The sequence below is a fragment of the Pituophis catenifer genome, unplaced genomic scaffold (assembly GCF_029215685.1).
Source record: "Pituophis catenifer annectens isolate HBS135680 unplaced genomic scaffold, rPitCat1.0.hap2 SCAF_4, whole genome shotgun sequence".
NCBI lineage: Eukaryota > Metazoa > Chordata > Lepidosauria > Squamata > Colubridae > Pituophis > Pituophis catenifer.
In genome coordinates, this window is record NW_027256884.1 from 129,855,906 (window position 1) to 129,925,465 (window position 69,560).

General features: G+C 45.8%; 4 protein-coding genes across 5 annotated transcripts in view; 1 reads left to right on the forward strand and 3 right to left on the reverse strand.

Moving 5' to 3' along the window:
- The first annotated feature begins 32 nt into the window (after positions 1–32).
- Positions 33–11,114, forward strand: DNAJB13 (DnaJ heat shock protein family (Hsp40) member B13). Its single transcript, XM_070944106.1, has 8 exons — positions 33–120; positions 1,542–1,645; positions 3,231–3,392; positions 4,707–4,864; positions 5,595–5,708; positions 7,751–7,864; positions 9,014–9,090; positions 10,961–11,114. The coding sequence occupies exons 1-8, from the start codon at positions 53–55 to the stop codon at positions 11,112–11,114; spliced, it is 951 nt and encodes a 316-aa protein (XP_070800207.1). The 5' UTR covers positions 33–52.
- A 2,426-nt stretch (positions 11,115–13,540) lies between these two features.
- Positions 13,541–25,680, reverse strand: UCP2 (uncoupling protein 2). The gene is made up of 7 exons (XM_070944108.1): positions 25,654–25,680; positions 22,969–23,208; positions 20,160–20,367; positions 18,311–18,505; positions 16,729–16,830; positions 16,429–16,609; positions 13,541–14,459 (listed from the first exon to the last, which is right to left on the reverse strand). Exons 2-7 carry the CDS (start codon positions 23,092–23,094, stop codon positions 14,345–14,347), a joined length of 927 nt encoding a protein of 308 aa, XP_070800209.1. The 5' UTR covers positions 23,095–23,208; positions 25,654–25,680; the 3' UTR covers positions 13,541–14,344.
- Positions 25,681–33,890: 8,210 nt separating this feature from the next.
- On the reverse strand, positions 33,891–44,114 carry LOC139316345 (putative mitochondrial transporter UCP3). Of its 2 annotated transcripts, none has more exons than XM_070943023.1 (8): positions 44,042–44,114; positions 41,620–41,853; positions 40,862–41,072; positions 39,320–39,517; positions 38,663–38,764; positions 37,855–38,035; positions 35,059–35,595; positions 33,891–34,079 (listed from the first exon to the last, which is right to left on the reverse strand). In XM_070943023.1, exons 2-7 carry the CDS (start codon positions 41,743–41,745, stop codon positions 35,481–35,483), a joined length of 933 nt encoding a protein of 310 aa, XP_070799124.1. In that variant the 5' UTR covers positions 41,746–41,853; positions 44,042–44,114; the 3' UTR covers positions 33,891–34,079; positions 35,059–35,480. The 2 variants fall into 2 exon arrangements, with proteins under 2 accessions (XP_070799124.1, XP_070799123.1); XM_070943022.1 differs by having other exon boundaries at positions 43,933–44,114.
- Positions 44,115–49,209: 5,095 nt separating this feature from the next.
- Positions 49,210–69,560, reverse strand: part of C2CD3 (C2 domain containing 3 centriole elongation regulator) — an 80,129-nt gene continuing 59,778 nt past the window's right edge. The window contains exons 30-33 of the mRNA XM_070944109.1: positions 69,235–69,437; positions 63,940–64,867; positions 60,230–60,335; positions 49,210–49,750 (exon numbers count right to left, since the gene is read on the reverse strand). Of these exons, the coding sequence (XP_070800210.1) occupies positions 49,613–49,750; positions 60,230–60,335; positions 63,940–64,867; positions 69,235–69,437 (1,375 nt within the window). The 3' untranslated portion in view covers positions 49,210–49,612. The remainder of the gene's footprint in view (positions 49,751–60,229; positions 60,336–63,939; positions 64,868–69,234; positions 69,438–69,560) is intronic.

A 69,560-nucleotide genomic window follows, 5' to 3' on the forward strand; every position in this document is an offset into this window, starting at 1 on the left:
ACGACGGCGGTAGCCATAGCAACGGGAGAAGCCCGGGCAAAACTAGGCCGCGATGGGGCAGGATTACTATGCGGTGCTGGAGCTGAACCGCAACGCCAAGGATGCGGACATCAAGAAGGCGTGAGAGCCGAGAAGGCCTTGGGGGGGGGAGTGGAGGCGTGGGACTGCAATGCCCATGCTCCTTGGCCGTGCAACATGGGCTTGGTGGTCGTGCAACATGGGCTTGGTGGGCTTTTTGCAACCTTTTGCAAATCCCCCCCCTTAGGAGAATTGCTGCGTTTTGGAGGCTGCGTTCACATGGGGACTTTGCAATGGGCAAGGGACCCCAAATCTGCCTTCTAGTGCGGGGGGTCTCCAAATTTGGCAACTTTTAAGACTGCTGGACTTCAACTCCCAGAATTCCCTGTCTTTAAAGCATGGCTGGGTGGGGAATTCTGGGAGTTGAAGTCCACCAGTCTTAAAATTTGCCAAGTTTGGAGAAGCACTGCCCTAGGAGCAGGGAGTCTCCAAACGTGGCAGTTTTTAAGACTGGTGGATTTCAACTCCCAGAATTCCCTGTCTTTAAAGCATGGCTGGCTGGGGAATTCTGGGAGTTGAAGTCCACCAGTCTTAAAATTTGCCAAGTTTGGAGACTCCCTGTTCCTAAGGCAGTTTTAAGACTGGTGGATTTCAACTCCCAGAATTCTCTATCTTAAAGCTGGCTGGGGGATTCTGGGAGTTGAAGTCCACCAGTCTTAAAATTTGCCAAGATGGAGAAGCACTGCCCTAGGAGCAGGGAGTCTCCAAACGTGGCAGTTTTCTAAGACTGGTGGATTTCAACTCCCAGAATTCCCTGTCTTTAAAGCATGGCTGGCTGGGGAATTCTGGGAGTTGAAGTCCACCAGTCTTAAAGTTTGCCAAGTTTGGAGACTCCCTGCTCCTAGGGCAGTTTTAAGACTGGTGGACTTCAACTCCCAGAATTCCCTGTCTTAAAGCATGGCTGGCTGGGGGTTTCTGGGAATTGAAGTTCACATCTCTTCAAGATGCTAAGATGGAGAAGCATTGCACTAGGAGCAGGGAGTCTCCAAAAGTGGCAGTTTTTAAGACTGGTGGACTTCAACTCCCAGAATCCCCTAGCCAGACATGCTTTAAGACAGGGAATTCTGGGAGTTGAAATCCACATCTTTTCAAGTTGCCAAATTGGAGAAGCACTGCACTAGGAGCAGGGAGTCTCCAAAAGTGGCAGTTTTTAAGACTGGTGGACTTCAACTCCCAGAATCCCCCAGCCAGCCGTGCTTTAAATACAGGGAATTCTGGGAGTTGAAGTCCACATCTTTTCAAGTTGCCAAGATGGAGAAGCACTGCTCTAGCAGGGGTGACACAAGGCTTGGCAGCATGAAGCAACCCCGAATTTGCAAAGATGCAAAAAAAAAAAAAAAGCATGAACGAATAAAGGTGATGCCTCAACACAGTTAAACAAACCTGGTTAAACCGGTTGTGTGAATCCAGCATTTGAGATTCTTGGAACAAAATTTGCAGCTTCTCTTCTCTGTGATTTGCAGATATCGGAAGCTGGCTCTGAAGTACCACCCGTTAAAGAACCAAGAACCATGGGCTCCTGGGAAATTCAAGCAGCTGGCCGAAGCCTACGATGTCCTGAGCGACCGTAAGTAAAGGAAAGGAGACCACACAGAGATGCAGCACGGGAGAGCCGCTTCTCTGCAAAATCCAGACGCCTTCCTCTAAATCTTTTTCTCCTTCCATTATACAACTGTGGGCTAAGCTATCCCTTATTTACTATTCCCTAGGCATCTTCTCTTCCTGTTCTTAAATCTTTATCTGATGTGCCATTAAATCAAGGATGCTGAACACGATTTAGATCAGTGTCTATGGAGATTCTCCCATTATCCAGGTCCTGGTTGTCCCAAAGTGCTTTTTTTCAGGAGGCCACTGGACTTTCTAGTTTTTCTCTGAAGACGTTTCGCTTCTCATCCAAGAAGCTTCTCCAGCTCAGAGTGGATGGAGGGGAATGGAAGGATTTATATACAGCTGGTCATTTGCATCCTTTTTAGAGAGTCGTTGAGGCCACTTGGAGGCTGGTCTGTGTCCTCAGGGACACCTGAGAAGGGCAGATGGGTGTGGAGCCTTCTTGGAGCTTGTGTTGTGGAGCTATGCTTTCTGCAGGATGTTTCAGCCAGTTCCAAGAAGGCTCCACACCCATCTGCCCCTCTCAGGGGACCCACAGACAAACCTCCAAGTGGCCTCAACGACCCTCTAAAAGGATGCAACTAACCAGCTATCTGCAAGGAGTATCAATCCTTCCCTTCCCCACCATCCGGTCAGAGTTGAAGAAGCTTCTTGGATAAGAAGCAAAATGTCTTCAAAAGAAACACCAGAAAGCCCAGAATTCTGGGAGTTGAAGTCCACCCATCTTCAAGCTTCCAAGGTTGAGAAACACTGATTTAGATGGACAAAGCCTCTTTTCCAGTAGTAGAAGAGGAAAAACACCGCAAAAATAAAACAATTTGTGTATATGTGAAAAATGAAGCTTTCTCTACAAGGTCTACAGGTAGTCCTCGACATACGACCACAGCAAATCCCAAAATTTCTGTTGCTGAGCCGGGCAGTTCTTAAGCGAATGTTGTCCCCATTTTACGACCGGTCGTTAAGTGAATCGCTGCAGTTGTTAAGTTAGTCATGCGGTCGTTAAGTGAATTTGGCTTCCCCATTGTGCCCCGGTGTCCATCACGTGACCCTGGGACACCGCAACCGTCATAAGTCCACGCCAGTTGCCAAGCCTCTGAATTTTGATCACGTGACGATGGGGATGCCACAACTGTTGTTAAGTGTGAAAAATGGTCCTAATGTACTTTTTCCAGTGCTGCTGTTACTTTAAACAGTCACTAAATGAACTGTTGTAAGTCGAGGACTACCTATATTTTTCCCACCTATTATTTTTCCTTCCTCCTTTAACATCGTCTTTTAACGACTCCATAACTCTTGCAGGGTGGACTCTGGGCAACTGAATGGAGATAGTTTACTGGCCGGATGCCTTTCCCTGTCGCCAATGCAGAGTTTTATTCAGCAGATATAATCTCATTTCTCTCAGAGAGAGAAATATCTGCCTCTTACCTAGGATCGAACTCACAGCCTCCTGATTGTGAGGCCAAAGCTCCACCTCTAGGCCACCGCACCGCTCTTTTCCTTCCTCCTTTATCCCCGGTTAAAATGTTCCCTCTTGATCCCTTTAGCGGTGAAGAAAGCCGTGTACGATAAGTTTGCAGAGGAGGGTCTGAAGGGAGGAATCCCCCTGGAGTTTGGCATCGACACCCCCTGGACGGAGGGCTACGTCTTCCATGGAAACCCTGAGAAAGTCTACCGGCAATTCTTCGGAGGAGACAACCCCTTCGCGGGTAGGTTCCGACAACCCACTTACTCATTTGTTGGATGATTTGCAATTCGGTGTATAGATCTGAGGGAAGTCCGGAAGTTTCTCTATCAATGCAGGCTAACAACTCCATCCGTCCGGAAGATGAATAGTTGTCTGCCACACCTATCATCTCCGCCCCCTGCCTTTTATCCCCAGATCTAAGGTGGGGCTTCGCTAGCAGCGGTGGCTCTTCCGTCCCGAGGACCAGCCCATAGATTTCCACTGCTCTCCTCTCCTCTGCCTTCTGTGTATCCGTGAGTCAGGCACAGGACCCAGCTGTTCCTCCTCCTCCTCCTCATCAGCCACCTCCAGACCTGGGGGCTGTTGACCCTCCATCTGACGGCTGACAGACGGCCCAGGCTCTGCCTCTGTTTCCCTCTCTCTCTGCCAGCTCCATTCTCTCTTCCCCCTCGGAGCTCTCAGGTTGCCCTGATGCTGACTCTGATTCCCACGCCGCCTCCTCCTCCTCCTCCTCCTCCTCCTCCTCCTCCTCCTCTAATTTGGCCGCTGGAGGGGCCGGCGGCCAACAGGCCACAACAGGAACATTGTGGAAGGAATATATGTTGCTGTGTTTCATTGTGGGGATCGACGTTTTTCTCTCGATTTCAAAAGTTCTGATGACCACGCCTCATGATTTCAGACATACAACAGCTCATTTAGTGTCCGTTCGAAGTTACGGCGGTACTGGAAAAAAAATGTTACTTAGGATCGTTTTTCACAGTTATGACCTTTGCAGCATCTCCATAATCGTGGGATTATAATTCGGATGCTTCGCAGTTGGTTCATATTTATGACGGTTGCACTGTCTCAGAGTCATGTGATCCAAATTTGAGCCCTTGGAAATGAGCTCGTATTTATGACGATCGGAGCATCCCGGCGTCACATGTTCACCATTTGCGACCTTCCCAACTGGCTTCCCACAAGCAAAGTCAATTGGGGGGGGGTGTTGTTTCCCTTAACGACCGGATGGTTCACTTAACAACCACAGTGTTTCATTTAACAACCATGGTGAAAAGGTTATGAAATATGGCAAGACTCACTTAACAATCTCCTAGAGAGCAAGAAAAATTCTACGTAGTCCCAGCTAGAACTACCTGTATTTAGTCTGGCTAGTGTGGTGTTTTTCAAACCTTGGTAACTTTTAAGATGTGTGGACTTCAACTCCCAGAATTCCTCAGCCATCCTGGGGAATTCTGGGAGTTGAAGTCCACACATCTGAAAATTGACAAGTTCGGGGAAAAAAAACACTAGGCCAGTGGAACGTAACTGGTGCCCACCTGTCCTCTCAATGCTTTAGAGTTCTACACCGGCGAAGGGGCAGAGGTCAACATGGCTTTCGGGGGTCTCCGGGGCCGTGGGGTGAAGAAGCAGGACGCCCCCATTGAGAGGGACCTCTACCTGTCCCTCGAAGACCTGTTTTTCGGGTGCACCAAGAAAATCAAGATCTCACGGAGGGTAAGGAAGGGAAATGGGGCTGGGGGCTGTTTTGGAAGGGGGCGGGGTTATCACGTAAAATGGGCGGGGCTTTCTCATCCGCCATCTTGATGTTTTTGACCCCGGTTATGCTTTGCCCACCTTGACTTGACCTCTCCTCCGTTGTGTTGGTAGCACAACTATCGCAACAACAAAGTAGTCCTGAACTCACAACCGTCATTGAGACGAGAATTACGGTCGTAAATCGGGCCAGCCATTAAGCTGGTCACCCATGTCGCTACGGGTAGTCCTCAACTTACAACAGCTCATCGAGTGACCGTTTAAAGTTACAACGGCACTGGAAAAAGTTGTGACCGTTTTTTCACGCCGTTACAAAGCCTTTGCAAGTATTCCCTAATCAAAATTTGGACCGTTGGTTTATATTTATGACGGTCGCAGTGTCCCGGAGGTCACGCGGCACCCCCCACCCCTTATGCAAATCTTCTGACAAGCAAAGTCAACGGGGGAATCCGGATTCACTTAACAACCACGTTCCTAATCTTAACAACGGCAGTGATTCATTTAACAAACGGCGGCGAGGAAAGTCGCAACATGGGGCAGCAAAACTCACTCAGCCACAGAAATGTTGGCCTCCAACATTGTGGTCGTAAGTCGAGGACTGCCTGTATCGTCACCCTGCCTTGTTGCTAAGTGAAGGGTGACCTGTATGGAAACGGTATACCCCCTCCCCCATCTTTTTCCCGACCCTCAGGTGATGAACGAAGATGGCCACGCCTCCACCATCAAAGACAAGATCCTAACGATCGACGTTCAACCTGGTTGGAAGCCTGGAACTAAGATCACGTTCAAAGAGGAAGGAGACCAGGTGAGGTTAGGCCAGGACAGGTGATGTAGTCCTTCCTTTGGAACCTTCCCTGGTTAATTCTGGCCCAGAATCCGCTTTATCAGATGCCAGCTTCAACTTTTAACAGAACAACAGAGCTCAGGAAACCCTCTACCCGTCAGCACAAATGGCTATCCAGTTTCTTCTTGAAAGCCTCCAATGATGGAGCACCCCCAAATTCTGGTGGCAAGTAGTTCCACTGGTTAATTGTCCTCCCAGTAAGGAAATTTGTTCTGTCCCCAACCACATGCACACACACCAACAGACGTTCAAGAGTTAAAGACCAAACCAGCCGGCAAAATCCTTTTCCTTATGATAACGGAACTTGGCAACAACCTAGTGGCTGCCTGCCAAGAGTTTATTATTTACGAAGAGGAGAGATAACTTCTCCCCACTTCTGATACATCAAAAGAAACAGCTCAATAATTACGGAGTCAATCAAGTCCAGAGATAATCCAGCAAAGTCTATAGCCAAAAGTCCGGCAATGCAGAATGGCGTGGAAGCTTTCAGCTTTGTTCGTCACAAGGTTTGACTGGCCACCACGCTCCCTTTTATACCCTGTGGGGTGTGGTCCAGTGACTCAGCCTAATCTCTGGCACGCCTTTTCTTCTGTTGCGCGCGCTTATCTCTGCGACGCTGGCGTGGATCCAGCCAAGACTCATTACCCTCATCACTGTCCATCTGTGGCTGCGTGGACGTGCTTGGCCCCGGCCCTATCTCTCGCCCTTCGGTGGACACCGAAGGCATTGCCAGAGAGGAGGGTCCTGGAGAGGGAGGCCTTGCCAACTCCTCCCCTTTACTCTCGGAGTCCTCTCCTGCCGATGACACAGGCTCAGGTAACGGAGCCACAACAAAATTTCTCCTGAATTCCAGGTTGCTTCTCTCCTTGATTAGTTTCCATCCGTTGCTTCTTCTCCTGCCTTCAGGTGCTTTGGAGGATAGTTTGACTCCCTCTTCTCTGTGACAGCCCCTCAAATATTGAAAGATCATGTCTCCCCCGGGTCCTTCTGTTCCTTGATGAGTTTGTGGGGTTCTCCCTTGGGAAGGGGCCCTCAAGACCCCAACCTCCACCCGATGCAGAAGGCAAGTTAAATCCTCCCTGTCCCACGTTTGTGCAGCCTTCGCTATTCTTTCCGTGAAGCCATAACAGAATAACAGGGTTGGAAGGGACCTCAGAGGTCATCCAGTCCAGCCCCCTGACCATGACAGGGGGGAATCCTATTCTGTACCATCCTGGACAATTTTTGAAAACCTCCCAGTGTTGGAGCAGCCACAACTTTTGATCAATTAACAGAATAACAGAGGTGGAAGGGACCTTGGAGGTCATCTAGCTCAGCCCAAGCAGGAGACCCTACGCCATTTCAGACAAATTGAAAACCTCCACCCACAGCCTCTGGAGGCAAGTCGTTCCACTGGTTAATTCGTCTCCCTGTCAGGAAGTTTCTCCTTAGTTCTAGATTGGCTGAAGTTGAGGGGACTTCTCTGTCTCCACAATACGAACCCTGGATCGTCTGCTACGCGTTGTATTTATATAGTTCCTGGTGTCTTAAGAGATCCCTGTCTATTTACTACCAAAACTCAAAATAACTGAATAACAGAATTAACAGATTCGGAAGGGACCTTGGAGGTCATCTAGCTCAGCCCGAGCAGGAGACCCTACTACATCATTTCTGACAGATGGCAGTCCGGTCTCTTCTTGAAGGCCTCCTGTGATGAAGCTCCCACAACTTCCGAAGGCAACTTCTCTTCCATTGAATATAGAATAACAAGAGTTGGAAGGGACCTGGGAGGTCATCTAGTCCACCCCCCTGTTCAAGTAGCAGACCCTCTACCGTTTCTGCCCAGTCTCTTCTCCAAAAGCTCCAGTGATCTGCTGCCCACCTCACTGTTACAGCGACACCGGGAGGGTGACAACCTGGAGGAACTACTCACCTGGGCACCTGTCCTGCGCTGGGATCATCCGGAGGGGTGACGGAAGCGTGAGAAATCTCCTTTTCAACCCCTTTCTGGTTTTTCATTCTAGGGCCCCAACATTATCCCAGCAGATATTATCTTCATTGTGAAGGAGAAACTCCATCCCAGGTTTAAAAGGGAAGATGATAACCTGATCTACGTGGCCAGCATCCCACTGGGAAAGGTAACGCCAAGACTAGGCGTTAGGGACACAGGAGGTTGCTGTCATTGACACACACACACGTGTACAATGACACACAGGCGGAGCGTACTGCCTCTCGTGTAGAACCACAGCCTGTTTTGCTCTTGGTTGACTCGAGGATGTGCCGTTGAGCTGGTAAGGAGTCTTAGCAGCTTCATCGATAGACCTTCTCCATGGAGGATCGGTCACCAACGTGGCCCCTCAGCTCTTCCGATGGGGCCTTCATTGCCGCTGAAACGGAGTTCCTCTTTCTCCTCCCCTTCTCCTTCCTCCAGTCTATAAAACCCCACTCCCTTGCGGCACTGATGAGATTACCTAGTTGGGTAATGAACCGTCTACAAGAAAACCATCAAGCTCAAGAGAGCACCAAAGACTCTCCTTCTCCTTCTCCTCCTTTTCCTCTCTTCTTCTCCTTCTCCTTCTCCTTCTCCTTCTCCTTTTCTTTCTCTTTCTCTTTCTCCTTCTCCTCCTTCTCCTTCTCTTCCTCTCTTCTTCTCCTTCTTCTCTTTCTCCTTCTCCTCCTCTTCTCCTTCTCCTCCTCCTCCTCCTCCTCCTCCTCCTCCTCCTCCTTCTTCTTCCTCTTCTCCTTCTTCTCCTCCTCCTCCTCCTCCTCTCTTCTTCTCCTTCTCCTTCTCTTTCTCTTTCTCCTTCTCCTCCTTCTCCTTCTCTTCCTCTCTTCTTCTCCTTCTCCTTCTCTTTCTCTTTCTCCTTCTCCTCCTCTCCTCCTCCTCCTCCTCCTCCTCCTCCTTCTTCTCCTCCTCCTCCTCCTTCTTCTTCCTCTTCTTCTTCCTCTTCTCCTTCTTCTCCTCCTCTCTTCTTCTCCTTCTCCTTCTCCTTTTCCTCCTCCTCCTCCTTCTCCTCCTTCTCCTTCTCCTTCACCTGCACTCCTCCTCCTCCTCTACTTCCTCTTCCTTCTCCTTTTCCTCCTTCCCTTTCCAATTCCCCCTTCTCCTTTTCCTCTTCCTCGATTTTATCCTCTTCCTCATCTACCGTTTCCTCTTCTTCTTCTCTTCCTCCCACTCTTTCTCCTCCTCCTCTTCTCTGCAATCCCCATCCCCTTTCTAGTATTAGTAACATGTCCTTCTCGGATAGCAAATCTCACCCACCGGTTCCTATCCTTTGCTCCCCCAGGCTCTGATTGGCTGCACGGTGGACGTGAGGACGCTCGATGAACGGCTGCTGAACATCCCCATCAATGATATTGTCCAGTAAGTGGCTGTCTTGGAGGAAGGGGAGGGGCTTGGGAGCTGACAGGTAACACCTCCCCGGCTGCATTCAGACAACCAACTTATGCCGGATGGTTGGGCAGCAAAGCCTAGTGCCCGACATGCAGATGCGCAGATGGCAGAGGAGAGGAGGGCAGTGGAAATCTATGGGCCGGTCCTCAGTGTCAGAGTGGCAATTAATCCCATTCCGTTTTGGGGTAATTGCACCTTGATTAGAGACGGATCGTGGCTTTTCCTTGGAGTATACTTTTTAAAGAAAACAAAACCCGAGATATATTCTAATAAAACACATTTTATTATAAAGAAGTAAAAACAGTCTTACTAGCCGATGATTACATCTTGGCAGCATTCCTGCCTTACCTCTTGGCAGGCGAACAAAGAAAGTTAGAAGAAAGTGAAAGAATGTGGACATGTGCAGTAGCTTAGAGATAAGACTCTGTCTACCGTAAGTCTCAGAATGGGAGCCCAGCTGACAAATACAAAAAAAAACGCAGTGACAATCCCCTTCTTTGTCAGTTGAGCGGACATCAGGTACATCATCAAATAAGGCACATCTTCTTACGCAGATATTCGTGTTGAGCTGCTGGAAGCGGTTTGTTGAGCATATCAGCAATTTGATCATGTGTAGATACATACTGCAATTTAACAAAACCTTGTTTTGCTAATTGTTTTATGTTTTGATAACGGATGTCAATGTGTCTGGACGTAGAACCTGTGAAATGTGATTCAGAAAATATAAACCACCGATTCATCGTCTTCCATCACGGTGATCAGTCGGATTGGGTGTGTCCAGATATCTGTGACCAAAGCATCAAACCATGTTAGAGAATTACATACATCTGAAACACAAGCATATTCAGCTTCGGTAGACGAACAAGAAACAAAATTCTGTTTACGCACTTGCCAGTAAACAGGACATCCATTTAAGAACGTCATATAACCTGAAGTACTTTTACGTACTTGTGACACTCAAGCAGCCACCGCTGCTAAGCCCCACCCTAGCTCTGGAGATAAAAGGCAGGGGGCGGAGTTAAATAGGGTGTGGCAGAATTATTTATCTCCTTGCCGGATGGAGATGGGAGGAAAGATAAATTTTTTGCTGAGGCTGCTGGCGCTCCTAATAAAGGAATCTTTGAGTTAACTTTGAGTTAACTCAAAGTTTGAGTTACCCAAACTAAGCTCAACTTAATTTTTCATTCAGCGAAAATTGGATGTTGCAACGGCACTCCCCCAAAAAAGTGACTTATGACCCTTTTTTACACTGATGACCAGTGGTGAAATCCAAATTTTTTTTTACTACCAGTTCTGTGGGCGTGGCTTGGTGGGCGTGGTGTGGCTTGGTGGGCGTGGCAGGGGAAGGATACTGCAAAATCCCCATTCCCTCCCCACTCCTGGGGGAAGGATACTGCAAAATGCCCATTCCCTCCCTACTCCTGGGGGAAGGATACTGCAAAATCCCCATTCCCTCCCCATTCCTGGGGGAAGGATACTGCAAAATGCCCATTCCCTCCCCACTCCTGGGGGAAAGGATACTGCAAAATCCCCATTCCCACCCCACTCCTGGGGCCAGCCAGAAAGTGGTATTTGCCGGTTCTCTGCACTACTCAAAATTTCCCCTACTGGTTCTCCTGCTGGATTTCACCCCTGCTTATGACCTTTGCAGCATCCCCCACAGTCGCGTTTGGTAAATTGACTCACACTTATGACCGTTTGCAAGCTTCCGACAAGCCAATGTCGGATTTTCTCGCGAGCCAAGTGTTCAGCGCCGTTGTAACTTCAAGCGGTCGTTAATAGGTTGAGGACGCCCTGTACGTGTCATCCTCTGAACTGCCTCTCCTCCTTCCTTTTCCAGCCCGAAGTACTTCAAAGTGGTCCCCGGCGAGGGGATGCCCCTTCCCCAAGACCCCACCTGCAAGGGAGACCTCTTCATGTACTTCGACATCGTCTTCCCGGCCAGGCTGACCCCAGCCAAGAAGGCGCTGGTGAGGGAGGCCCTCCTCATGTGACGGACGTCAACCCAGCCGCTCTTTCCCCACCTCCGTTTTTTGGAAATAAATGAAAACATTGAGTTCAGATGCAGGATTTGGGTTTGGCTAGTCTAGAGAAAACAAGGACTAGGGGGGACATGACAGCAGAATTCTGATATTTGAGGGGCTTCTGCAAAGACAACCTATCCTCCAAAGCCCCTGAAGGCAGGAGAAGAAGCAACGGATGGAAACTCATCAAGGAGAGAAGCAACCTGGAATTAAGGAGAAACTTCCTAAGAATGAGGACTATTAACCAGGGGAACAGCTCGCCACCAGAAGACCGGACACCCCCTTGTCTGGAATGGGCTAGAGTCCCCTGCTTGAGGAGGCAGGCTGGACTAGAAGACCTCCAAGGTCCCTTCCGGCTCTTATCCCACTTCTGATTCCTTGACTATGGAATGGCAGGGAACATCCATGCCATTGGCGTTCACAAGTGGTCCTCAACATACGACCACAGTGGAGCCCCCAAATTTCTGTCGCTAAGTGAGACAGTCGTTAAGTGAGCTTTGCCCCATTTGATGGCCTTTCTTGCCCCGGTGGTTAAGTGAAGCTCTGCGGTTGTTGAGCTGCAGTAACATGGTCGTTGAGCGAATCTAGCTTCCCCGTTGACTTTTTTCCCAAAGCTCCTGAAGGCAGGACAAGAAGCAACGGATGGAAACTAATCAAGGAGAGAAGCAACTTAGAACTAAGGAGGAATTCCCTGACACGGAGAACAATTAGCCAGTGGAACTACTTGCCTCCAGAAGTTGTGAATGCTCTAACACTGGAAGTTTTTAAGAAGATGTTGGACAACCATTTGTCTGAAGTGGTGTAGGGTTTCCTGCCTAAGCAGGGGGTTGGACTAGAAGACCTCTAAGATTCCCTTCCCGGCTGTATTCTAATTCTGACTTTGCTGATCAGAAGCTCCAATTCCAAGTGAATGAATTTTGCCCACCTCAAAAGAGGGCGTGTGGAAGAGACCCTCCGTTTCCTGCAGTGCTAGCAAGACAAGTCTTAATTTTATAGACCCTCTAACTGAGGGGGCCGTGAAACTCCCAAGAATGTAGTACTTGTGAATGTGTCTGTACTTCTCCCCCTCAGAAAAACCAACCTAACTTCCCATTAAAGGACAAATTTTCCTTTTTTATCCAGCTCACTTCCCAGTAACTTCATGCCATTTTTACGATACAGGCAGTAAGGCAGCCTACCAATCGCTCTCTCTTAGGTCAGTGATGGCTAACCTTTTGGCCACCGGGTGCTGGGAATGGGGGGGAGCGGAGGGGGGGTTGCGTGTGCACATGCCCACACCCATAATTCTATGTATCCCGCCCCCATGCATGCGTGCGTGACACCCCCCCCTCTCCCGCTCCTGGCACGCAATGGCCCAGTGGGCCTGGTAGGCCCATTTCTCTCTCTCTCTCCAGGCTCCAGAGCCTTTCTAGGAGTCTGGGGAGGGCAAAAATGGCCTTCCCCAACACACACACACACACACCCCAGAGGCCCTCTGGAGGCGAGTCATGGCCCGTTTGCCAACTTCTGGTCCCTCCTAGAAAGGCTCTGGAGCCTGGGGAGAGAGAAAAACGGGCCTTCCTCACCCCCACCCCCTGAGGCCCTCCGGAGGCAGGAAACAGTCTGTTTCCCTACTTCTGGTGGGCCCAAAAATCAGCTGGCCGGCGGGCACATGTGCGCCAGAGCTGAGCTCGCGTGCCCACCAATATGGCAGCACGCGTGCCATAGGTTCGCCATCACGCTGCTAGGTGTTCCAACTACAGACTTAATTTGTTTTGAGCGGCTGCTCCGAGTTACAAACAGCGCTGAAAAAGCGACTTTTGACCGGTTTTCACACTTATGACCGTTGCAGCATCCCCCACGGTCACATGATCAAAATCCAGGCACATGGCAACTGGCATGTACTTATGACAGTTGTAGCATCCCAGGGTCCTCTGATCCCCTTTTTGTGACTTCCTGACAAGCCAAGTCAAGGGGGAAAGGCAGATTCACTTAACAACCGTGTTACGAACGTAACCATTGCAACGATTCACTTAAAATTTGATTAATAAATAAATAACAACTCTGGCAAGAAAAGTTATAAAACGGAGCAAAACTCAAGTTAACAAAGGTCTCGCTTAACGACAGAAATCCTGGACTCAATTGTGGTCGTAAGTAGCAGCAGCTGAGTCGGCCATATCTTGCAAACTCAGCTAAGGCTGTGAAACTATCTTACTCCACAGATGCCACATGAGCGGTCACAAGGAATTAAATTGTGCCACACTGACACTGAAAGACACACACACAAAACCCAGATTGACTTCAGCATTAAGACAGAGAACAAAAGCAGGGTTCTTTGCTTGAGCTTTATTTTAAAAAAAAAGATTTGACATTCGTAGCGCATATTTTTCTTTTTTAAAAAAAAATCAACGCAACATCACAAATAATTTCACAGCAGGCTCGCCCATGGAAAAAAGTGCCATTTTTCTTTTCCCCCAAAAAAATTTGCAGTGGAACAAAAGTGCAGTTAAGCCAGATCATCCTTCAATCAGCTCTGTCGAAGACAATAGTCTAAAAGTGGGAAAATCTGGATTCGAGCTTCTTGGCAAATTCTCGGGGTCTGAATTCAGCTTTGTAATGCGAGTTAAGGGGTTTACAAGCCAAGCAGCAACACATTTTAGGCTGCGGCCCCCTCCCCAAATGCCAGCAATTTGGAGACGGTTGCCATTTTTTAAAGACATCTGGGAGACTTAGCAAGCTTTGGAAAAATGGATTCTTTCCCAATTCCGAAAAGGGAACTGATTCAATTTAATTAAAGGGGCCAAGCTAAGCCTTTTGGGACGGCTTGAAGTCAAGTGTGCAAGTGGAACAAAATTCATCCCGTTTGTGTTTTAAGGGGTGTGCAAACTGGTTAGGACAGAAGTAAGACTTCAGGTAACATTCTGTAAGATAAGCAGGGGGGGCATCTTCGATTCTGCAGCGTGTTTAAAAAGCATCCTCTTCCAAACATTAGCAGGCGTTAAAATTGATGATTGGTCCAGCAAAGATAAATTACTTTTAAAAAAGACAGCAGGAATATTTGCAGATCCTGAAGCAGCAGCTACAGCCAGACCGAGACGTGTAAGCATAAAACATTTTAAAATGGGGAAATCCACAAGAGTTTTAGAAATTGCGCAGGTCAGGAGAATGGAGGAAATGGATAGGATTGGAGCAAAAGTTTAAACTCTGCCTCGCCGGTCGGCTCAGGATGGGGTCCCCCATGATGCCCGGGCTGCCATCAGGGCACGTTTTAGCTGTTCATAAGTCACAAACATCACCACGTTCCAGGATCCCAACCGAAGGAAGGAAGGTGTAAAGCTACGAGGGAGAAAAAAAAGAAGGAAAATAATTTGCTTAGGGAACTCAGTAGGGTGATTTTAAAGCAGCTTTAAGATGGGTGGACTTCAACTCCCAGAATCCCCCAGCCAGCCAGATTCTTTTCCATTTCAACAATTTTCTGGGAAACAATATTAAAAACAGCATAGAGAGGCTCCTGCCACATTCAGCAAATTAATTGCCCCCTTGTTCAGTTATATTAAATAACTGCCCTCTTTTACTGATTGTTCAAGGTTACAATGGCACTGAAAAAGTGACTTAAGATCATTTTTCACACTTATAAACTGTTGTAGCATCTCCCGTTGGCCACAGGACCAAAATTTGGACACTTAATTTAATTATTTTATTTATTTATTTATCAAATTTCTAATTCAATTTAATTTAATATTTAAATTTAAATACCTCCCTTCTCCCGAAGGACTCAGGGCGGTGAACAGCCAGAAGTAAAAAAAAACATCAAATACAAAATTTAAAAACAATTTAAAAATAAATAAAATAAAAACTTGGCAACTGGCATGTACTTATGACGGTTGCAATGTCCTGAGGTCACGTAAATCACCTTTTGGGACCTCCTGACAGGCAAAGGCAATGGGGAAGCCAGATTCACCTCACAATCGTGTTACTAACAACAACTGCAGTTCCTCACTTAACAGCTGTGACAAGAAAGGTCGTAAAATGTGGGCAAACTCACTTAACAGATATCTCACTTAGCAATAAAATTTGGGCCTCTGTTTATTTTTTGTAAGCCACCCAGTCCCATAAAGTATTTTTATGAGAAAGCCCTGTGAAGCGGTATATGTCTAAGTGCTATTGTTATTGCTATTGCTATATAGAGGATAGATAGATAGACAGACAGACAGACAGAGGTAGGTAGGTAGGTAGGTAGGTAGGTAGGTAGGTAGGTAGGTAGGTGGATGGATGGATGGATGGATGGATGATTAGATATAAATGAAAGATGACAGAAGAAAGATGGATGATAAATAAGAGATGATAGGTAGGTGGATGGATGGATAATTAGATATAAATGACAGATGATAGAAGAAAGGGATGGATGGATGGATGGATGGATGGATGATAAATAAGATGATGGATGGATAGATGGTAGGTAGGTAGATGATGAGAGGTGGGTTTCAGCAGGTTCTGACCAGTTCTGGAGAACCAGTAGCGGAAATTTTGAGTAGTTCATAGAACCGGTAGTAAAAATTCTGACTGGCTCCGTCCCCATCTATTCTCTGCCTCCCAAGTCCCAGCTGATCGGGAAGAAATGGGGATTTTGCAGTAACCTTCCCCTGGATTGGGGAGGGAATGGAGATTTTACAGTATCCTTCCCATGCCACGCCCACCAAGCCATGCCCACCAAGCCATGCCACGCCCACCATGCCACGCCCACAGAACCGGTAGTAAATTTTTTTGAAACCCACCACTGTAGATGATAGATAGATAGATAGTTGATTGATAGAGACATGATAGAGAGAGATGGAGGGAGGGAGATGTGTGACAGAAATACATGATAGAACGAGAGAAAGATGATAGACATATATATGAGAGAAAGAGATGATAGCAGATGGATGGATGGATGATAGATGATAGAAAGTTGATGGATGGATGGATGGATGGATAGAAAGACAGACAAACAGAAAGACAGATAAATAGATGATGGTTGGATAGATAGAGATGATGGATGGATAGGTAGATGATAGAGAGACGTATGATAGAGATACATGAAAGAAAGATAAAGAGATAGATGATAAGAGAGACAGATCGATATATATGAGAGAAAGAGAGAGAGAAAGATGATAGCTGATGGATGGATGGATGGATGATAGATGATAGAAAGATGATGGATAGATAGAAATGATAAGATAGATACATAGACAGACAGATTGTGATCGCAAATCGAGGACTACCTGTAACTAGTCTAGCTACTCCCTTGAGAAGACGGCTAACTCACCCCTTGTAGAAAGCCAGAGGTCCTTCGTCCCGGAGCATCCTGAGGGCGCAACTCCCGGCGTTCCTGTACTGGCCGGGAGGAGAGTTCATGTACCTGGTTTTCACCACGTCAACCGGAGAGGCGATGATGGTGGTGCAGAAGCCGGCTCCGAAGGCGGAGAGAAAGTGGCAGGGGATGTCGTCTGCAGGAGGGGACGCAAAGAGGGTTCAAAGCAGGGGTCTCCAACCTCGGCAACTTTTAAGCCTGGCGGACTTCAACCCCCAGAATCCCCCAGCCAGCTTTGCTGTCTATCTTTCTCACCTGTCATGAGACGGGAGTTGAGCAGGGTATCCTTGATGATGTCGTAGGTCACCAGTTCGGCGCAATTCACAATGGCGTTTCGGGATACGTTGGGAAGTGTCCCTAATTTTTTTTGGGAGGGGGGAAAAAAAGAGATTGTGAAAAAGGGGAAGAGATTCAACAGGCCATGTGCAGAGTGTTTGGTCACGTTCTGCCCCAGCTACGGACTCCAAAGGCTGTTAATTAACTTTCTTAACAGCCTACAAGAATCCAAAGAATAAATAATCGTAATCTTACTATGATTGGCAGAAAGCCCAGAAGCAATTTGCTGATAAGAGAATTAAGATCAAGACCCGAAGGAGAGTGAACTAAAGTTGTTCCCTACAGCTTGCTGCAAGTGGTGTTCCTCCTTAAATAGGCTAAGGGAGTGGCCAATTAGCCCCAAGCCTTACTCTCGAGGAGACCTCCTCCTGAGGAGCCACTCCTGCCTTTTGGCAGCTCTGCGCGCCCGTGCATCGAGAAGAGGCTCCTCCTCTTCGTCCTCTTCACTTATGGGAGCTTCTGAAGGCCCTGGCTGAATCCCCGCCTCTGGCACCTCATCTTCTCCAGCCTCCTCACTGTCCGACTCGAGCGCCAGCTGCACAGGCTGCTGGCGCAGCACCACACCAGCCTCCTTGCTGTCGGAATCGGCTACTAGCTGCACAGGCCGCTGACGGGCCACAACAGGTCAATGACCGGAGGGCTAAAGGTCCGTAGAGATTCTCCGTCATTCAGATCACGGTTGACACAAAGATGTTTTTTTCTGGAGGCAACTGGACTTTCTGATTTTCCTTTGAAGACTTTTCGCTTCTCATCCAAGAAGCTTCTTCAGCTCTGACTGGATGGAGGGGAAATGGAAGGATTGATACTCCTTGCAGACAGGTGGTCATTTGCATCCTTTTAGAGCAGTGTTTCTCAACCTTGGTAGCTTGAAGATGGGTGGACTTCAACTCCCAGAATCCCCCAGCCAGCAACGCTGGCTGGGGGATTCTGGGAGTTGAAGTCCACCCATCTTCAAGCTACCAAGGTTGAGAAATACTGTTTTAGAGAGTCGTTGAGGCCACTTGGAGGTTTCTCTGTGTCCTCAGGGTCACCCGAGTGGTGCAAATGGATGTGGAGGCTTCTTGGGACGTCCGAAAGATCCTGCAGAAAGCACAACTCTACAACACAATCCTTTCAGCACTTCCAAGAAGACTTCACACCCCATTTGCACCGCTCAGGTGACCCCGAGGAAAACAGACAAACCTCCAAGTGGCCTCAACGACCCTCTAAAAGGATGCAAATGACCAGCTTTATCTGCAAGGAGTAGAAATCCTTCCCTTCTTCACCATCCGGTCAGAGCTGAGGAAGCTTCTTGGATGAGAAGTGAAACATCTTCAAAAAAAAAACAAAACAGAAAGTTCAGTTGCCTCCTGGAAAAAAAAAATAAAAACTTTTGGGACAACCGTGACTTGGATGATGGAGAATCTCTACAGACTTTTAGCAATACAATTGGGGATGAAGACCCTTGGAATGGGGCGGGAGGAGGAATGGACTTCCAGAGGAAAAATTGCCCCTTACCTACCTTTCCATAGGCCTCGGACTCCTTCTTCCTTGGCAATGGTCTTGTAAGCATGCAAAGTGCCTTGGTAGCGCCGGCCAGCATCTGTCCGGATCTGGGCCTGGAATCGGACTTTGACCACGTCCGTGGGCTGGGCCACCATGACTGCCATCGCCCCCGTGGTGCAACCCGCAAGGAGCCGGCTGCCCACACTGGCATCTGCCAAAGTCAGGAAGAGAGAGAGAGAGCAGTTCACCGTCGGCACCGTTAAACCTCCTTCCAGAAATGAACCCATTGTTCTGGCAAGGAAGACTGACAACGGAATAATACCCTGGCCAAATTTTACTACAGGAAGTCCTCAACTTACAACAGTTCACTTACTGGCCATTTGAAGTGATAGTGGCACTGGGAAAAAAAGAGACTTATGACCTTTTCTCACACTTATGACCGTCACAGCATCCCCACAGTTACGTGAGTAAAATTCAGACTGACTCGTATTTATGACTGTTGCAGCATCCCGGGGTCACGCGATTCCCTTTCGCGACCTTCCGACAAGCAGAGTCAAGAGGGACGCCCGATTCACTTAACGTTCAGTGATTCACTTAACAACAGTGGCAAAAGACGCCTGGATAGCTCAACAGACAGAAGCACTGTAATTTAACACCAGCTGTCTGCAATTAAAGTAAGATCGAATCTCACCAGGCTCAAGGTTGACTCAGCCTTCCATCCTTTCTAAGGTAGGTAAATTGAGGACCCAGATTGTGGGGGCAATAAGCTGACTTTGTATAAATATACAAAAGTATGAAGGCTATTGCTTAGCGCATTGTAAGCTGCCCTGAGTCTTCGGAGAAGGGCGGCATATAAATCAAATTTAAAAAAAAAAAAAGGGTCGTAAAACACCAAGAGCCTTGGTGGCGCAGCGGACTAAAGTGCTGTTAAGTAGCACTTAGCTGCAATTACTGTGAGTTCGAATCTCGCCAGGCTCAAGGTTGACTCAGCCTCCCATCCTTCCGAGGTAGGTAAAATGAGGACCCGGTTTGTGGGGGCAATAAGCTGACTTTGTATAAAAAAGAACACCGCTTAGGGGGGCCCGAAAACCCTACTAAGCAGGTATATACAAAAGTATGAAGGCTATTGCTTAACGCATTGTAAGCCACCCTGAGTCTCCGGAGAAGGGCGGCATATAAATCGGACCAATAAATAAATAAATAAATAAAAACGGGACCAAACTCACTTAACCGCTGTCTTTGCTTATCAACCTAATTTTTGTGTTCAATTGTAGTTGTAAGTCAAGAACGACTAATATATCACAGCAAAGAAGTTAGAAAGGAGAGAGGAGGAGAGGCTAGGAAGAGGAGAGGGAGGGAGAGGAATGGAAGAAAGGAGAGGAAGAAGGGAAGGGGACAGGAGTAGGAGTGAAGGTGAGAAGGGGGAAAAGAAGAGAGAAGTGGGGGAAAGGAAAAGGAAGTAGGATGAGGTAGGAGAGGAGGAAGGAGAAAGTAGGAGAGAAGAGGAGGGAGGGAAGGGAAAGAACGGAGGAGAAGAAGGTTTGTTGTGGAATGAGGGAAGAAAGAGAAGAAGAGCAACTCCGAATGTAATTAAAATGTCTTATTTTAATGCTTTCTTTAAGGGAAACATGTATAAGTAGGATTTATTATGTATAAGAAAATGTACACTTTCTATTATGTGGGGAGGGGGAAAGGGTGGGGGGGAGAAAATTGTTTGTATTTCTTATAAAACTTTTCAATAAAATAATAATAATAAAAAAGAACGACTTGCATTCCCAAACTCGGCTGGGGAGGGAAATCTGCCCCACCGGTGCCTGCCCAGCAGTCTTCTTGGCACCCCCGCCGTGTCCCCGATGCCAACTTACGTTCTGAGCCTTTGGTGTAGAAATGTTTCACCGAGTCGTACAGCCCGATCCGGACTGAAGCGAAGCTCATCTGACGCTGAAGACCGGCTACCAACCCGTTGTAGAGACTTTTGGGGCCCTCGTTCTTCACCATCGTGGCCATGGTGCCAAAGACGCCCCTGTACTGTGCCATTTTGGGGGTGACATGGAGCTTCTTCTCTCCTTGGATCTGAATAGGAAGAAATGGGGGAAAGGTAGAACAATGAGGTTGGAAGGGACCTTGGAGGTCTTCTAGTCCAGCCCCTACTCAAGCAGGAGACCCCACAAACAATTTAGGCAAATAGTTCTCCAATCTCTCCTTGAAAACCTCCATTGATGGAGCACCCATAACATCTGAAGGACGAAGGGCCCCGAAAACAGGAATTACGACCCGCAGCTGCCATGACTGAGCAATGATGATTGAGATCAATCCATGACTGAGATTTTGAGCTAGATGTCTCCATCCCTTGCAGGCAGGCGTGTCCAACCAGCAGCCCTTCTCAACCAGAGGAGGAGGAGTCAAGTGAGGGTCTAGCTTGGAATCCTTGCATAGCCACAAGCTTAAGCTCCCCCCAAGATCCACGAAGGCTTATCTGGTTGTTTTCAAAGGAAAACAAGCAGTCCGTGCAAATTCTTGTAATATGTACGGCAAAGAGTAAAGTTACTGACTTTTGATATTCACAAGGAACTACAGGTAGGCCTCGAGCTAACTTACAATTTGTTTAGTGACCGTTCAACGTTACGACGGCACCGAAAAACGTGACTTCTGACCCTTTTTCACACTTAACGTCTGTTATAGCATCCCCATGGTGGCATGATCAAAATTCAAACGTTCGACAAGTGACTCATATTTATGACGGACGCAGAGTCCCGGGATCCCATGATCCCTTTTTGCGACCTTCTAACCAGCCAGTGGGGGAAGCCAGATTCACTTAACAAACGTGTCACTAACTTAACAACTGCAGCGTTTCACTTAACAACCATGGCAAGAAAGGTCATAAAATTGGGACTAAACTCGCTTAAACTTGAGTTTAACTCACTTGTTAAACTCACTTAACAACTGTCTCGCTTAGCCACAGAAATGTTGGATTCGGTTGTGGTCTTAAGTCTAGGACTACCTGTATGTATGGCAAACAATAAAGTTACCAACTTTAGCTATTCACAAGAAACCATGACATTACCTGATCCAAGAATTTCCCAGCCGGCATCAGTTTTCTGCAACCTGATGCCTCCTGAAGATGTTTTGGACAGCACCTCCCCTCTTAAAGGTCCAGGTTGGAGAAGACCAAACCTAGTTGACCCCTGAAGTTGAGAGTTAATCCTGGCTTGTAGCAAATGCCATCACTCTGCTAAACAACTACCGTATTTTTTGGAGTATAAGACACACCTTTTTCCCCCTTAAAAGGGGGTGAAAATTTAGGTGCATCTTATACAGCAAATGTAGCCCCGCCCACTCACTGGCCCCCATCCTTTGGCCTCTGCCTCGCAGCAGTTACCTCCTTTCAAGCAAACAGCAAGAAGAAACAGCTCCTTTCAGCTTCAGCACAGCCTAATTAGCACAAGTTGATTGGATCGGCCTCCCGACTCTCAGCTGTTTTGCTCTCAGCTGTTTTGCACAGGGCTCTGCTGCTTGCTGCAAGGAGGTAAATTGCTGGGAGCAGATTTTTTTTTCCCCTTGTGGTAATCAAGCTATGCTGAAAACGAAACTGAAAGTAAAGCAGGCTGTTGGCTGTTTGCTGCAAGGAGGCAAAATTGCTCAGAGGCAGAGGGAGATTTCTTTTTCTTCTTTTCCTCACCAAAAAAAGGATAGGTGCATCTTATAGTCCGGTGTGTTTTATACTCCGAAAAATACAGTAATTCCCACAACACTGTCAAACTTCGTAGTAGGGCTATATTACTATTATTATCCTTCTCATCTCTCTCTCTTATTACCTATTTCATTAGCTTCTTAGGACTCTAACTTTGTTGCGTGTATCTTATGATCGATATTGTTTTATTTAGTATCCTGGTATGATTTATGTTGGTTGCTTATTTGGTATCCTATCTCTGAGTGCTATAGTATCCTCTGGTTTATGATTAATGTATTTTATGATTGTGATCATGATTTATCACTTGTATGACCTACAGGGGTCGGCAACCGTGGCTCTGGAGCCGCATGTGGCTCTTTCATCCTTTTGCTGCGGCTCCCTGTCGCCAGTCGGCTCCACAATTGATAGAGTTTTCGGTTAGGACACGGAGAGGAAAAAGGATGCCGTGCTAGGAGGAAACTCTATGATGGGGCTTCCGGTCGGTTCCAGAATTGAACGGGGGGCTTCCGGTTAGGACATTTGTGGCTCTTTGAGTGCTTAAGGTTGCCGACCCCTGGATTACACTGAGAGCTCGTGTGCGTTCATCATAAGTGTACAATAAAGAATTCTGTTTCTGTTTCTGTTTCTGTTTCTGTTTCTGTTTCTGTTTCTGTTTCTGTTTCTGTTTCTGTTTCTGTTTCTGTTTCTGTTTCTGTTTCTGTTTCTGTTTCTGTTTCTGTTTCTGTTTCTGTTTCTGTTTCTGTTTCTGTTTCTGTTTCTGTTCCTGTTCCTGTTTCTGTTTCTGTTTCTGTTTCTGTTTCTGTTTCTGTTTCTGTTCCTGTTCCTGTTCCTGTTCTGTTCGTTTCTGGTTCTGGTTCTGGTTCTGGTTCTGGTTCTCTTCTGTTCTGTTCTGTTCTGTTCTCCTTCTTTTTCCTCTCTCCTCCTCCACTCCACTCCATTCTTTGGTAGAGCCAAACAGCACAAGACATCATCAGGTAACTCACCTGCAACCGGACTTTAGCCGTGTCCAGGGGGAAGGTGATCAGGTCGGCGATGCAGGCCGCCGTCCCGGCTCCCAAAAACTTCACTGTTGCCGTTGGAGGGATATCGGAGGGCTTGAATCCAACCATGGTGACAGGCTCGGGAGGGTTTTAGGCAGAGAGGATGGAGCGAAGGATTCGAAAGCAACCAGCAAAAGCAGCCGTAGAGCGTGGGAAGCGAAAGACCAGAGGAAGGAGCTCGGTCTATACGGAGGAGAAAAAGAAGAAAATTCATTGTTTGAAGTGTGATCAACGCAGGCGAACCCTAAAATTCACTACTGTATCTTCTGGGGAGTTCATGGATTGGGGTACAGTTCTCGACTTACAACAGCTCATTTAGTGACCATTTGAAGTTACAACGCCATTGAAAAAAGTTTACTTATTTATTTATTTATATATTGGTTCGATTTATATGCCGCCGTTCTCCGGAGACTCAGGGCGGCTTACAAGGCGTTAAGCAATAGCCTTCATACTTTTGTATATACCTGCTTAGTAGGGCTTTCGGAGGCCCCCCCAAGCGGTGTTCTTTTTTTATACAAAATCAGCTTATTGCCCCTACAATCCGGGTCCTCATTTTACCTACCTCGGAAGGATGGAAGGCTGAGTCAACCTTGAGCCTGGTGAGATTTGAACTCGCAGTAATTGCAGGCAGCTGGTGCTACTTAACAGCGCTTTAGTCTGCTGCGCCACCAAGGCTCATACTTAGGACCGTTTTACACACTTATGATCACTACAGGATCCCCCATGGTCACGTGATCAAAGGCTTGGCAACTGACTCCTATTTATGACAGTCGCAGTGTCCTGGGGTCATGTGATCCCCTTTTGAGGCCCTTTGACAAGCGAGAAGCCAGATTCACTTAATAACCGGGTCGCTAACTTATCAACCGCAGTGATTCGCTTAACAACAATGGCAAGAAAGGACGTCAAATGGGGCAAAACTCACTTAACAAATATCTCCCTTAGCCGCGGAAATGTTCGGCTCCGTTGCGGTTGTAAATTGAGGACTACCTGTTCTTTGCTTGCCGGAAGTCGGCTGGGAAGATTACAAGTGGCAGGTCCCGGGATCCTGGGAACACTATACATGCTGGTTGCCAAAACCTGAATTTTGTTCCCATGACCATAGAGACGGTGTGGTAGTCATAAGTGTGAGGAATGGCTGCGAGGCACTTTTTTCAGTGCCGTTGTAACTTTGGTCACTAAACAAACGGTTGTAAGTCAGGGACTACCTGTATTACTCTTTGTGCTGAATGGAGACCCCCAAAACTGCTGTGTGCAGCCCAACATCTTTCTGACTGGGAATGATGGGGGATGGAACTCTAGCACCTGCATATTGGCCAATCAATCGATCAGAATAGAGCTGGAAGGGACCTTGGAGGTCCACCAGTCCAACCCCCTACTCAAGCAAGAGACCCAAGACCTGTTTTCACCCTCCCCAGGCTCCTCGAAAGACTCTAGAGCCTGGGACGGCGAAAAATGGGCCTACTGGGCCCACCGATGGCAAAAAGGTTACCGGTGGGCCCAGTAGGCCCGTTTTTCGCCCTCCCCAGGCTCTAGAGGTTTTCTAGGAATCTGGGGAGGGCAAAAATAGCCTTCCCCACCTCCCCGGAGGCCCTCTGGAGGCCGGAAACGACTCGTTTCCCGACTTCCGGTGGGCCCGGAAGGCCCAAAAATCAGCTGGCCGGGGTGAGCAGCGTTGGCTGGGGGATTCTGGGAGTTGAAGTCCACCCAGCTTCAAGCTACCAAGGTTGAGAAACACTGCAATAGAGGAAGCCAGATTCGTTTAACAACTGCATGACTCATTTAACAACTCTGGCAAAAAAAAAAAAAACTCATTAAAACGGGATAAAACTCACCAACTGCCTTGCTTTAAAAAAATAAATCCCATTTTTTCAATCTGACAAGCTATTCTTGAGGATGTAGACTTTGGCTGAGGGTTGACATTTTATTAACGTGAAATAATTGCTTAGCTGTGTAAATCTTGGGCTCCGTTGTGGTCGTAAGAACCACCTGTATCGAGCCACATTTGAGTTACTTTCTTTTTCTTTTTTTTTGAACGTAACATTTTTAAGTTCATTTTATTTAATAATAAAATATAAACATTTTAAACTAAACATCGTACCATACAGTACAAAAGAGACGTATTTTCACAAGCAGGTAATAGGACAACGTAACTTAAAGTATGAAGAACTCTTTATCTAAATTAGTGCAATCAAGTCATTGCTGTGATTTTTCCCTCCTGCAATAGAAGAGCCACTCTCTCCTTACTGTAAACTCTCTGCCTTTTTCTTTTTGCATATTTTTTTTTATTTTTAAACATAACAAAACATAAAACAACCATCATCCATTACAATCTCAGAAAGTGTGTCGATCGGTTAAAAAATGTTGTGCTTAATCCCGTATCCACAATTTACAAATTATTTAATTTCCTCTTATTTGACCATTTTATATATCCCTATATGTTTATTCTCATTTAACAATTTAATAAAAGTTTGACTCCCATGAAAAAAAAAGGAAAAAGAAAAAAAAAAGAATACTTCTTATATTTTATCATTACATTAATTTCATATTTCAGACTTCATTTCCATGCCTTATTATTCTAGCCATTGATAGAGTTACCTTTTCAGGATTCGAAAAAAACCCCAGAATTACCTTATTCAAGTATGTCAGGATCGCTCGATCGGTTTGATCAAGCTTCTCTAAAGGTTTCCCATTTGTCAAATTGATTCGACACCAACTCAGCCGAACTCCCTCGATGTGCCATAGAAACACAGTCAGAAAGGGGACACCGAATAATCATAATATTTATCCTGCAGAAATAAAAGGATAAAGGAAAATACCTGAATATAGCGGACTATTATTTACTATTCGTTATGACTGATGATTGATGATTGTGACTTTTTCTTTTTCTTTTTAATTTGATTTATATGCCGCCCTTCTCCGGAGATTTAGGGCGGCTTACAATGCGCTAAGCAATAGCCTTCATCCTTTTGTATATTTATACAAAGTCAGCTTATTGCCCCCACAAACTGGGTCCTCAATTTACCTACCTTAGAAAGGATGGAAGGCTGAGTCAACCTTGAGCCTTGGAGAGATTCGAACCAGCAGAAATTGCAGGCAGCTGGTCTTAATAACAGGGTGCTTTAAACCACTGTACTACCAAGGCTCATGATTTCCAGATTCAAGAAGAGACTGGACTGACATCTGTCAGAAATGGTGTAGGGTCTCCTACTGGGGCAGAGGGTTTGACTAGATGACCTACAAGGTCTCTTCCAACTCTGTTAATCTGAAATCGATGTTTTTCCACCGGGGCAACTTTAAAATGGGTGGACTTCAACTCCCAGAATTCCCTATAGCTGGCTGGGGAATTCCAGCAATTGAAGTCTACACATCTTAAAGTTACTAAGATTGAAAAAAAAAACAGTGCCTTAGATTGAACATTGGGAGATCCTTACGAGCCTTGGTGGCGCAGCAGACTAAAGTGCTGTTAAATAGCACCAGCTGCCTGCAATTACTGCAAGTTCGAATCTCACCAGACTCAAGGTTGACTCAGCCTTCCATCCTTCCGAGGTAGGTAAAATGAGGACCCGGATTGTGGGGGCAATAAAATGACTTTGTATAAAAAAAGAACACCGCTTGGGGGGCCCCCGAAAGCCCTACTAAGCAGGTATATACAAAAGTATGAAGGCTATTGCTTAAAAGCATTGTAAGCCGCCCTGAGTCTCCGGAGAAGGGCGGCATATAAATCGAACCAATAAATAAATAAATAAATCCTGGGAGATCTTGGGAGATCTCAGCAAAGACTCATTTTTTTGACCAGCTGTGATTTGCATCACACCAACAATTTTTGCTACACATTATATAACACTCAGCAATTTCCCAGAGACAGAACCAGCTGGCACCAGACTGGAGGAAAACAGAAACTAAACAAACGAACAAAAAAGATCCTTTTTAACAAAACCAGACATTGCCAAGATCGCACCAGATCTGGGGCAGTAGCCAAGCAACACTCCAAAATAATAATAAAAAAATTTAGCCAAACTAGAAAAGGAGACTAGCAGGTAGATGTAAAGCGAAAAATCCTTCCTTCCTTCCTTCCCCCATTCCTGATTTTATGGGTACTCCCTAGGAAATCCTGCTTGCCTCAATTTTACCCAGTTTTTGCAATTCGCAGCAAGTTGGAACTACCTACTTATAGGTACTCCTCGACTTACAACAGTTTGTTTAGTGACCATTCAAAGTTAAAACAGCACTGAAAAAAGTGACTTAGGTTCATTTTTTTCACACTTACGACCATTGGAGCCTCCCTATGGCCACGCGATCGAAATTCAAAGGCTTGGCCACTGACTCATATTTATGACGGATGCAGTGTCCGCGTGTCACCTTTCGCGACCTTCTAAGAAGCAAAGTCAACGGGGAGGCCAGATTCCCTTAACAACCAGGCTACTCACGGCCACGATTCACTTAGCAACTGTGGCAAGAAAGGTGGTAAAATGAGGCAAAACTCAACTTAACAAATGTCTCACTTAACGACAGAAATGTTGGCCTCAAGTTGTGGTCATAAGACGAGGACTGTAGTGGGAGAAAGTAGTTTGCTGGTCATCTGTAGGAAACCACAGTGCTTAAAACACAAATTTGCAAAATGGAAGAATACGCTATTGGCCTTGGTTACAAAAAAGCCTGCTCAATTTTTCCCCCCCAGAATATTTTAGTTATTTTTCCAAACGGTATCAGATAACTTGCATTAATACAAACCCAAAGATCCAAAGAGAGAGCTTATAAAAAATACAAGATTTACTGCAATATAAATAGAAAAAACAGCCCCTCTACATTTGACCGTTTATCATACATAAAAAACACACCAAATTATAATTGATTACTATTTTATTTATTTATTTATTTATTTATTATTTAAATTTCTATACTGCCCTTCTCCTTTCGGACTCAGGGCGGTGAACAGCCAAAAATAAAACATTTGTACACAAAAGTTAAAATAGTTTTAAAATAATTAAATAAAGTTTGGCCCATAATTTAAAACATTTCAATTAAAATCAGTATCAATTTTAAAAACCAATATAAAATCAGGCCAGCCCGGCTAACTGAAAGAAATTAAGGTACTATTTACTATTAAGGTAAACCAAAACTCCACCCACATTGGATAAAATTGTGGTCCCTGCTTCTAAAATCCCATTCATTTATCTGTGATTGTATTTTTTTTTTCCTAACGTGGGAACTGAAGAGGCCTTTCTAATAATGCACAGCTGCTCGGTTCTTCAATATCCTGATCAGATGGACCATAAATAACTTTAACCCTCAATCCCCAATTTGTAGAGCAGTGCAATTAACTTAATCGGCTTTATTTATTTTAAAAACTGCTTAAACACACACCAAGTATGCTTTTAAACCAAAGAGCAACGTCTTTGGAATTTGAATCTGATTCTTGGAGGTACCCAACAGGTAAACCTGAGATCTTGCTATGCAGAGGCTGGAGATAAACTCAGACAAGCCACGGTTTATTTTAAAGATGGCTTATTGACCAAACCAGGAAGTTGGGCTCACCCATCACCTCAAAACAGGTAAGCATCATCAAATGGCCCAGTTCACATCTCAACACTGACCCCAAACATTTGTGGGCTAATAAGGAGGAAGAACCCCCAAAAAGAGACAGCAAGGAAGGACTCAAAATGCTGAAGAACAGGCTAGCAAGGCTCCCTGGACCAGAAACCGTGGGCTGCATTCACACAACACATTTAGCCTGGTTACGAAAACTAACCCATTTTGTGGCATGACGGAATGCCCAAACCACGCAAAGAAGATGCATTCCTCCAATCCCCCAAAGCTTGAAAAGAAACCAAGTTAAAACAAACCAAGTTTTGGACAGCTGGGTGAATGCATCTTTCTTGCCGTCATCTAACCTGGTTCAGCAGGTTGTCTGAAGGCAGCTTCCTTCCTGCGGGAACGATCAGCCCAAAGACCACCTAGGAATGAAATGGGACCAGGGTCTCCTGCTTGAGCAAAGGGGTTGGACTAGAAGACCTCCAAGGTCCCCTTCTGTCTCTATTCTGATTGATGTTACAGCCGGGACAGGGAAGGTGGGGCATTGCAGTCGGCCCTTTGAGCCGAAGCAGAGACCCCAGCCCCAATTGCCAGGCAGTGGCTGGGCGAATGAATGAGGGGTTGGACTAGGAGACCTCTAAGGGCTCTATTCAGGTTTATATTACAGCCTGGGCAGGGAAGGTGGGGCATTGCGGTTGGCCAATTGAGCCAAAGCAAAGACCCCAGCCCCAATTGCCAGCAGTGGGTGGGCGAAGAGGGGTTGGATAGAAGACCTCCAAGGTCCCCTTTCCGGCTCTATTCTGATTGATATTACAGCCTGGGCGGGGAAGGTGGAGCATTGCGGTCGGCCCTTTGAGCCAAAGCGGAGACCCCAGCCCCAAATTCCCGGGCAGCGGGTGGGCGAAGGAGGGGGGGGGCTGAAAAGCAAGAGGCGACCCCCGGGAGAAGCTAAGGGAGCGACCCTCCCTCCCCGGGGAAAAAGGCGCAGGAGAGCCCTAGATTGCAAGGGGATGGGTGGGAGGAGGAAAAGGACAGGCGAAGCCCCCTCCCCAACCAGAGACTCACCTGCGATGGTGAGGGAAGGGAAGGGGAAGCGAAGCGAGCCGGGCAGCGGAGAAGGCAGGCAGGCAGGCAGGAGGGACGAGCGAGCGAGCAAGAGCCGTGCGGGGCCAGGCTTTATAGCGGCCGGCCGGGGCCTCGCCCCCCACCCACCCCCAGCCTCGCCCGCCCCCGTCCGGCCCTCGCAGCCCTTTGCCAAGGACGGGCTGCCTTCCCACGACCAGCGGAACCCGGTTTAGCCCCCCCCGGTTGCCAGATTTCCCCCGATCGTCTGGATTGAGGGCTCCGGAGCAGACTCCGGGGTGGGGGGTGGGGTGGGGGGCGGCACACAAAGAACTCTGCATCATGGAGATCCCGCATCACCCATCTTGGTCTGGAAATGGTACCACAGGGTTTCCTCTCTGAGCAGGGGGTTGGAGGAGGAGACCTCTGTTCTGATTGATTGATTGATTGATTGATTGATTGATTGATTGATTGATATAGTCTAGGGGTCTCCTGCTTGAGCAGGGAGTTGGACTGGTGGGACCTCCAAGGTCCCTTCTAACTCTGTTTCTCCTCTTCTCTTCTCTTCTCTTCTCTTCTCTTCCATTCTTTCTTCTCTTCTCTTCTCTCAACTCTTCTCTTCTCTTCCCTTCCCTTCCCTTCCATTCTTTCCTTTCTTTCCTTCTCTTTCCTCTCTTCTCTTCTCTTCCCTTCTTTCCACTCTTCTCTTCTCTTCCATTCTTTCCTTTCTTTCCTTCTCTTTCCTTTCCTTTCCTTTCCTTTTCTTCTCTTCCCTTCCCTTCCCTTCCCTTCTTTCCTTTCCTTCCCTTCCCTTTCCTTTCCTCTCTTCTCTTCTCTTCTCTTCTCTTCTCTTCTCTTCTCTTCTCTTCTCTTCTCTTCTCTTCTCTTCCCTTCCCTTCCCTTCCCTTCCCTTCCCTTCCCTTCCCTTATTCTATTCTATTCTATTCTATTCTATTCTATTCTATTCTATTCTATTCTATTCTATTTTCTCTTCTCTTCTTCTATTTTCTTTTCTTTTTTCTTTTTTTTCTTTCTTTCCTTCTCTTCCCTTCCCTTCCCTTCCCTTCCCTTCTCTTCTCTTCTCTTCTCTTCTCTTCTCTTCTCTTCCCTTCCCTTTCCTTCCCTTCTTTCCTTTCCTTTCCTTTCCTCTCCTCTCCTCTCTTCTCTTCCCTTCCCTTCCATTCTTTCCTTTCTTTCCTTCTCTTCTCTTCTCTTCTCTTCTCTTCTCTTCTCTTCTCTTCTCTTCTCTTCTCTTCTCTTCTCTCCTCTCCTCTCCTCTCCTCTCCTCTCCTCCCTCTTCTCTCTTCTGTTTTCTATTTTCTCTTCTCTCTTCTATTTTCCCTTCCATTTCATTCTCTCCAGTCTACAACGCAATCCGTTCAGCAGTTCCAAGGAAGCTTCACACCCATTTGCCCCACTCAGGTGACCCTGAAGACACAAACAAACCTCCAAGTAGCCTCAAGGACTCTCCAGAAGGACGCAAATGACCAGCTGTCTGCAAGGAGTATCAATCCTTCCATTCCCCAACATCCAGTCAGAGCTGAGGAAGCTTCTTGGAGGAGAAGCGAAACGTCTTCAAAGAAAAAAACAGAAAGTCCAGCTGCCTCTTGAAAAAAAAGCATCTTTGGGGACAACCTGACCTTGGATGATGGAGAATAATCTCCATTGACAAAGAAATCTACAAGGAACGCCTGGAAGAACCGACCACGCGTGGTGTGATGCGGGAATGAGAGTTTGGAAAGTCTGACCCGTGTTGTGTGAACTCAGCTGTGTACCTGGAACCCGGGTTCATAGCAACATCCAGGGTATGCAGCAATCCATCCAGATGTGAGGACAATCCACCTTCGCTCTGGGCCCTGTAGGGTAGGGGACTACAATGCCAGTAATCCCCTGGCTGTCTTAAGTTGCAGCCCTGATGGGGCGAGGCAGAGGGGGGCCGAGGTCCCCAGATTCTCAAGGGCAGCGGTCTTGGGCTACTAAGCCACCAATTGTGGTTTAGAAACCCCAGAGCAGCATTGGAGAACTTTGGTTGAGAACCCTTTTAGATAAGAACAGGGGGGGGGCTGAATTGTCACAGCTGTGAGGGGGGGGGGGCGACAATGATGTCACAGGCACAGAATGATGTCATGATGCATTTGCTAGCATTCCCTTGTGTTGTGTGTTGTGTATTTAGAACAGTTGCAGCATCCCAGGGTCATGTGATTCGCTTTTGCGACCGTCTGACAAGTGAAATCATTTAAGGACCGTGTGATTCATCTAACGACGACGGTGGTTCACGTAACAAACCTGGCAAAACAGGTCATAAAATCAGCCGTGGCTCACTTAAAAACTGCCTTCCTTAGCCACAGAAATTCTGGTCGTAAGTCGAGGACTCCCTGTTTGCCTCTTTCAGCTGCCAGATTCCAGGAGGCTGTTTCACCTGCCTTCCCAAGGGGTGTTGGGAGTTAAAGCAGAGAACCCAGACCAGCATAATTCAGATAATTTTGTCTGGTGGTGAAGGCACCAGGCGAGAAAGCAGGAGCCTCTGAGTTCTAGTTCTGCTTAGATATGAAAGTCGGCTGGGTGACTTTGAGCCAATCTCCAGGAAATGGTGAGTTCTAGTCCCACCTTAGCAGTGAAAGCCAGTTGGGTGATTTTGGGCCAATCACCAGGAGACAGTGAGTTCAAGTCCCTTCCTTCCTTCCTTCCTTCCTTCCTTCCTTCCTTCCTTCCTTCCTTCCTTCCTTCCTTCCTTCCTTCCTATTCCAATCTTCCTTCCTTCCTTCCCATTCCAATCTTCCTACCATCCTTCTTCTCATCCCTTTCTTCCTTCCCTCCTTTCATTCTTTCCCTCCTTCTCATTCCCATCGTCCTTCCTTCCTTCCTTCCTGCCTTCCTTCCCAATCCAATCTTCCTATCTTTCTTCTTCTCATTCCTATCTTCCTTCCTTCCCTCCTTCTCATTCCCATCTTCCTTCCCTCCTTTCATTCTTTCCCTCCTTCTCATTCCCATCGTCCTTCCTTCCTTCCTTCCTTCCTTCCTTCCTTCCTTCCTTCCTTCCTTCCTTCCCATTCCAATCTTCCTATCTTTCTTCTTCTCATTCCTATCTTCCTTCCTTCCCTCCTTCTCATTCCCATCTTCCTTCCCTCCTTTCATTCTTTCCCTCCTTCTCATTCCCATCATCCTTCCTTCCTTCCTTCCTTCCTTCCTTCCTTCCTTCCTTCCTTCCTTCCTTCTCCTTCCTCTCTTCTCCTCTCCCCCCCTTCCTTCTCCTCCCCTCAAAAGCCAGCTGGGTGACTTTGAGCCAATCACCAGGAGACAGTGAGTTCAAGTCCCTTCCTTCCTTCCTTCCTTCCTTCCTTCCTTCCTTCCTTCCTTCCTCCCTCCCTCCCTCCCTCCCTCCCTCCCATTCCCATCTTCCTTCCTTCCTTCCTTCTTATTCTCATCTTCCTTCCTTCCCTCCTTCTCCTTCCCATCTTCCTTACTTCCTTACTCCCTCCCTATCTCCCTCCCTCCCTCTTTTCCTTCCTTTCTTCCCCTCTTCCCCCCCTCTTCCTTCTCCCCCCCCCCTTGAAAGCCAGCTGGGTGACTTTGGGCCAAACACCAGAACACAGAGAAATTTTGGACTCATCTGTTGTCGTAAGTTGAGGACTAACTGTATTGTACCACCAATAGCCATGTCAACCAAATTTTAAATCGTATCCTTCCAATTCCTGTAGCTATCTATTTCTTAAAGCCGCCCACTCTTTCAGCCATGCTCAACAATAAGCTGCAGAATACAGGTTCAAATCTAGACGTCCAAACTCTCCTGTTTCTTTAGAATCCTGCAGCAATTTAGTTCTCCATTTCTTGCCTTGCCAGACAAATTTAGAAATATCTTTTTACCCTTGCTTAAGAGCTACATCAGTCATCAAGTGTGATCGGGAATAAAAATAGCGTTCTAGGTAAAACATTCATCTTAATCGCAGACATTCTTCCCAACAATGACAATGGCAGTTTTCCCCATCTCTACATATTTTTTTTAAACTTCATTCCATACCATAACACAATAATTTTGAAACAACGTACAATTCACATTATTAAGGTAATATCCTTTTTCTCAATGTTAAAACCAGATTTATTCATTAGCTCGTCTTGACCCTCTGTAGCCATTTTGCAATAAATATCTTTGGTCTTGTTTGTTAATCATAAAACCTGTGTCAAAAAAATTATATAAATTGTGACTTCTGTTTATAAGAATTGTTCTGAGTAAGCGGCTGATTAAAGTGATACTGATATAAATCTCAGAGATATTTGCATTTTTTAAAAAGTTTATTGAAAGAATACTGGAGACAAGGCAAGGGGCTTTGATTTCATCCCTGAAAGTCTGTTGTGGGAGGAAGCCCTTAGTTTCCCCATGTAATTTATTAGAATTTATTTTTATGGCAGAATTCCCTAGCAGGATTTCAGAAAATAGGCTCTCTTTTTCACCGGTTCCTTCACTAGAAAAAAAAAAGCAGAAAGGAAGAAGGTTTAGTCACAGCAGTCTAAAGTTATGCATAATTTTTTTTTAAAAAATGTTCCAACAAAATAAACAGCAAGTCAATAAATACTTAGGATATTCTGATGAACCAAAACTTGAAATGTTTCAAGCTTCACTGCATTAGAAAATTACAGAAAACCTAAAGCAGCCCTTACTCCTTTATTTTTCATTTAATGTTATCGGAGTAGGAAGAGCAATAGTTGGTTAAGCTAAGTGCTACCAACCACCCTTCTTAAAGAAAAAATGACCAAGAGGATTATTTTTATTTAAAAAAAAAAACATGGTAGAGGCTGACTGGGGAGAAAATGCTTCACTGTTGCTTCAATTATTTTCTATGGGGGAAAAAAGACACACAAACACTTTCAATTTGGGGAATCCAGACTTGCAACATTTTGTACCGTTTTGTAATTGATCAGTTTCAGAATTTCGTTTTCACCCTTTGCAGAAAAACATAACCATTTTTTCCCCTTGCTACCTCAAACAGACTTATGCAGAAGATGTTAACTTTATCACAAGGCCTTTTAGACCCCTGGCAATTGAATTTGTTTCTTCTATTTTGCTTCTTAATACACAACTATAATTTTTAGACGTGTGTGTGTGTATGTAGTGGCTTTGTCACTGCGTTTTCTTGGGCGTGCAAAACTATTTCATTGGACAACCTCTGCAAATTGTTACTGAGTTGGGGCATCACCGACCCTGATGGTGCAGAGCCTCATGCCCCCACCCCACCCCACCCCAAAAATTGCTTTTCCACCTTGGCAACTTGTGGACTTCAACTCCCAGAATTCCCTAGCCAGAATGCTTTTACGACGGAATTCTGGGAGTTGAAGTCCGCCCGTCTTCCAGCGGCCAACTTTCAAAAACACTGCTTTAACATGTTTCAGAAACACGGATCAAGCTAGGGATCGGGTGGTTTTGTGGCATTTTACGATCCTTACCTCTCGGAATCCATTCGCGTGGTGTGTGATCCACATCTGGGGTGGCAAGGATACGCAATCCATGTCCAGCTGTGGCTTGTTTATAGGATAATAAGTTTTCTTGCAGTGCCTGAAGTCTCATGGAAGTTTTAAAGAAGAGATTGGGCAACCCTTTGTCTGAAATGGTGTAGGGTTTCCTGCCTAAGCAGCGGGTTGGACTAGAAGACCTCCAAGGTCCCTTCCCACTCTGTCATTCTATTCTATTCATGCCTTACAGGGCACAGAATTCGTAGCAATTAATATAATTGATAAGTATGCTTGCCATCACAGCAAGAACTGTTTGCAGAAAGTCCTTTGGTTAAAATCTCTCCTTTCCGTGTCTCTCTTCAAGGAGAAACCGTTGCCCCAAATCGGATCAAGTCTGCCGGAGGTGACGCCGAACTTCAGAAGGGGGCTCCCCAAGAAACCTGGGCCAAAACCATCAACCTTTTCAGCTGCTCGTAAGACACAAACATCACCACGTTCCAGGACCCCAGCCGTAAGAAAGAAGGGATGAAGCTGGAAAAACGAGAAAAAAGGAATTTAAATGGCTGGTGCCCGAGACAATGCAGAAGTTTCTTAATCTTTTTCTTTGATCTTTTATTAGATTTGTATACCACCCTTCTCCTTTCGGACTCAGGGCAGTGAACAGCCAAAATAAAAACATTTGTACACAAGTTAAAATAATTTTTAAAAATAATTTAAATGAAATGTGGCCCATAATTTAAAACATTTCAATTAAAAATCAGTATCAAAGGTTAAAACAAACATGGAATCAGGCCAGCCCGGCTAACCGAAAAAAGTAAGTTTTTAGGGCTTCTGTGCTCAGAAGCTCAAAAAAAAACCCCAAAACCCCCAATATGGTAGCCACAAAGTTGTGTGTTTGACTTCAGTAGCGTGGTGGATTTTGGACCAGGAGGTCACGGTTGATATTTTGACTCTTTGGATCCCTGCTGAAGATGCTCTTTCTTCTCAAAAGTGTAATTTTGACTCATGGCTGGCCACGAGAGACATATAACCTTAAGAAAGGTCATAGAATGGAGCAGAACTCGCTTAGCAACCGTCTCACTTAGCAACAGCAGAAAGTTGGGGCTCCATGGTAGTCGTAAATCGAGGACTATCTGCATTGCCCTGAAATTGCCAATCAAAACCCACACCTGAGTGTCCACAAAATGCAGTCAAAATGTCCAGATGGAGGCCTCAACGTTCCTCCTAAAATGGGTGGAGCTTTAATCGCACCATGTTGGGTCCCCATCATGGAATTTTGACTGTACCCTGAATCCCCACCATCCCCAAACTCTCTCCCCCCCCCTCTCCCATAGAGGTCTGTAGAGATTCTCCGTCCTCCAGGTCAAGTGTCAGGTTACGATGTCGTCTCAAATAAATTGCATTTCCAAACAAATAGTCTTTGATGAAATCTTTCATTTATTGAGTACAATGATCTGTCCCCGACTTCATCGTAGCCGACACTGACCCTCTGACCCCCAAACCCTTCCCTTTCCGTTCCCCAATTCTCAGCGTCTCATAGGCCATCTTCCAAGTCACTCTCCCCATCTCTACTACTTCAACTCACAGGAATGTCCCCCCTCCTATCCCATCTCCTAGGGGATATTATCTGCAGGGAAAATAAGTAGGTGAAAAGTCAAGCGTCTTCTTCTCCTTATGTCAGCACTGGAGTGCTGACATCAAGGTTGTCCCAAAGGTGCTTTTTCAAGTGGCAACTGGGCTTTCTGGTTTTACTTTTGAAGACGTTTCGCTTCTCATCCAAGAAGCTTCCTCAGTTCTGACTGGAGGGTGGGGAAGGGAAGGATTGATACCTCTTGCAGACAGCTGGTCATTTGCATCCTTTTTAGAGAGTCGCTGAGGCCGCTTGGAGGCTGATCTGTGTCGTCAGGGTCACCTGAGTGGTTGCAAATGGTTCCTGTAGTCTGCAATTTTTTTTTCCTCTGGAAATCCTTTCTGACTCCCACCCCATTCCAAGGGTCTTCATCCCAAATTGTATAGCTAAAAGACCTTGAGGATTCCGACAAACCTCCAGGTGGCCTCAACGACCCTCTAAAAAGGATGCAAATGACCAGTTGTCCGCAAGGAATACTAATCCTTCCATCCTCCTCCATCCAAGTCAGAGCTGAAGAAGCTCCTTGGATGAGAAGCGAAATGTCTTCAACAGAAAAAAATAGAAAGTCCTGAAAAAAAGGCCCTTTAGAGAAAAGGAGCAGAAAGTCTTATTCTGCCCACTCAGCACATTGTCCACCCTTGTTGTCACTGACCACAGGAGGAAGAGGAGGAGAAGGAGGTCAGGTGGACTTCAAGGAATTACGGGTAGTCCTCGGCTTACGTCCAAAATTTCTGTCGTTAAGCGAAACGTTTGTTAAGTGAGTTTTGCCCCCTTTTCTTGCCACAGGGGTTAAGTGAATCCCTGCAGATGTTTCTAACCCAGTTGTTAAGTGAGCCTCCCTTCCCCACTAACTTTGCTTAGAACAGTGTTTCTCAACCTTGGTAGCTTGAAGATGGGTGGACTTCAACTCCCAGAATCCCCCAGCCAGCAGCGCCAAGCTTCTGAACTTGATCACGTGACCACGGGGATGTAAGTGTGAAAAACCATCCTATGTCACTTTTGTCAATGCTGTTGTGACTTTGGTCACTAAACAAACGGGTTGTAAGTCAAGGACTAGCTGTATCTCCCTCTGTCCTCCAAGGAAGGTCTCTGGGGGACCCCGAGGACGGATGGGGAGAACCAAGGGACCCTCCTCTTGGTGAGGGGAGCAAGTGACTCACCCTTTGTAGAAAGCGTTTGGTCCTTCCTTCACCACCATGGTCAACATGCAGCTCAAAGCGTTCTTGTATTGTCCGGCACGGGAGTTCATGTACCGTGTTTTGACCACATCCACCGGAGACGCCACCACCGTTGCGCAGAATCCAGCTCCGAATGCAGCGACGAAGTGGCACGGGAAATTGTCTGGGGAGAGAAGGGAGGAGAAGACCCTTAGGATGACGGGCATCAAGAATCTGGATAGAAGGTGCTCCTTCTCTCCAAATATCCTTCTTCAGAAAACATTTACAGATGAACAGAGTTGGAAGGGTCCTTGTGTCAGCGTTCCAGCGCTGACATACGGAAGGAGAGGAGAAGCTTGAACTTTTGCCTACTTAATTCCTTTGAAGATTCTGTTTCCTCGGAGATGGGAGGAGGGGGGACATTCCTGTGATCTGTATCCTGAAATAAGCGCTTGGCCTTATTGCCATGTGCTCAAAAGCCCGATTGGGCTTATTATCAGGAGGTGTCTTATTTTGGGGGAAACAGGGTATCTGTCTGCCTGCCTGTCTGTCTATCTATCTATCTATCTATCTATCTATCTATCTATCTATCTATCTATCTTGTTTTCCCGAAAATAAGACCCTGTCTTATATTTTTTGGAACCCTGAAATAAGCGCTCGGCCTTATTGCCATGTGCTCAAAAGTCCGATTGGGCTTATTATCAGGGGGTGTCTTATTTTGGGGGAAACAGGGTAAACAAAAACGTCCCTAAAAGAGGACTGCCTGTAATGCAGAATTTCCCCCCTCCCAATTTTTCTCTGGTTCCCTTACCTGTCATCAGGTGATACTTCAGCAGGATTTCCTTGATGAGGTCATAGGTCACCATCTCCCCACAGTTGACAATGGCATTGCGAGTGATGTTGGGAAACGTCCCTGCCAGGAAGGGAAGGAAATGTTGGTTAATTGGGTGGAAAAAAATGAAGGTTTTGGATTCGAAAATTGCTTTGGGGAAAGAACAGATGCGAAGAGGCACCTTTCTTTCTTTTTTTCTTTTCTTTTTTTTTTGTAAACAAGTTTTATTAGAATTTTTCTTTCATCATACATATTTTAGGAACAGAGTGTTGACTGAGTCACATCTTAAACATAATAATCTTTATAATCGATTCTAATCTTTCCATTTTCATCTCTTTTATATAATCCTTTATCACAAATTAATCATTTGTCACCGTATCTTATTATTTCAGCTTCTGCCATGTTGTTCTTTTTTTCCAATCCATTTTACATCATGTCTCTGTTTCCAATTTCAGCCATAAATGTTCTCTTTCCATATTTCTTTATCTTATTTTCTTCTTAATACATAAACAATACCACTATCCGCCCTTAATTCCCAATCTCTTACAATGACGTCAATTAATTATCTTATTTCTCCGTTGCTAAATACAGTATATTTCTCAAATTCCCCATCCTACTTTTTAACATTTCAGGTACCTTTCCAGAGTCCTCGGACCCCTTCTTCCCGGGCGATTGTTCGATAGGCATCTACGGTCCCGTTGTACCTCTTGGGAGTCCCCACCAGTTGGATGTGAGCTTGGAAGCGGACTTTCACCACGTCTGTAGGTTGGGCGCAGGTCACCGCCATGGCGCCGGTGGTACAGCCGGCAAGGAGGCGGGTGAAAATGCTGGTATCTGAGATGTGACGAGGGAGGAAGAGGAAGGAAAAAGGATACGTGAACCTCTTCGAAGAGCACGGAGGTGGCTTTGGATAAAGTACGCGGAAGCCGATAGTAAAACCTGAGCTCAGTCCGGGAACACAGGGAAGGGTGAGAAAGAAACTCAAGATGCCCTTCCTTGAGTCTCTTTGGTATAAGAGGGAGGAGAACTCCCTCAGGCTTTGGAGGTCTTGCTATTAGCACCCAGAGCTATAAGGTAGTTTATTTTTGGTGGACTCCTTGTTTCCTGGCTTGGCTTACCCCCAAAGGGCTGAGGGTGTTAGTGAGAAATTAGGGAAGGCGTTCCTTGGTGATGTGGTTGATTAAGCTCTTGACCCTGTTTGTGAGGGGGGGAGGAGGAGGAGGAAGGGAAGAAGGAGAAGGTGGAGGTGAGAATAGGAAGAGGAGGAGGAGAAGGAGACGAAGAGAAGATGGAGGAGGAGGAGGAGGAAGAAGGGGAGGAGATGGCGATGAGGAAGAGAAGAAGGAGAAAGAGGAAGAGAAGAAGAGAAGGACAAAGAGATGATAGATGAGAATAGGAAAAGAAACAGAAGGAGGAGAAGAGGAGGAGAAGATGGAGGAGGAGGAAGAGGAAGGGGAGGAGGAGGTGATGAGTAAGAGAAGAAGGAGAAAGAGGAAGAGAAGAAGAGAAGGAAAAAGAGATGATAGATGAGAATAGGAAAAGAAGCAGAAGGAGGAGAAGAGGAGGAGAAGATGGAGGAGGAGGAAGAGGAAGGGAAGGAGATGGCGATGAGGAAGAGAAGAAGGAGAAAGAGGAAGAGAAGAAGAGAAGGACAAAGAGATGATAGATGAGAATAGGAAAAGAAGCAGAAGGAGGAGAAGAGGAGGAGAAGATGGAGGAGGAGGAAGAGGAAGGGGAGGAGATGGCGATGAGGAAGAGAAGAAGGAGAAAGAGGAAGAGAAGGAGAAAGAGATGATAGATGAGAATAGGAAAAGAAGCAGAAGGAGGAGAAGAGGAGGAGAAGATGGAGGAGGAGGAAGAGGAAGGGGAGGAGGAGGTGATGAGTAAGAGAAGAAGGAGAAAGAGAAGGAAAGAGAAGGAGAAAGAGACGATAGATGAGAACAGGAAAAGAAGGAGAAGGGGAGAAGAGGAGAAGATGAGAATAGGAAGAGAAGGAGAAGAAGAGGAGAAGATAGAGGGGAGGAGATGGGAGGAGGAGGAGGATGAAAAGGAGAAGAGAAGAAGAGGAGGAGATGAGAATAGGAAGAGACAGAAGAAGAGGAGGAGGAGGAGAGGGGACGAAGAGGACAACAAAGAGGAAGAGGAGGAGAAGACACTTATGCTAGCCTTCAGACTTACGCTCGGAGCCCTTGGGCGTGTAGAGCTCCTTCACCGAGTCGTAGAGCCCGATCCGGACCGAGGCGAAGCTCATCTGGCGCTGAAGACCGGCCACCAACCCGTTGTAGAGACTCTTGGGCCCTTCCATCTTCACCATGGTGGTGATGGTACCCAGGACGCCCTTATATTTCACTTGTCTGCTTGCCTTGCAAGTCCTCGATTCCCCCTGAATCTGGGAGGAGAAATGGAGATTGTGTGGCGTTATCATCCTGGCATTGCTCTAAACCACAGATTCTCAACTTTGGCAAGGTTAAGACGTGCGGACTTCAACTCCCAGAATTCCCCAGCCAGCATGGTTCCTTCTACGCTCCACAGTCCCTACTCGATGGCATGTCTCTCTCTCTCTCTCCTTTGGTGACCTCCAAAGGTGCTTTTTTTCAAAAGGCAACTGGATTTTGTTTTTCCTTGAAGATGTTTCGCTTCTCATCCAAGAAGCTTCTTCGGTTCTGGCTGGAGGCTGGAGGATGGAAGGATTTATACCAGTGGTGGGTTTCACGTTTTGTTACCACTGATTCGCCCTGTGCATTTGGGCGCACCTTCCACGCATGCTCCCAGCCTCAAAAGCGTGCCTAAATTGGACAATATAGCTCCGGGGGCAGGTGGTTAGGCCCACCCACAATCTCCGCTCCCAGTTCGAACCGGCTGAATGCCACCTCTGATTTATACTCTTTGCAATCATCGTCTCCTTTAGTGACGGTGCCATTCTGATTGGGACCTACCTGGAGCCGGACTTTGGCTGTGTCCAAGGGAAAGGTGCAGAGGTCAGCAATGCAGGCGGCTGTGCCAGCGCTGAGGAATTTGATGGGTGCCGACGGTGGGATCTCGGAGGGCTTGAGACCAACCATCTTTCTCGGCAAACGACAATCTCCACTCCAGAAATCTTCCTTTGGCTGCGACCTATAATTTGTGAGGGTTGCCGCAGAAACAGCTCCAGCCTTGAGGAAGGAATGAACCTAGGAGAAAAAAAAAAAAATTAAAACCGATCACAAGAACCGCTAAGGTTACTACGATGGGTATCGTTTACGTTGGACTGAGATTTAATCCGAAGAGTTTATCCGTGCCAGCTGAACCGATAGGAAGATACCGAGCAAGCTGCCTGTGTACAGTAACAGTGGATCCATCTGATATTGTGGTAGAGGAGCGCAGAGACGATCTTGTGGAAAATACAGATAGTCCTCGACTTACAATGGTTCGTTTAGTGACGGTTCGATGTTATAATGGTGAAAAAATATAAGAATAGAATAGAATAGAATAGAATAGAATAGAATAGAATAGAATAGAAGGAGGGAAGGAAGGAAGGAGAGGAGAGAGGGAAGGGAGGGGAGGGGAGGAGAGGAGAGAAAAGAGAAGGGAAGGGAAGAGAAGAGAAGAGAAAAGGAGAGGAGAGAAGAGAATATGAAAATAAGAATAGAATAGAATAGAATAGAATAGAATAGAATAGAATAGAATAGAATAGAATAGAATAGAATAGAGGGAGGGAAGGAAGGAAGGAAGGAGAGGAGAGAGGGAAGGGAGGGGAGGGGAGGAGAGAAAAGAGAAGGGAAGAGAAGAGAAGAGAAAAGAAGAGAAGAGAAGAGAAGAGAAAAGGAGAGGAGAGAAGAGAATATGAAAATAAGAATAGAATAGAATAGAATAGAATAGAATAGAATAGAATAGAATAGAATAGAATAGAATAGAATAGGAGGTAGGGAAGGAAGGAAGGAAGGAAGGAAGGAGAGGAGAGGAGAGAGGGAAGGGAGGGGAGGGGAGGAGAGGAGAGAAAAGAGAAGGGAAGGGAAGAGAAGAGAAGAGAAAAGGAGAGGAGAGAAGAGAATATGAAAATAAGAATAGAATAGAATAGAATAGAATAGAATAGAATAGAATAGAATAGAATAGAATAGAATAGAATAGAATAGAATAGAATAGAGGGAGGGAAGGAAGGAAGGAGAGGAGAGAGGGAAGGGAGGGGAGGGGAGGAGAGAAAAGAGAAGGGAAGAGAAGAGAAGAGAAAAGAAGAGAAGAGAAGAGAAGAGAAGAGAAAAGGAGAGGAGAGAAGAGAATATGAAAATAAGAATAGAATAGAATAGAATAGAATAGAATAGAATAGAATAGAATAGAATAGGAGGTAGGGAAGGAAGGAAGGAAGGAAGGAGAGGAGAGGAGAGAGGGAAGGGTGGGGAGGGGAGGAGAGAAAAGAGAAGGGAAGAGAAGAGAAGAGAAAAGAAGAGAAGAGAAGAGAAGAGAAAAGGAGAGGAGAGAAGAGAATATGAAAATAAGAATAGAATAGAATAGAATAGAATAGAATAGAATAGAATAGAATAGAATAGAATAGAATAGAATAGAATAGGAGGTAGGGAAGGAAGGAAGGAAGGAAGGAGAGGAGAGGAGAGAGGGAAGGGTGGGGAGGGGAGGAGAGAAAAGAGAAGGGAAGGGAAGAGAAGAGAAAAGGAGAGGAGAGGAGAAGAGAATACGAAAATAAGAATAGAATAAAACAGAACAGAACAGAACAGAACAGAACAGAATGCAGAATACAACAGAATAGGAAGAGAAGAGAAAAAGGAAGGTTGGAGAAGAGAAAAAGGAAAGAGGAGAGGAGAGGAGAGGAGAGGAGGAAGGAAGGAAAGGAGAGGGAAAGGAAGGGAGGAGAGGAGAGAGAGAAGAAAGGAAAGGAGAAAGGGAAAGGAAGGGTGGGCAGGGGAGGAGAAGAGAGAAGAGAAGAGAGAAAAGAAGAGAAGAGAAGAGAAGAGAAGAGAAGAGAAGAGAAGAGAAGAGAAGAGAAGAGAAGAGAAGAGAAGAGAAGAGAAGAGAAGAGAAGAGAAGAGAATTCTTTATTGGCCAAGTGTTATCGGACACACGAGGAATTTGTTTCTGGTGCAGAAACTCACAGTTTAAAACAGCAAATACCATAATAGGTCACAGTTACAATAATCATAGTTACAATAATCAATCATAAATTACAAACCACAATCGATAAATCATATAAATAGCCCGTAAGCGACTGATCGCAAGTCGAGCTCTACCTGAAACCAAGCAATTAAAAACAGAATTTTTACCTATGGTAAAAACTCAAAATAATCGTCTCTCCAGATTCTCAGGCTGGCGTCCCCCCCGTTCGCAGCTCGAACAACCTTCTGGCAAAAATGAAATCTTTGAGATCGTTACCAATGAACCATCCGTCAATCAACGATCCGGCCGGTCCGAGCGGGGAGCAGCCCTTCCGTCCAGCTCGAACAGATGTCGGGATTCTTTATTTGTCATCGTTGTCGATGCCCCTTTATAAACTCAGCCGGGATGGCATTTCAACAAGATGCCAATGGATGAAAACACCGATCGTGTGGCGGGTCAGCCAGTGAGAGGACTGAAATGACCCCCTCTCTCCCCCCCCCCCGTCCCCGGTCTGTGGGGCCCGAAATAGCCGGTGGGGTAAGTCATTCTGGAAATAACTATATACACAGGGAATTTTTTCACCCCGTATGTGAAAAAAATTGGGTGGTGGGTTTTCGGTAGGCACTGTGGACATGAAACAGGGCTATAGCTGGTCCTTGATTTACGTTTAGTGACCGTTTGAAGTTATGACGGTGCTGAAAAAAAGAGACTCAGGATCGTTTTTCACACTTACGACCGCTGCAGCATCTCCCGGCGTGACGTGATCAAAATTCAGAGTCTTGGCAACTGGTTCTGATTTATGACTGTCGCCGTGTTCCCCTTTTACGACCTTCTGCCAAGTGTAATCGATGGGGAAGCTAGATTCGCTTAATGACTACATGATTCACTTAACAGCAATCAACAATCGTGGCCAGAAAGGTCGTAAAATTCACTTAAGAACCGTCTCGCTTAGCAAGGGAAATTTTGGGCTCATGAATTTTGGTCGTAAGTCAAGGACTCCCTGCATTCTTTCTGCAAACTTCCAAGCTGCCCATCTCTGCAGTGTAAGGTGGTTGCGTTCACACAACCAATTTAACCAGGTTCCGTGCAAACAAACCAGGGATTGCTGCAAAGGTACCAGCATCCTTAACTCAGTCAGTGTTAAACTTGGGGAAAATGTTTCACTCAGTTTAGCAAAGGATGGGGATTTATTTTTGGGACTCTGCCAATCTAGTAAATGAGTGAATTCAGCTACAGGTGAGTCCTCGACGTATGACCACAATTGAGTTCAGGATTTCTGTTGCTAAAGGAGACAGTTGTTAAGTGACCAGAATTTCCTTTGCTAAGACAAGTTGGTTGTTAAGTGAGTCGTGCAACCTTTTTTGCCATCGTTAAGCGAATCACTGCAGTTGTTAAAAATGAATCATGTGGGCGTTAAGCAAATCTGCTTCGCCCCCAAAGTCACAGAGGAAGCCGGATTCACTTAATAACCGTTTCACTGACTTTTAACAGCCGCAGTGATTCACAACTGCAGCATGACGTTATAAAACAGGGCAAAACTTACTTCTAACAACTGTCTTGCTTAACAACAGAAATTTTTGGACCGAACCCTGGTTGCAAGTCGAGGACTACGTGTATTGGTAGATCTGCTGCAAATCCACAAGCGTGCAAGTCATTCGGAACCCAGAGCCGTCCATCTGAAAGGCATCCTTGAGGTCATCTGATCCAGCCCCCTGCTTACTAAAGGAATCCACATTGGAGCATTTCCCAGCCCAGCGCCAGCTACTTCTCTGCGTATTTAGGGACGTTTCTAGGAACAGGTTGTGCTTACAATTTACAGTTGTAACCGCAACCAAGGCCAGGAAATGGTGTGATCTCCGCCACTGTTGTTGCGGACGTCACAAGAAATTAAAAAAAAAAGAAGTTTTCTCCTTGGCAGGAGAAAATTCCAGGCTCTTCTCGAGTTACTGGGACAAACAGTTCAGGAAAACACGCTCCGCTTATTTGGGTGCCTCTAGCAACCGAAGAATGTTCCCACAGCCAGCTGGGTTGTCTGGCAAAAATATTAAAATAGCCTCACTGTTAGAAGGTGGAATTGCAAAGCGACACCAAGGGAGACAGTAGCATTTTACCTGGGAGAGAACGAGTCAGAAATAATTCGGATTATTGGCACCTCTTATGGGAAATTGGAGGGATGCGGTGGCTCAGTGGCTAAGACACTGAGCTTGTCGATCAGAAAGGTCTGCAGCTCAGCGGTTCGAATCCCTAGTGCCGCGTAACGGGGTGAGCTCCCGTGACTTATCCCAGCTTCTGCCAACCTAGCAGTTCGAAAGCAGGTAAAAAATGCAGGTAGAAAAATAGGGACCACCTTTGGTGGGAAGGGAACAGCGTTTTCCGTGCGCCTTTGGCGTTGAGTCATGCCGGCCACATGACCACGGAGACGTCTTCGGACAGCGCTGGCTCTTCGGCTTTGAAACGGAGATGAGCAGCGCCCCCTAGAGTCAGGAACAACTAGGACATATGTGCGAGGGGAACCTTCACCTTTATGGGAAATCTGCATCCTGCATGCAGGCGACTGGATGGAAAAATCAGGATTTCTGAGAAAACAGAATGATAAGAATTGAACTGTGTATCTTTTCTTGGGGATATGGAGAAGAAGCCGAGAGAACAAGTTAAAACAAGGGGATTTTTCTCTGTAGCAGATCAGCCTCACTGCCTTCCTTCGTAGTATTCAATTCCCACAATCCCCAATTCATATGGTTCACGGCTGGGGATGATGAGACTCAGACTGGAAAGCTCTGAAGGGGAGCAGGTTGGGAAGGGTTAATTTTTGCATTCTCAATTTTAAATTTTCAACAATTTGCGTTTGCAATTTTTTTTTTTCCATTGTAGCTGGGTTGGTCGCGCTTCGCCCTCATTTTAATATTAAAATTATGCCTAATTTTTAAGCTGTGGGATGGTAATATAGGTTAGTCCTCGATTTAGGACTGCAATTGAGCTCAGTGTTACGGTCGTAGGTCTTACTGGTTGTTAAGTGTGTCACCATGTGACTGCATCCGATTTGAGGATCTTTTTTTTTACAAAGGTTGTTAAAAATTCTAAATCTTCTCCCCTTTTAAATGTAAATTTTAATTTGTTTTTAAATTATGGGGTATTTTAAATTCGTCTCAGCCAAATTATTTAATTCGTTTTTATTCTATTTTAAATTTTTGTATTTATGTATTTTATTCTGTGGCTGTTCACCGCCCTGAGTCCTTTGGGAGTAGGGCGGTATAGAAATCCAATAAAATAAATAAATAAATAAATAAATAAATAAATAAATAAATAAAATAAAAATGAATGCCGATTTTGTGACCTTGTTTGCAATGGTTGTTAACCAAACGCAGTGTTTACAATGGGCATTTTTTGAAGGAAACCAGAAACGAATACGAGTTTTTGAATCTTTTGCGCCTGGTTGAGGTCTGCCATAACTTTGAACTGTTGATAATCAACTGGCCATAAGTCGAGGACTACCTCTAGACAGAACCTGGGTATTATCTTCTCTTCTCAAATTTTACAGCCTCCGGAAGAAAGTGTCAGCATTGGGGAAATATATACGGCAGTGTTTCTTGAGTTTGGCTCCTTTAAGAGGTCTGGACTTCAACTCCCAGAATTCCCCAGCCACCCATGAATTCTGGGAGTTGAAGTTCAGACCTCTTAAAGGGCCGGGATGTTTTTTTTTTTTTTTTTTTAATTTGATTTATATGCCGCCCTTCTCCGGAGACTCAGGGCGGCTTACAATGCGTTAAGCAATAGCCTTCATTCTTTTGTATATTTTGTATGTTGAGAAACGCTCAGTGGTGGGCTTCACAATAATTTAACAACCGGTTCGCCCCAGCACCGAAAATGTGAGAGAACGCGCACATGCCATTCTGCGCATGTGTTTTGCTTGCATGCATGCTTGCACACGTGCGCAGCTTAAAAAAATGCAACTAAATAGGATAGCATCGCACCAGGGCAGGTGGGCCGGGTACAGGTCACAGCTGCTAGTTTGCCAGAACTGGCCCGAATCAGCGGAATCCCACCCTGGAAACGCTGCTCTCCTGCCTCAAACGTTACCTTGCTATCGAAGAAATATGCTTGAATTCATAAAAATATCGTTTTTATTGTGTAAAAACCCAGAATCACAATAATAATAATAAAAAAAACTAAAACAAAAAATACTTCGTAAATAAATTAGCACGGTTCCATTTGGATGCATTATTTTTCCCCAAAACCTGATATGTTCCCAAAAATTGGAAAAAAACAGGAGAATCAAGGCTTATACAATTGATTAGACACAGTGTTTCTCAACCTTGGAAGCTTGAAGATGGGTGGACTTCAACTCCCAGAATCCCCCAGCCAGCGCTGCTGGCTGGGGGATTCTGGGAGTTGAAGTCCACCCATCTTCAAGCTTCCAAGGTTGAGAAATACTGGATTAGAGTCACAGATACACCTGTCCAGCTGGATGCAAATTTCCACATCCTACAGTTTTGGTTTTTTTTGCTGTGGAAAGCTGGGAAAACTTCCACAGATGGAGCATTTCCCCCGATCCTGTGAGAACGGAGCAGGCATCCTAAATCCATAACTGCTCTCCTACAATTCCTTCCAGTTCAGATTTCATCCAGGATAGCCAGGTAAGCCTCAAACGGGCAAATCTATTGGAGAGGTTGGTGCTTGAAAGAAAAGCAATTAAAAAATGTGGTTCAGGAAAGGATGCCCTTTTTAATCCAGGCTCAGGTGTTCACTTCCAAATTCCTTCGGGCAAAGAATCCAGAAAGGATTATTATTTTTTCCCATGGGAGACAAATGGAAAGAAACGAAAAGGTAAACGAGAGATCCAGGGTGGATTTTTAAAGAGAGAGGAAGGGAGGGAGGGAAGAGTGCCTTTACGGATCCGAGGTAGCCAGAGTGCAACTTTTTGGAGATCCAACTCTTTGGAACGAATCTGTTCCTCTCCAATGCTCAAAAAAAGAAAAAAAAAGAAAAAAGACATGGAGCCAAAAGGTGGAGATTGGAAAAAAAAGATAATTCTGTTGCTGCAATGCGCTTTTTCCCCCTATCACTAAGGTGACAATTAATCAGTTTTGGCTGGCAGGTAGAATCTCTTCAAAGTGGCACTGATATTTGAGGAAAAACAGGAGGGAGGGAGGGAAAGAGAGAAGGAAGGAAAAAAAGAAAGAAGAGAGAAAGAAAGCGAAAGAAAAAAGAAGAAATAGAGAGACAAAGAGAAAGAAAGAAAAGGAGAAAGAGAAAAACAAAGAGAGGAGAAAGAAAAAGAAAGAGAGAGAGAGAGAGAGAGAAAGGAAGGAAGAAAGAAAAAAAGAAAGAATAATCTGGATTTCTCTACTATGAGGGGGTGGAAGGAAGAGGGGTAGATACTAAGGGCCCTCCCCACAGCCATGCCAGGGACCTTGGGGAGGGCCCTTAGTATCTTGGGTGTCATTTTGCCCAGAGGGGCATCTTTGCAGTTCCCATGCCAACACTCAGGCCAGGAGGCACATGATGCTGAAAAGAAGGCGGTGAGGAAAGGATGCAGCCTGGAGAACAATAGTTTGTCCTGGTGGTGCCCACTCCAAACCCAAAATTGCCTTTCGGATGACTGATGCAGGGGATGCCAACGTTCATTATCTTGGCTCTACGTTCTTCAAGGAGAACAAAATGCTGGTTTATTAGGTGCTGTTTCAGAAAGAAGGGCTGGGGGGGGGGACAGGTGAGTCTCGGGGTCCAGCAGAGGGATCTTGCGCTGATGTGACCCTCCCTCTCTGCATTTGGGGTCGGTGGCATTGAGAAGGCCGAGGTCACAGCCTTTGCTGGAAGTTTGATGAAATGGACTCAGTCCTGCTGGCTTTATGCTTTTTCGGAGAACTGCGTGGAAAAAATCCGAGCGATTCTTTTCATTTCCTCTTCGGGCAGCTGAAGAGGCATCGGGCTTGGCTTGGGCCTTCGGTGAGGAATTCCCGGCACCTCATTTCGGTCTTCTCCAGCCTGAAACAGAAAGAAAGGAAAATGGCTCTCAAGAGCTTCTTTGTTGCTCTTATACAGAAATCATCTCAAAAAAAACCAAATTTCCACGGTGTCTCCAGACGTTGCTCTGGGAGTGAGATGGGCAGTTGCTAAGTTCGGTGCATAGACAAAACTAACAAACAAGAAATTAAAAGTTCAGGAACACGAATTCCTTTTAGGGAACAATTGATTTGCTGGGAGATTCCGAAACCCCCAAAGTCATTTTGCAAAATAGATGGATGTCATATAAATTAGATAGATAGATAGATAGATAGATAGATAGATAGATAGATGGATGGATAGATAGATAGATGGAAGGATGGATGGAAGGATGGATAAATATAGATGGATGGATGGATGAATGGATGGATAGGTGGGTGGATGGATAGATGATAGATAGATAGATGGATGGATGGATGGATGGATGGAAGGATGGATGGATGGATGAATGGATGGATAGGTGGGTGGATGGATAGATGATAGATAGATAGATGGATGGATGGATGGATGGAAGGATGGATGGATAGGTGGATGGATGGATAAATATAGATGGATGGATGGATAAATGGATGGATAGATGGGTGGATGGATAGATGATAGATGGATGGAAGGATGGATGGAAAGATGGATAGGTGGGTGGATGGATAAATATAGATGGATGGATGGATGGATGGATGGATAAATGGATGGATACGTGGGTGGATGGATAGATAGATAGATAGATAGATGATGGATGGATGAATGGATGGATAGGTGGGTGGGTGGATAGATAAATGGATGGATAGATAGAAAGGTAGACTGATTGACAGATAGATAAAGAGAGAGAGAGAGAGGGGAAAGAGAAGGCTGGCTGGCTGCCTATTGAGTGCAGAGAGAGACAGATGATTTAGTGATGGATGGATGGATAGATGAGAAGAACAGAGATAGATGATGGATTGATAGACGCAGAAAAGATAAAGAGATAAATAGGAGATAGAGGTGGTAGGTAAGATAGACAGGCAGACAGACATGAATGGATGGATATTGTGTGGAGAAAGACAGATGATAGATATGGTAGGGATGGATGGATGGATGGACAGAGAGAATTTAGATGGCGAAAGAAAACTGTGCTTCCTGTCCTCGGGGCTCTGCAGCAGAATCCAACCAGTTTTTAATAGATTTTTGGAGCTGTGATTGCTGGGAAGAAAAATGCCTGTCCCCTTGGGATCCTCAGATGACCAGGGAGCCCTTCACGCGATGCTGCAAGAAGGAGAAGCTGGGCGGGAAAGTCAAACCCGTCCGTCCGCCTGCCTTGGGCTCCCCAGACAGGTGAGGACAAAGGTGAGCCTGAACCAGGAAGCTTTTGCAATCTCCCTCCATTAATACACAGACGGTTAAAACTCCGCGGTTCTATGTCCCCCACCCTCAAATCGGGTGGAAAGGTTGATACCCTGTTAAGACAGAAACAAAATGCAAAAATAATTCGATACGGCAGAGAAGGGGGCTAATCCTTAAATCAGAGGTCTTCAAACTTGGCCGCTTTAAGACTTGTGGACTTCAACTCCCAGAATTCTCCAGCCAGGCTGGAGAATTCTGGGAGTTGAAGTCCACAAGTCTTAAAGCGGCCAAGTTTGAAGACCTCTGTCTTAAGTGAATGAAATTTAATGGAAATATAGCGCGAATCTCTTGCCTTAGGAAAGAAAGATCCAAAGTTTTGCGGGAGAAGTCTGGAATTTTGAAGTCCACGCCTTGCAAAGTCGTTGAAAAAAACCTGACTTATGACCGTTTTTCACAAGTACGACCGTTGTTGTATCCCCGTGGCGACGAGATCAAAATTCAGACTTTGGCTTGGCAACTGGCGTGTACTTATGACTGTTTTGGTGTCCCCGGGGTGTGTGTGTGTGTGTGTGTGTGTGACGTGATCCCCTTTACCGGCTTTCTGACAATCCGGGGAAGACGGATTCACTTAAACAACTGTACTGACTTAACAACTGCAGGGGCAAAACTCACTTAAGGACTGTTTTGTTTAGTAGCAGAAATTTCAGGCTCAATTACCGTCGTAAGGGGGGGGTTAAAGGTATTGTAGAAAGGAGGGTCCCCCTTGGGGCGAGTGAGCCGGATCGCCGAGAATCACAACAGGCCAACCTCCTGCCAACAGACTAGCATCCTTCCAACACTTTTAACCCCCTCCCACTGCTCTGCAAACACGGTTTTTAAAACTGCATTCTTTACACAGGGGGAAATGCTCTTTTTTTCCATCACAGGTTTGAATTTTGCTGATGAAGGATCCTGGCCTGTGTGTGTGTGTGTGTGTGTGTGTTTTTTTTTTAAATAGCAGCCTTGAACTTTGGGGAAAGGAAGGGAAGCGAGCCAAGAGAAAGCACAGCGGTGGGTGGGGTGGCCATTAAACTCTGTTCTGCAATATTAAACCCTGGTTGGGAATAAAGCTCCCTTTTGCAAAAGGGCAGCCCAGCCAGCCAGCTGGTCACAAGCTATTAATGGCCCTCCCACCTTTCACCTACTGAGGGGGCCTGTTTTTCCTCGCTCCCACCTGCACCCTGAAACTCTAGGAAGGGGGGCTGGCCTCTAGAAAAGGGGCCGTTCTCGGCTGAGTTCAGCTTATCCAAGCAATAAACTCAGACGCTAATAATACACTCAGCTGCACTTTCGCCTCCTCTCAGTTCTAGCACCACAGGCACAATTTTTCTTTTTTTGCAAACGGCTGGATCTCAATCCCAGGGTCATCAAAATATGTGTGCCAGGGAGGAAGGCTGGGGCTTAAAAATATCAGATAAACATACATACATACATACATACATACATACATATATATGGAGAGAGAGATAATAGAGATAGATTGATTGATTGATTGATTGATAGATAGATAGATAGATAGATAGATAGATAGATAGATAGATGATATATACATGGATGATAGATGAATAGATAGGGATGACAGATAGATAGATGGATAGATAAGAGATGATAGATAGATAGATAGATAGATGATAGATAGATAGATGATATATACATGGATGATAGATGAATAGATAGAGATGACAGATAGATAGATGGATAGATAGAGATGATAGATAGATAGATAGATAGATAGATGATAGATAGATAGATGATATATACATGGATGATAGATGAATAGATAGGGATGATAGATAGATACATGGATGATAGATGGATAGATAGAGATGACAGATAGATAGATGATAGATGATAGATAGATACATGGATGATAGATGGACAGAGATGATAGATAGATAGATGATAGATAGATGATAGATAGATACATGGATGATAGATGGACAGAGATGATAGATAGATAGATGATAGACAGACAGATAGATAGATACATGGATGATAGATGGACAGATAGAGATGATAGATAGATAGATGATAGATAGACAGATAGATAGATACATGGATGATAGATGGACAGATAGAGATGATAGATAGATAGATGATAGATAGACAGATAGATAGATACATGGATGATAGATGAATAGATAGGGATGATAGATAGATAAATAGATAGATGATAGATAGATAGATGGATGATAGATGGATAGATAGATAGATGGATAGATAGATAGAAAAATAGGTTGATTGTTGGATAGAGATAATTGAGAAGGTAGAGATTAGATAAAATAGAAAGTTAAAGACATAAATGATAGATGATAGATAAGTTGATCGATGGATAGAGATGATTGATGATTGAGTAGGTACCCTGTTTCCCGGAAAATAAGACCTCCCCTGATAATAGCCTTGGTATTACAGTGGTCTAAAGCACCCTGTTATTAAGACCAGCTGCCTGCAATTACTGCAGGTTCGAATCTCCCCAGGCTCAAGGTTGACTCAGCCTTCCATCCTTTCTAAGGTAGGTGAAATGAGGACCCAGTTTGTGGGGGCAATAAGCTGACTTTAGATAAAATATACAAAAGTATGAAGGCTATTGCTTAGCGCATTGTAAGCCGCCCTGAGTCTCTGGAGAAGGGCGGCATATAAATCAAAAAAAAAAAAAAAAAAAATGACCAATCAGGTATTTGAGTGCATGTGCTAAAATAAGCCTCCCCCCAAAAATAAGCCCTCTCCGAAAATATTTAAACGCAGAGCTGGAAATCAGGTAAGACGGCAAGAGGAGCCCCATCTCGCTCCACGCGCCCCAAAATAATAAGACCCTCCCCGAAAATAAGGCCAAGCACTTATTTCGGGGTTAAAAAAAATATAAGACAGGGTCTTATTTTCGGGGAAACACAGTAGGTAGATAGACACATATAGATAGATGATAAATAGATATCAGATAGATGAAATTAATTAATTTATTTGATTTTTATCCTGCCTTTATTACTTTATAAATAACTCAAAGTGGAGAACGTACATACTCCTTCCTCCTCCTGTATTCCCCACAACGACCACCCTGTGAGGTCGGTTGGGCTGAGAAAGAAGGACTGGTTCAGCTGGATTTCATGTCTATGGTGGGACTAGAACTCACCATCTCCTAGTGATTGGCACAAAGTCACCCAGCCAGCTTTCATCCCTCAGGCGGGACTAGAACTCACAGCCTCCTGGTGTCTAGGCCAACATCTTAACCACCACACGAAACTGGCTCTCATAACCAAATACAGGCAGTCCTCGACTTACAACCGTCCACTTAGTGACCGTTCGAAGTTACAACAAACCTGAAAAAAGTGACTTATGATCGTTTTTCACACTTACGTCCCTTGCCCCATGCACCCCCATGGTCACGGGGATCGAAATTCAGGCGCTTGGAAACTGACTCATATTTATGACGGTCGCCGTATCCAGAGGTCACGCGATCCTCTTTTGCGACCTTCTGACAAGCAAAATCAAGGGGGGAGGGGGGAAGCCAGATTCGCTTAACGACCCTGTGACTTAACAGGGTGCACCGATTCGCTTAAGAACTGTGGCAGGAAAGGTCCTAAAACGGGCTGAAATTCACTTAACAGCCGTCTCTCACTTAGTGACAGAAATTTGGGGCTCAATTGGGGTCGTAGGTCGAGGACTACCTGTAACCCCAACGTCCCAGCCCCTGCTGTTGGGAGACCAAGCCATTCTAGATGCCCGAAGGAAGCAGACCGAGGCCACTCAGGTGAGCTGTGTTCAGGTGTCTCTGGAGGTTCTCCGTCATCCAGGTCATGGTTGTCCCAAAAGTGGGGTTTTTTTTTTCCCCAAGAAACAAATGGACTTTCTGTTTTTTTCTTTGAAGACGTTTCACTTCTCATCCAAGGAGCTTCTTCAGCTCTGGGGAAGGGAAGGATTGATATTCCTTGCAGAGCTGAAGAATCTCCTTGGATGAGGAGCGAAATGTCTTCAAAGGAAAAAAAAAACAGAAAGTCCAGTTGCTTCTTGAAAAACAACCCCCCCCCCCACCTTTGGGACCTGTTCAGGGTGGTTTTCGGCCCTCAAACGCTGTAACTTTCCAGTCGCTGAAAGTTCAAACACAAATGACACACGGATCGGGTGTCGGCCCTCCTATTTATACACGCTTATTCACACTTAAGCCCGAGATCCCTTCAATGCCGACAGGGCTGCTTAAAGCGTCTTAAGAGGCTGGCAAAAGAGGGCAGCTGGCTCCCCTCCAGCTATCCTGCAGGCGGGTGTTTTGTTGCTGTCGTAGCCGAAAACTCCTCCGTCTGCCACCGGCTGCGGTTCGCCTCTGTACAGCTTGAGTCAGCAAAGCTTGAGGCCGGTTGGGAAAAGGCAGCCAGGTGGACGGAAGGTTTCCCTCAGACTTCCCTCTGCTGATCGAGCCCCTTCAGGTTGGGCCACTTCCACCACAAGGGATCGCAGATGAGCTGGGAAGGATCTGGTGCGCTGCCTCAACTTTCTGGTCCTCATGGAGAACCCGTTAGCTCACTGGCCGCCAACATTTTGGGCACCAGGCACCGGTTCCATGGAGAGAAGATTTTTTACACGGACCGGAGGGAACGTGGTTTCATGTGCTTCCTGCATCCCATGGATGGATGGGGCATCGCTTGTTTGAGCGGCCTGGTTTCTGGCATATCTCTCTCTCTCTCTCTCTCTCTCTCTCTCTCTCTCTCTCTCTCTCTCCCTCTTTCTCTGACCCTTTGAGAGCTGTATGCAATGTAATTTCATTTTAATGTATGCCAATTAGTGTACATTCAAAGTGACAATAGAGTATTCTATATCTATCTATCTATCTATCTATCTATCTATCTATCTATCTATCTATCTATCATCAAACATCCATCCATCCATCCATCCATCCATCCATCCATCCATCCATCCATCCATCTATCATCATCTGACATGTATCTATCTATCTATCTATCTATCTATCTATCTATCTATCTATCTATCTATCTATATCATCTGACATCCATCCATCCATCCATCATCATCTGACATCTATCTATCTATCTATCTATCTATCTATCTATCTATCTATCTATCTATCATCATCATCATCTGACATCCATCCATCCATCCATCCATCCATCCATCCATCCATCCATCATCATCTGACATCTATCTATCTATCTATCTATCTATCTATCTATCTATCTATCCATCCATCCATCCATCCATCATCATCTGACATCTATCTATCTATCATCTATCATCCACCTACCCATCCATCTATCATCTATATCAGGGGTCTCCAACCTTGGCAAGTTTAAGACTTGTGGACTTCAACTCCCAAAGCTTTGCTAGATGAGGAACTCTGGGAGTTGAAGTCCACAAGTCTTAAACTTGCCAAGGTTGGAGACCCCTGGTCTATATCATCCATCCATCCACCCATCATTTATCTTTTTCATCTCTCAACTCTTTATCTATTTCTTTCTCCTTCTCTCTCTCCCTGTCCATCCACCCATTCATCCATCCCTCCATCCTATTGAGAAACTGGCCATCTCGTTCACCTTTGCAACTTCCAATGCTAGAGGTTTAAGTCCGAAAACCTTCCGTCAGCAATGCCGATGCTTTTAGGGCGATGCTACCGTCTCCCTGCAACTTTGCCATCAGAAAACTGTGTGCTCCAAGGCACCGTGGGAAAAGCCAGGACAAGGATGGGAATACTTCTCACAGCATTGGAAAAGTTTTTTTTTCCCCCAGGGACCCAGTATTGTAGTTTTGAGGCTTATTTTAATTTTTTTTTAAAAGGGGAATTCCTTTCTGTTCTGTCTTTAGAGATCGTGGAGAATGGCAGTCCTGATTTCTTTCCGAGTCAACCTCTTCCCTGTCTAAATATTTTAATAATTTGTTGCAAGGACTGGGTTGATGGATGTTAAAGTGGAGTCTTTCTGAGGAGGGGATCCATCAGGATCTAAATCTGGAGTGTCCAACCTTGCATGGCTGGCTGGGGAATTCTGGGAGTTGAAGTCCACAAGTCTTAAAAGTCGCGGAGGCTGGACACCCCTGTCTTAAGTCAAGGATTTTTCCCCACGTTTCTGTTCTTTTATAGTTTGCTGTCTGTTGCAAACCTCAGGGATCTTAGTCAAGAGAAGTTCACGGCTCCCTTATCTTGGCCATTCCTTCAGGGTCATTAAAGGTCTATTTCGGGTGAGATGTTCCCCTCTTTTGCCAAAGCTCTTTATAGATTTTCCAGAGGTCAGGAGGTGGCTCTTAAAATTTGACGCCGGTGGAAGTGACAGCCCGTACGTCACTCGCCTCAGTGAAACCGATCCTGGTGTTCTTGGATTGATGAGGTCAGCGTGCAGAACTTTCTGAGAAGGGCTATAAAAAATAATAATAAAAAAAACCCTCCAATTTTTGGCGCTGTGAGGAAAGAACAGGATGTGATTCTGCACCGATAATGATTCCCGCTTCTAAACTTACAGATTTGGAGCCCAAATGTCACTCGATTTATCATTTAGACACAAGGATTCCTCCTTGGGTTTTAGCACACGCTCTCTTTGCTGGGAAAGATAATTCCAAACTCAAAGGAGGAAAGGGATTAGTTCTAGAAGGTTCTGGGCTTCCTCGCCCTCTCTGACGCTTCCCGTTTTTCCTCTTCCTTCTTTGTAACAGTTTTTAACCAAATCAAGGCTGCAGTTGGGGAGGGTTGTGCAAAGGAGAAAAGGGTGTAAAATCCATTTCCACCAATGCAATGCAAAGAGTTCAGTTGGGTCCCATTCCTAAAATATAACCTCTTAACCTTTACAAATATCTTTTTATTCCCACCATTTCTCCTTTTCTGGGAGGGATAAATTTCTGTTATGATACTAACTTCCCAGTTTCTGCAAACTCCACATGCCATCCTAGCTTGGCCGTGCTCCCTAGTGGTACCTTGCTATTCATTGCTAATTGGTTCCGGGAGGTGCGATGAGTACCAAAAACTACGAGTACTGAACAAATTATTTCCACAATGAACAATGTGGTGAGTCATAAGGCAGCCGACACCGACAAGTTCTAGCTTGCACACTGAGTACCAAAGAAACGATGAGTAGCGGGACAACGTTTTCACATAAAAATGCATTGAGTATCAAACTCGACGAGTTTCAAAGGAGTTGAGTACCAAAGTACCACTGTACTTCCAAATACAACTCACTCACTTCAGCCTATTCTCTTGAATTTTAACAGCTAGTTATTTTTAAAACGGTAAACAAACAGTAAACAATAGCTCAATCCAGCAACTACCAACTCAGATAAACCAGCTAACAGCAACAAACAGCAGCCTGATCGAGGAATCACTAAGAATACTCCCACCAACAAAGACAGGGCAAGCCACTTTAGGTAAAATGAGAGCAAATGTCACTCCCTTGTAGCACTGATGATGTTACCTAGTTGGGTAACGAAATGTCTGCAAGAAAACAACTAAGCTTAGAGAGCACCAAGATACTCAGTCCTTTTCCTCCGCCTCTTCCACCACTTCCTCCTCCCTTGTAGCACTGGTGATGTTACCTAGTTGGGTAATAAAATGTCTCCAAGGAAACAACCAGGCTCAGAGAGCACCAAGGACCCCACAGTTCTCCTCCTCCTCCTCCTCTACTTCCTTCTCTATTTCCTCCTCCTCCTCCTCCTCCTCCTCTCTACAAACCCCACTCTCTCCTAGCACTGACTATATTATCTAGTTAGGTCATGAAACATCTGCAAGAAAACCTCCAAGCTCAGAGAGCACCAAGTCCTTGTCCTCCTCCTCCTCCTCCTCCTCCTCCTCCTCCTCCTCCTCCTCCTCCTCCTCCTCCTCCTCCTCCTCCTCTTCTTACTTCTTCCCCTCTTCCACAAACCCTATCCACTTCTAGCATTGATAACGTTACCTAGTTGGGTCGTGAAATGTCTGCAAGAAAATCAGCAAACTCAGGGAGCACCAAGGACCCCCACAGTTCTCTTCCTCCTTATCTCCACAAACCCTTAGACTGATGATGTTACCTAACTGGGCCATGAAATGTCTGCAAGAAAACCAACCAAGTTCAGAGGTCACCAAAGACCGCCCCCACGGTCCTCCTCTTCCTCCTTCTCCCCCTCCTCCACTCCACACACCCCACTCCCTTCTAGCTTTGACGATGTCATCTACTTAGGTCATGAAACATCTGCAAGAAATTCTGGCTCTAGGATTTTTTTCTTTTTTAAATTTGATTTATATGCCGCCCTTCTCCGGAGACTCAGGGCGGCTTACAATGCGTTAAGCAATAGCCTTCATTCTTTTGTATATTTATACAAAGTCAGCTTATTGCCCCCACAAACTGGGTCCTCATTTCACCTACCTTAGAAAGGATGGAAGGCTGAGTCAACCTTGAGCCTTGGAGAGATTCGAACCAGCAGAAATTGCAGGCAGCTGTGTTAATAACGGTGCATTAAACCACTGTGCTACCAAGGATTGCCCGGTGTCATGGCCGAAATGCTAAATCAGAGGTCTTCAAACGTGGCAGCTTTAAGACTTGTGGACTTCAACTCCCAGAATTCTCCAGCCAGCACAGCTGGCTGGAGAATTCTGGGAATTGAAGTCCACAAGTCTTAAAGCTGCCACGTTTGAAGACCTCTGTGCTAAATGCTAAGGGACTGCTGATAGGATCCTCGGTGGACCAGGTGGATTATTGGGAGATCCACTCTCTTGCCAAGTCAAGCCTGGTCCCGTTTAGGTGGAGATTAAATCTACAAAGGTTTGGAGAAGGACGGCAATTTTTTTCCTCTCTCTATTCAAGGCTGAAGGCCAGGCAGAGAAGAAAATTTATTTTATTTATTTATTTAATTAAATTTCTATACCGCCCTTCTCCAATAGGACTCAGGGCGGTGCACAGCCTAAGTAAAAACAGAGCATACAAAATTTAAAAACAGTATTAAAATAATTAAATATTTTGGCCGTAATTAAAACAACCCAATTTAAAATCAATTTAAAATTTAGCTCAAGCCAGCCCAGCTAAATGCAAACAGCCCTCCCCTGTTTATTTTATTCCTTATCTATTATAATTTATCTATTATAATGTAAAGTGGACTCTGGATGGCTTGTAAGTTATAAAACAAATAAAAAAAAAACATAATAATACTTACTTTATGAGCAGCTGCCAGGGGAGAGGAGGAAGCGCTGAGAAGCCTCATGGAGACCTCCAGATGTTGTGGGGGAAGGAAGAAATTGGGCACCGTCACCGGCTCGGATCTGAGGATCGGAGTTAAGGAACAGAACAGCTGGGGCGGGCACAGGTAGAGTCCTCGACTTACGACGCTTCCTTTAGTGAACTATAGTGAAGTTACGAGGGCCACTGGAAAAAAAAGTGACTTTTCAATTTCAATTATACAGAATGTAAAGGATGTGTGTTTGTGTTTTTATTTCTAGAGTTATAATGTACACTGAAGACGGCATTTAATTTCGTTGTACCATATGCAATGACAATAAACTAAACTAATTGTTTTTTTCACACTTGCGGCATCCCCGCGATCACGTGATCAAAATCCAGAGGCTTGGCAACTGATTCGTATTTATGACGGTTGTCGCAGTGTCCCCGGGTCATGTACTCTGCGACCTTTTGACGAGCAAAGTCAAGGGGGAAGCCAGAATCACTTAACAACTGCGCAATTGTTGTCGTATGGCGAGGACTACCTGGCGTTCAGTTCTGCACTGTCTTGGGTCTGGGTGAGAAAGTTTTTTTTTTCTTCCCACGGTGTCTCTTGGCTGGGAAAATCCCAGAATGCTCTGGGGCCAGGTGAGAGCCTTTATTCATTGGACTAGAGACCCTCTGTTCTGCCCCAGCTACGGACCCCAAAGAACGCAGCACACAGTCTGTACAAATCTTAGTTTACTAAATTAAACCAGTCTTTTTTCAAACAAAGGCTGTTAATTAACTTTCTTAACAGCCTACAAGAATCCAAAGAATAAATAATCGTAATCTTACTATGGTTGGCAGAAAGCCCAGAAACAATTTGCAGGAAACTGACAACTAAGATCAAGACACGAAGGAGAGTGAACGAAGTTGTTCTCTGCAAATTGCTTCAGTTGGTGTTCCTCCTTAAATAGGCTAAGGGAGTGGCCAATTAGTCCCAAGCCTTACTCTCGAGGAGACCTCTTTCTGAGGAGCCACTCCTGCCTTTTGGCAGCTCTGCGTGCCCGCGCATCGAGAAGAGGCTCCTCCTCTTCTTCCTCTTCACTTATGGGAGCTTCTGGAGGTTCTGAAGGCCCTGGCTGAATCCCCGCCTCTGGCACCACATCTTCTCCAGCCTCCTCACTGTCTGACTCGAGTGCCAGCTGCACAGGCTGCACCACACCAGCCTCCTCGCTGTCTGAATCAGCTACTAGCTGCACAGGCCGCGTACAGGCCACAATAGGGACACAGAAAGGTTGACTTTTACTGGGTGGACGTGGGTTCTTTTAACCCAGTGTTTCTCAACCTTGGAAGCTTGAAGATGGGTGGACTTCAACTCCCAGAATCCCCCAGCCAGCAGCGCTGGCTGGGGGATTCTGGGAGTTGAAGTCCACCCATCTTCAAGCTTCCAAGGTTGAGAAACACTGCCTTAGAGAAATGCTTAGAATTGGCTTCAGCACAACGTCTGCCTTCAATGTAGGGTCTGGATAAGGCAAATGGTGACTACAAGTAGTGATAGACTTACAAGCATTCATTTAGTGACCATTCAGAGTTATAATGGCAGAAAAAAATAGAACAGAAAAAAGCAGAAAAAAATAGAACAGAAAATTGCACAGAAAAAATAGTCCTCAATTTACAACAGTTCATTGAGTGACTGTTCCAAGTTACAACGGCACTGGAAAAGAAGGTGACTTATGACCGTTTTTCACACTTACGACCGTTGCAGCATCCCCGTGGCCATGTGATCAAAATTCAACTGACTCGTATTTATGACCGTCGCAGTGTCGCTGGGGGGGGGGGTCACATATTCTGCAATCTTCCGACAAGCAAAGTCAATGGGGAAGCCGGATTCACTTAACAACCCTGTGACTAACTTAGCAGCTGCCGTGATTCGCTTAGCGACTGAGGCCAGAAAGGCCAGAACTCACTGAACAACTGTCTTATCTTAGGAAAGGGAAAAAAAAAATTTTTTTTTTTTGGCTCAATTGTGGTGTTTAGGTTACTGAGTCTTCGGAGAAAGGCGGCATATGAATTGAACTAATTAAATTAAATTAAATTAAATTGTAATCCCATCGTTGGTTCTCCTGGTCAGTTTTTGGTGGCTGAATTTAGGACTTCCTGCCTGCAAAACTCAAGATTTTTCTCCAAGGATTTAGAAATGTCCTCCTGGTCTTGGAAAGAGGACCTGGGATATTAGTAATCATTAAATCAGACTAATAAAACTTGTTCTCCTTTTCTTGGAAACAGCAGGCCAAAGGTTCGGTTACTGAGCCCTGGAGCATGGGCCCAGTCTTTGGTCCTTGCTAGCTAAGAATTCTGGGGAATGTAGTCCCGCGTATCTGGGAGGTACTACTAAGCCGAGGAAGGCTGTGCTAAGGGTTTTAGCCAGGAGAAAATGCCTCACATCCAACAGCTGTTTTACGAGTGGCCAACCCCAAGAGTTACAGGCGATCTTTGATTTATGACTATATTTGAGCCCACAATTACAAGTCGTGTCAGCATGTGACCGCACCCGATTTTACGACCTTTACTGCAGTGGCCGTTAAGTGAAACATTGTGGTTGTTAAACAAATGCCATGGTCATTAAATGAATCCATTTAATGGATGTGGGTGTGTTGTTTTTTTTAACAGAAAGCGGAAGTATAGGTCGTTCTTGACTTACAACTTTTCGCTTAGTGACTGTTCGAAGTTACGATGTCACTGAAAAAAAAAAGGGACTTAGGAGCAGTTCTCACACTTGCGACCGTTGCAGAGACCTTGCAGTCACGTGATCAAAATCCAGACGCTTGGAAACTGGCATGTACTTTTAGGATGGTTGCAGTGTCCCCACACCCCCTTTGGCGACCTGACAAAGCAAAGTCGATGGGGAAGAAGCCAGATTCACTTAACAACCGTGTTGTTACCAGCTTAACGACTGCAGCGAGTCACTTAATAATTGCGGCAAGCAAGGTTGTAAAATGGGGCAACGCTCACTTAGCAATGGGAATTTTGAGTTCAACTCTGGTCATAAGTTGAGGACTACCTGTAATGGGAGGCCCGGGCAGGAACGCAGCTCTTGTTCAAAAGCTCCCTCACCAATAAAGGAGAACAGTTGTAGCTCAGGGGTCCTTGGTGCTCTCAGAGCTTCCTGGTTTTCTTGCAGACGTTTCATGACCCAACTAGGGAATGTCATCAATGCTACAAGGGTGGGGAAGGTTTGTGGTGAGGAGGGGGGGAGGAGGAGGAGGAGAACTATGGGCTCCTTGATGCTTTCTGAGCTTGTTGGTTTTCTTGCAGACATTTCATTACCACACTAGGTAACATCATCAGTGCTAGAAGGGAGGGGAGTTTGTGGAGAGGAGGAGTAGGAGGAAGAAAGGAGGAGGAAGAAAGGAGGAGGGTGGACTGTGGGGTCCTTGGTGTTCTCTGAAGTTGGTAGTTCGCAAGAAAGCAACCAAGCTCAGAGAGCACCGAGGACCCCCCTCGAGACTCTCTCAAGTAGGCCAACCTTCCTCAACCGTTGCCTTCCCGGACTTCACCTCCACGACTGCGAGTTGAAGTCAAGTTGAGGAAGAGTCAGTTGTGGCCACTCCGAGGGCCACGGAGAAGAAGTAAAAAGGAAGAGCCCTCCTCGTGGATGCTCCATCATTTATTCAAAGACGAGGGGGGGGGTTCGCGCAGTTGATAAGGCGGAAAAAAGGATACAGTGCAATCATGGGCGCGTTGAACTCTTCTGGGAGGTCTTCCTCGTCTTCTCCAGAGTAGGCCTCGGTTTGTTGCACGGCCTCCTGCGATGTGGAGCAAAGCTGGAGACCCTCTTCTCCTTTCACATCCATTCCTTCTTCCGGCTGGGGGTCTCTGTGCAGGTTTTCTCTTCCTTCTACCGCTTCTGGAGCAACCCTCCGTGGTCTCGCGAAGTCCCCTCCGCCTCTGTGCGCGGATGACGCTTCTTCGGGTCCTCCTCCCTGGACTTCCGTTGATCTTTCTTGATCAACCTTGTGGATTTCCTCAGGTTCTTCTTCTCCCCCAGCTTCGGGTTCATCAGCGTTGTCCTCCTCCTCTTCTTCTTCTTCTCTGGAAGGGCTGTTTCCGGTGGATCCGGTGATGCTGGACACACTCAAAGGATCATCTTGGATCACGGAGCTGCTTCTGATGGCGCTCTCTTTTGGTAAATAGTCCCCGTCCTTCGTCCCTTGGGCCTCGTGGATTAGTTCCTGCTCGGTTTCGGAGACGAAGCTGGACCAGGGACTGGTTCTGTCCGTCACGGTGGTGATTTCATTCAGCGTTCTCGGTTCTACAATGGCCTCCTCGTACTCTTCCTCGCTGTGGGACTGAGCAGAGTCTTCCTCCCTGGAGAGGAATCCCGAGGGAGGAGCTTTTGGGGAGTTTGTTGGGTCAAAGAATCCATACGGCGTGTCTTCTGCAGAAGGGCATTTCCCGAGAGCAAATAGAGGTCCTTCACCACCTACCCTGGCATTCCAGAATTCATTGCCTGAGGGAGCTTTGAGGATCTCGGCCCCGGCGGCGCCATTTTCCTGCCCAAAGAGGGCCTGGTCAGCGCTTGAGAATCTAGGACCGTCTTGATGAACTTGTGAGGGCCCATCAGGGTGGAAAGTCATCTTAGGACATAGATCTAATGGGAGAAAAGAAATTTTGAAAGAAGTTTTTAAATTTGATTTCTTATACACATATTGTAAATGTACATCCTCTTATCCATAATTGATCATATATATGCATACACATATTTTTTCTAACGAAAGCATAAAAATAAGACATTTTAATCACGTTTGGGGTTGCTCTTCTACCCTCTCTTTTCACAACAAACCTTCTCCTTCTTCTTTCTTTCCTCTCCCTCCCTCCTCTATTTTCTTCCTCTTCTTCTCCTCTTCCTTACTTCCCTTTCCTCTCCCCCACTTCTCCCGTCTTTTCCTCCTTTCTCGCCTTCTCTCCTGCTCTTGTCCCCTATCCTTTCTTCCTCTCCTTCCCCTTTCTTCCATTCCTCTCTCTCCCTCTCCTCCTCTATCTCTCTCCTCCTCTCTCTTTTCTTTGGGAGAAATCTGTGATCGTCTTGATAAATTTGGGCTCTTCAGGGTGGAAAGTCATTTTAGGCCACAGATCTAATGGGAGAAAAGGAATTTTGATGCGTCGTCAGGAAAGGGGAAAGCTTTAAGGCAGAGGTCTTCAACCTTGGCAGCTTTAAGACTTGTGGACTTCAACTCCCAGAATCCTCCAGCCAGCATAGATGGCTGGAGAATTCTGGGAGTTGAAGTCCACAAGTCTTAAAGCTGCCAAGGTTGAAGACCTCTGCTTTAAGGTTTCAGCATTCGGGCAACTGCCAGTGATACCAGGGTGGCATTAAACTTGCAAAGAAGGAGGTTAAAATTAGTATAAGTAGTCCTCCATTTATAAACGCTGGTTTAGCGACCATTTGAAGTTAGAATGGCACTGAAAAAAGTGACTTATGATCATTTTTCACGCTTGCATCCCCATGTTTACATCATCAACATTCGGACGCTCAGCAACTGGCTCATATTTATGACGGTTTCAGCCTCCCGGTGGTCACGTGATCCCCTTTTGCGACCTTCCGACAAGCAGATTCACTTAACAACCACGCTACTAACTTAACCACTGCGGTGATTCACTTAAGAACTGTGGGAAGGAAGGTCTTGAAATGAGGCAGAACTCACTTAACAAATGTCTCGCTTAGCAAAAATAAATTTTGGGCGTAATTGAGGCCGTTAAGTCGAGGACTATTTATAAGTATCCTACTGGTAGTACAAACAAACACAGCACCGGCTGCCCTGCAAACCAGGTTTTTTTCAAATCATGAGCCAGCCTTGGCTGGGTTCAGCAATTCCCAATTTTTCTCTGTAGAAGCTCCCTGTGTCAACTTGCAAAGCTTTCAAGTTGCCGTGAGCAGGAGGGAGGGAGAACTGAAGCTGCATTCCATACATTCTTCCTGACCGCAATCAGAAGGAGGGTGTTAGGTTTCACAGCCAGCCAAAGTGGTTAATTGGAGAATGTGATTTATGACATGGTCAGAGAGGAGGGGGAGAGACAGGGTCATAGGGGAACGTAAATCTACGTGGGATCAGTCCTAACTGCATCCCAGTATTGCCGGAATGTTGCTCCTAATAAATGGCTATATTTCCTTTGAAGTTTGGATCATGGCTCATGAATTAATTAGGGCATCTTTCGGAAATTTGACACCCTGCCTCCATTATTACTGCTAACACTAAAATAGTTCTACAGGTAGTCCTTGACTTACGACCGCAACTGAGCCCAAAACGTCTGTTGCTAAACCAGGCAGTTGCTAAGTGAGTTTTCTCCCGTTTTATGACCATTCTTCCCACCGTTGTTAAGTGAATCACTGCAGTTGTTACGTTAGTAACACGATTGTTAAAGCGGATCTTATCTTCGCATATCAGAAGGTCGCAAAAGGGGATTAGGTGACCCCGGGACACAGCGACCGTCATAAATAGGAGTCAGTTGCCAAGCGTCTGAATTTTGATCACGTGATCCTGGGGACACTTACGGTCGCAAGTGTGAAAAACAGTCATAAGTCACTTTTTTCAGTGCCATTGTAACTTCGGACAGTCACTACACTAATAGTTGTAAGTCAACCACTACACTAGAGCCTAGGTGGCGCAGTGGTTAGAGTGCGGTACTGCAGGCTACTTCTGCCGGCTGCCTGCAATTTGGCAGTTCAAATCCCACCAGGCTCCAGGTTGACTCAGCCTTCCATCCTTCCGGGGTGGGTCAAATGAGGACCCAGATTGTTGGGGGCAAGAGGCTGACTCTGTAAACCGCTTACAGAGGGCTGGAAAGCACTGTGAAGCGGTATATAAGTCTAATTGCTATTGCTAGTGCCCTTCCTTCCTTCCTTCCTTCCTTCCTTGGTGCGCAGTGGTTAGAATGCAGTATTTCAGGCTAACTCTGCCCACTGCCAGCAGTTCGATCCTGACTGATTCAAGATTGACTCAGCCTTCCATCCTTCCGAGGTGGGTAAAATGAGGACCCAGATTGTTGGGGGCAAGAGGCTGACTCTGTAAACCGCTTACAGAGAGCTGGAAAGCACTGTGAAGCGGTATATAAGTCTTAAGTGCTATTGCTATTAGATGTATTAGAAACAATTTATTCCACTTTTTTTTTTTTTGACAGCTATGGGACATTTCTTCCCAAATTAAAAAAGCTGATTTTTGTTTTTGAGTTTGAAAGTGTAAAAATTTCTGTCCAGGCAGGGCCTGTTTCTCACTTCCAGTTCGTGGTTCTTTGAGTTGTGACCCTCAATTAGGGAGAGAAAACTCCAGAATGGAAGTCAGACAGCAATACAGCACAGCGGCTCCTTTGGTGCACAATTATATCAGGAATAATTGAATGCTCTGATACACACTTAGAACATGGCTGGGGCTCTTTAATGAACCACTAAAACTGCCGATTTGAAAGACGCGAAACAAGAAATACACAATCACACGGATATGCCAGGACAGCCTTTTCTAGGCACAAATGCTATTTAATTTCAAAGCACACGTCTCGTTTTCTTGCAGGAACCAAAGCTAGACCAGACTGTTTTTTTTTTTTTTTTTAAATGTTTGCAAAGCCACCCAAACAGTTTCAAATTCTGCTTTGCAAGGGAAGCGCAGTTTTCGTTCTTTTCATTCTACTTTTATGCTGAGCCAAAAGTCCAGGCCAGTCACTGTTACAGACCAAAGCCGAGAAATGAATCCATTTCATATCCTTGCGAAGTCACAGCTATTCTATGCCTTTTACAATGGGCGCAATTTATTAGGAAATGCTGCTTATTTGTGGAACAAGCGACTTATGGCCCGTTTTTCACACTTACGGTCTCCGTGTGGCCATGTGATCAAAATTCGGAGGCTTGGCAACTGGCATGTACTTAGTTAGTTTAGTTAGTTTATTATATTTATATACCGTCCCCTCTCCCGAGGGACTCGGGGCGGTGAACAGCCAGCAAATAAAATACAACAGATCCAAAATTTAAAACAATATTAAAATCCAATTAAATCAATTTGGCCCATAGTTAAAAACCCTATATTAAAACCCCTAATTTTTTTAAAACAATTCTTTTTAAAAAGAGTAGGTCAGGCCAGCCCGGCTTGATGAAACAAAAACGTCTTTAGGGCAGTTCAGAAAGCACGAAGGTCAGGGATCCGCCGTATCTCTGGGGGCAACTCGTTCCAGAGGGTAGGTGCCCCCAGAGAATGCTCTCTCCCTGGGGGCTGCCAGCCGGCATTGTCTAGCCGACGGCACCCTGAGGAGGCCCTCTCTGTGGGAGCGTACTGGCCGGTGGGAGGCTACCGGTGGCAGAAGACAGTCTTGTAAGTACCTGGGTCCTAAGCCATGGAGCGCTCTAAAGGTGGTAACCAAAACCTTGAAGCGCACCCGGAAGACCACTGGGAGCCAGTGCAGCTCGCGCAGGAGAGGTGTTACATGGGAGCGCCGAGTCGCCCCCATAACCACCCGTGCGGCCGCATTCTGGACCAGTTGGAGCCTCTGGGTGCTCCTCAAGGGGAGCCCCATGTAGAGAGCATTACAGTAGTCCAGACGGGAGGTGATGAGGGCATGAGTGACCGTGCGCAGGGCATCCCGGTCCAGAAAGGGACGCAACTGGTGAATCAGGCGAACCTGATAGAAGGCCCCCCTGGGACGGTTGCACTGACCGAGGAGGTCATGTGATCACATTTTGCGACCTTTGGACAAGCAGAGTCAATGGGAAAGCCGGATTCACTTAACAACCGTGTGACTAGTTAACAGCTGCTGTGATTCCCTTAACAAAGGTCGTAAAATGGGGGCAGAACTCACTTAACAACTGTCTTGTTTAGCCCTGGAAATTCTGAGTTCAATTGTGGTTGTTAAGTCAAGGATGAACTAACTTATGCCCACTACCAAATTTCATAGCATTATGCCAGTCATTGCTGACTTCTCCAGAGCCACTCAGAAGACGGCTGGCACCGCCATGTCAGATGGGGGAAAACATACCGACATGCTGGCTGCTAACTTGAGAAAGCAGATGAATGGGCTTCTTCTGCAGATGATCTTCTTCTGGATCTACCCTCCTGGAGGAAGCTCTCTGGTTGTCAAGACCATCCATGGTGCTGCAAGGAGCACCCAGGTCTGTCAAAGGCCTGGTGAGCTTTTCGCTGAAATACCTCTGGATCTCATCCAGCTCGTTCAGGTTTTTTCTGGAAGAGAATGGAATGGAATGGATTAGAATAGAACATGAATTAGGAATAGACTAGAATAAAATAGAATATGAATTAGGAATAGAATAGAATAGAAGAGGAAGAATAGAATAGAATAGAATA

What these genes read in the sequence shown, in the direction of transcription:
- DNAJB13 (XM_070944106.1), top strand. Translation starts at nt 53, where the DNA reads ATGGGGCAGGATTACTATGCGGTGCTGGAGCTGAACCGCAACGCCAAG. An exon ending in TCAAAGAGGAAGGAGACCAG is followed by an intron (nt 5,709 to 7,750) that starts GTGAGGTTAGGC and finishes TTTTCATTCTAG; the next exon opens with GGCCCCAACATTATCCCAGC. An exon ending in CCCATCAATGATATTGTCCA is followed by an intron (nt 9,091 to 10,960) that starts GTAAGTGGCTGT and finishes TTCCTTTTCCAG; the next exon opens with CCCGAAGTACTTCAAAGTGG.
- UCP2 (XM_070944108.1), bottom strand. Translation starts at nt 23,094, where the DNA reads ATGGTTGGATTCAAGCCCTCCGATATCCCTCCAACGGCAACAGTGAAG. An exon ending in CTACACCAAAGGCTCAGAAC is followed by an intron (nt 18,506 to 20,159) that starts GTAAGTTGGCAT and finishes TGACTTTGGCAG; the next exon opens with ATGCCAGTGTGGGCAGCCGG. An exon ending in AGTCCGAGGCCTATGGAAAG is followed by an intron (nt 16,831 to 18,310) that starts GTAGGTAAGGGG and finishes AAAAAAAATTAG; the next exon opens with GGACACTTCCCAACGTATCC.
- LOC139316345 (XM_070943023.1), bottom strand. Translation starts at nt 41,745, where the DNA reads ATGGTTGGTCTCAAGCCCTCCGAGATCCCACCGTCGGCACCCATCAAA. An exon ending in CAGCCAAAGTCCGGCTCCAG is followed by an intron (nt 41,073 to 41,619) that starts GTAGGTCCCAAT and finishes TTCTCCTCCCAG; the next exon opens with ATTCAGGGGGAATCGAGGAC. An exon ending in CACGCCCAAGGGCTCCGAGC is followed by an intron (nt 39,518 to 40,861) that starts GTAAGTCTGAAG and finishes GTCACATCTCAG; the next exon opens with ATACCAGCATTTTCACCCGC.